We start from the raw sequence: 72,089 nt of genomic DNA on the forward strand, positions 1-72,089 counted from the left end.
ACTTGAATAATCTCACTTTATTCCCTAATTTAGTCAAAGTTACCATCATATCTCACGTGGGCAAATTTTCTATTCCAATTTCAAACAAAGCGTCCAAATTGCAAGAATGTAATTGAAAAGATGTTTGGCTATGAATTTGATTAAATTAGGAGGCAAATAAAAATTACAAATAAATAAAAATAAAAAAAAAATCATATTTTGAAATTTGGGGTAATAAATAATTTATTTGGGGGTAACATCGAATAGGGAACAAAGTAATGAGAATCAAAAGGGCCTCCATCTTTGTCAAGCAAATCTTTTGCCATCAATAATGCTTATTGGCCAACATAGCATGTGCATAGTTAGGGTGGCTAGTGACGCCTACCATCAAATATAACCAAATTAAAATTAATTAATGTACCTCTCTCCCCCACATTTTAAATGTTAATTCGCCTAGCAAAACTATAATACATATATTATACATTTATTTAATACATATTCAAATTAATAGTTGTGATTACAAAAATGCAAAACTTTAACTGAATGGATGCGATATGACAATTTGGTTATAACTTGAAAATTTATAATTTTGAAATAGATTTTTTTGAAAATAATTTATAAAAATCAAGTCATGAAATGCATTTTCTTAGGAAATGTATTTTCAAACTTTCAAAATGAAAATACACCAAAGCATGCATAATCAAACATCCATAATTTCTTTTATTTATTTATTTATTTTTTGTTCTCACTTCATTATTTGAGAGAGAAACCTGACTTTGTAGATGTTTAAATTATAATGGTAAAAATAACTCTTATAATCTCTGACCATATAATTAATCGCGAAGATTAACGAACATTATCTTTTAAAAATATATCTTCTTATCTTTCTCTCATTATTTATTTGAATACGACACAAAGTTCTTTTTCTACGCCAAAAGCTACTTTCTTTCCTTATTTTTTTTTTTTAGTTTCTCTTAACAAATTCCCATGTATTTGTTTTTTCTTTCTCACTTGATTGGGAGAAGGCCAGATGGGCTGGGGCTTGGGCTACACTTGTGGCCTTTGTATTGACATGATAAGCACATCTTCTCACCCCCCAGAATAGGAAGAGAAATACCATTTTGATTGGAAAGGGGAGGGACCATCCTTCATTTCTTCTTGACTTATGGCCACACCAATTCATAAAGCTTTTCAAAAAGTGCATCTCCTCTTCCTCCATGGTGTTGGTCATTATCAAAAAGGGAAGGGGGGGGGGGGGGGGGGTGTTTCTGAGCTGAGTGTAGTTGTCAATGGTGAATGGACCACTTCAATGGATGTTGTTGATTTTCATTCATTTCCCACATGCCTCTTGATCCTCGCTTACCATGCAATCCTAAGATAAGGCTTGTTTTCCATTCTCTAGGGTTTGCATGATTAGTTTATTATTGTTGTTTATGTACACAAATCCATACTAGTGGTGTGGTGGGTGTAATTTTCATTAATCTATTCACTTCCTACCTATAGGAAAGAATCTTTCTTCTTATTATTTTTTTAAAAATATGTATTTTATTTTCATATCGTGATAATTTTTAAAATTGTTAAGATAATTTTATCATATAAAAAGAAAACAATAACTAATTTACCAAAGAGAATGGATGGAGCAGACCATAATTAGTGAAGTAAAGAAAGGTTAAAAAAATAGTAAAATAAACCCTTATTTATGAATTAAAATAATAAATAATTAAATTAACGTACACGAGAATATCTTAATTAGTGGCTCACATTTTTATGATAATTATAAAATTTTAATGTAATTCTTTATATATTATTTACTACGAAGACTTTTAGTTGTCGTTTATATACCGAAATAAAATTATAAATTAGGTGGCAAGAGATAAAACTTGTGTGGAAATCATTAAATTAGGGTCATTGTTTATTGACATGCCCAAATAATACTGGATTTTGGGGAGGAGTGGTAAGTGCAAGTTTGAAATGCTCCAAATTGAATATTATAATTTAATGAGAAATAGAAAGTCTTGGAATCTACACTGATGTGCTGTGCTGACTGTTCTACTCCCGGCAACTAAACTCAATCACAATCACCGCTTGTAAGGAACGGTGCTTGCTTTCAATCACTTATCACACTCTCAATGCTTTGAGAAAAAGAAAAAGTTCCCCATTTTTCCTATTTTTATTTTGTCAAATTACTTACTGTACAGGATTATGCTCTTCGAGTCCACCCCTCGTCTCTCCCCTCTCCCTCTCTCTCTCCTCTTTCTCTCTCTCTCTCCTCTGCACTTCTGCAACTGACTATAATCAGATCGAGCATTCCGCTTCGATTATAGCTTGTCGGTTTTTGCTGATCTCAACTCCGACTCTCTATTCAGGGGGCCGTCAACTATCGGAATCAGTAAAGTTTCGTCTTGTCCTCGGGAGCATTTGGAACCTTTGAAGAGCTCGCCCTAGCTGCAATTCGGAGGGAAGATCGTGATGATTGCGCCGATCTCCGGCCACCAATTGGCGATTCAGCTTGCGAATTTGGGCTTGTTTGTCGCTTCGAGTCTGGGGTGAAGCTCGTGGGGGGAGGGGGCTTGATGAATGGGGGGGCTGGGTTTTGAGAATGTGGCTTGCCGTTTAGAACCTTTTCTGTTTCGTTTGGGGAAGTGAGGATTTTGTATGTTCCGGACGCAAAAAAGGATGACTTCTGAAGCTAACAGAACCGCTGGCTCCGTTGAAAGGGACATTGAGCAGGTAAAATCGTTCGCGGATTTTTGGGAATCTTATAGTCGAGTTGTTGAGTTGTTGGCTATATCTGTTTCCAACATGAAATAAACCTACTAAACTGTAGAGTTGTAGCAAATATGATTACTGGCAGATTGAAACCCTCCAATCTTTTTGTGGCGATTGAGGGGACTGTACTGTGACATGTTTTCTAAAAGAAATGGAATAAGCTCAAACTAGATTAGCTCGTCATCACTTGCAATAACAAGGCCCCAAACTGCCTTGCCCACAAGAGTTATTGCTATAAACCTGGTGATCTATTATTTCGAATTAAACAAATTCTGGTACTAGTTTAGTCATCTCCCCATAATTAGGCCACCTCTCAAAAACTGTGATGCTCTTGAACCGGGGATTGATAGATGCCGTTGAAAGATGATTCCATGTGAAGCCAGTGGCCATGACCACTGGACACTTTTTCTTGTGATTATTGGGCCAATTTCATTGCATTTTGGAGCCAAACCATCTGCTAGTTTTGTGGGCAAGCATTTGTCATTGCACCTTCCACTTTTATTCTTTTGGCAAACCACACCATTCTGTTACTTGTTGCTGTGCTCACTATTTTTTATTTCAGATGATTAAACCATGCTGTCTCTTTCTTCTTTTATCTTCTCCTCAAATGGTGCTGTCTGTAATTGTTAATCTTTGAATCAGAATGATTACCCTCTTCAAAGTTCTAATCTCGTTCTTGTTCACTCATCTGGATACATTCCAGGTGTTAATTTGTTAGCATCTCATTACCATTGGCAGATAATGGTTTGAGAAGCATGGCATGATAGATATTCAGTAACTCTAAAAGAAATTGGTACCTGTGATTCTTTTACTTTTCTCTCTTGTATGTTTATGTGAATGTAACTTACATCTATACAGTTGGAATTGTATGTGATTATAAAGTTTGATTATATATTAGAAAACTGCATTTATAAAGATCTAAAGGAAGGAGGACTTGTAAATGTAAAATTTTATTTTAGTATTTTATAATTGAATTTTAACTCCATCTTTAAGCTTGTAATATGGTTGTAATTTGTTTAAGTGATGACATACAAGATTTTGATGGACAATTGCACATAATCTCTAGTTTTAGAAAAAATACTAAATATTAGGACACTTGGGATGATTGTTCAATGCCCATTTAGAATTGTTTGATGGACATACAACCATGTTCTAAGTTGTGTAATGTCAAAACTCAGTTTGGTGCCAAGTTAACTGCTTCATTGTTACGCATTGTACTCCCAAGTATAGAACAGCTACTTGCATCACAGCAAGCCTTGAGTTTTGCATTTGGTGAACATTCTATTTTTTTGTGGACATGAGATAAAGGCGAGAGAAAAAAAGAAACGGAGTGATAGGAACATTGATAGCTTTCCTATTTTGATTATATTTAGATTAGGTTTTATCTTGTTATATTGTTTTATTTTTGGCAGGTTTATCTTTCTGTTTTTATTTTGATTAGATAATTATAATTATGATAAGATTTGGATAGGATTCATAATCATGTTATAGTTAGGATTAGATTTTGCCTATAAATAAGGCATATAATGTGTTTAGAAAATTCATGTTTTTATTTTTTATTATTGAATGCAATCAATATTAATTTCCTTAACCAATGTGTTCCACATCTTGTTGCCAACTCAAGGCAAAGGTCAAAAGGATGGAAGCATTGAAGCCTTGTTGCACTGATTCTTCTATTCCTGTTGCATGCCCTTGTTCCTTGGACATGATAGGGGCACTGATGGGTTATAATAGCATCATTACCAAAATAAACTCTTGAATTTTCTAAAATTTAGTAATTTTTAAAGAGAAGAAACTCATATTTGATAGTTTTAATTTTAACAGGACTAAGAGATATTAATCTCATTTTTTCTCTAAGTTCTATTTAATTTTGAATTTAATTCTAGATAATAAAGTCGTCTATTGTAGAATACTATACAATTCAAGTCATCTCAGGAAAATATCAGTTCAGATATTTTGGATCAATCATCTAAAATGATGGGAGATTATGAAGATGTTACCCATAGAATTAACTCAGATAGTTAAAATGGAAGAGTGTATTTGGCGGTACATGTGTGTTAGTAAGATTCCATTAAAGCTAAAATGAAAATTTTATAAGACAACTATAAGACTATTGTTGTATGCCATAGAATGTCGAGTAGTAACCATCATGTGCAAAATATGAGTAGCAGAATACAGATGATAATGTTATAATGGATGTGCATACAAGAAAATATAAAACTAGATGTGAGGTTATTTGTAATAAGGTTAGAGTGGCTTCTATTTGAAGATAAAATGTTTGAGACGCAATTAAGATGATTTGTTCATGTGAGAAGAAGACTAATAGAGGTGTTACTGTTAGTGGAGTGTATGTAACAAAACGAGTTTTCAGCAAAAGAGCTAGAGAAAGACCAAGACCAAAGAAAACTTGGTTGGAGACTCTTAGATGTGATATGAGTTATAAAGGCCTTATAGAAAATAAGGGTTTAGATAGAAATGATTGGTGAACAAGAATTTATGTAGCTAACCCCACGTAGTGGGATTAAGGCTTGATATACTATTGTTGTTTATACAATTCAGTAAGATATGATTTTGAATATGACTGCTCTAAAATACACATTGTGTGGTAGATAAGATGTGTGAGACACATTGAAGATGGTTTAAACATATGAGACAAAGACCAATTAACACGTCACACGTTCGATTGAGAGTGGGTGGAATGAAAGAAGTTTTCTAAAAGATAAAAAAAAAAAAAAAAAACTTTTACCCATCCTTTGAAACTTGTTGAAAAACTACTCTTCATATGAAATGAGATGTAATGGACTTATAAAAAAAAATGGTTATAGATAGAAATGATTGGCGAAGTGGAATTTATATAACTAATCTCACCTAGTGGTTCTAATATTTAGTTGTTGTCTTACTTGATAATTGTCATTATTCACGACATTTTCACATATTTTTACCCATCCTTTGAGTACATCTTTAAGTATCCCAAGATTATAGGTGTACGGGGATTTGATGTTTGGAAGCCCATTGACATCTAATACCATACTCATTGTTGAGTCCATGTAAAAGAGTTTAGAGCAACTTCTGTTCACATGAGAGTATATATTTGTGTGTCAAGAGATAGGCATTCATATCAAGTGAGTCAAGCTTTGCTGAGAAGGCACTTGAGTTCAAGGTTGCCAAGGGCACATTTCAATTGTGCTACTGGTATTAGGCATTTGCAGGAGGTACCATGTTTCAAACTAACAGAACTGATTGTTGACTACAAATGATGAATATAGTTGGTGCTAATATGGAAGTTGATACCATTCAATAAGTCTCTCAATTTGTTGGGGAGGCTCAGAGTTTTAAGTTGCATCGTTCACATTGTATTAGGGAGAAAGGTGTTGATGACAGGAATTTAATTGCTGTCATGTATGTGCGGTGAAGCCATTGGAGGATACTAGGCTTGGGAGCCACATTTTGCAAGATGTTCCCACTGGCAACTGAGTACGCTTGTGCCATTTGGGTGACTACTTGAGTAGTGGAGTAGAATATTTGGATCAAGTTGGAGTATTAATGATGGTATCATTATCATCACCTCAAATAAAGGGCATTCCAGTGTCTTTCACTTAGTGCATGGGTTGCATGTTAGCTTTCTATTATTTGATGGACTGAAGAACATTTTTTGACTTGATGTTTCATGTTGTCGATGGACCATATGGCAAGGAGAAGCTGAGTGGAGTTAGAGACTAGAGTTAGTGTTGGCAATTATCTCAACGTGTAGAATATAGTATTCGGTTGACATACTAGTGCAACATCTCCAGGTTTTCATGTGGAAGAAAACATCAAGATACATTTGTGTTTATTTGCTTATATAAGAATTGAGGAGTGTTGTTTTGGGTCTTCAAAAAGGAGTTTACTTGAGTTTGTCCGATAGAGCATGGAGTTGAGATAGCTTGGAGGAGATTTAGGGAATACATTTTGCACAAGGTGGTTGACAAACAAATAAAATGTCCTTACTTATCTTTTCGTTAAGTTTTTTGTTTGGTTAAGCAACTTAGCTGGCATGGAAATGTAGTGTTCCCATGGCTGAGTCCAAAGAATTCTATGTGGAGTAGATTTAGGTATGAAATTCATTTTTTTAAGTTTCAGTTAAAGGCTTAATTTCCGAATATGCGTGCAATCAAGATAAGCATGATGATTTGCTTATGACAATTGTCATCTTGCCATGTGTTGTTTTGTTGCATAATTCATCAAGTATCTGGATAGCTTCAATAGAGAGGAGAATGTCACATTTATTGTTAGCTGCAAGGGTTTCTATATGTTGAATTCTATTGTCAGTTGTGTACTTGTACAATGGAAGAAGTTAGTAGTTAAGTTGCTGCTCTTTTTAGATTGTGATTTTGAAAATGGATGATTTGGCAGATTCTTGTAAGCTGCATTTGGGAAAACTGAAGTCTAATTTAATGATGCCAGATTTATGCTGTAATTAAATAGCAAGAATTGAAGTATATAAGATTAGAAAGAAAAGAATTTTTTTTTTTTTTGCTAAATAAATGCAATATTTTTAGGATTCACCTCTAGAATCCTTTGGGATGGAAGGTCATGGGTTCGAGTTGTGGGAACAGATTCTTTGTAGAAAAAGCAAGGGAAAGTTGTGTACCAATACGGCCCTCCCCTAAGCCATTGCAAAGTGTTTTTTTTTTTTTTTTTTTGAAGTGGGGTGGGGGGGGGGGGGTGCCTTGTGCATTGCTGATGCACCTCTCTCTCTCTCTCTCGGATTCATGTACCTAACCTACCTAGTGAGATTATTAAGGCCTGTGATTGCTGTTGTACATAGCATGAATGGCATATGAGCATATATGTGTGTATTTATATAACAGGATGTATGCATATGGACATGGTATCCAGATACAACATAAGCGGGACACATATATATCAATTTTCAGAATTATTAGGGCATTTATCTATTTTATATGCACATATGAAGACAATATTGTATCTTTTTTTTAAAATACATTTACATTTATGCTTTACTATATCATGATAATAGCAAGAATTTACTTTATTACAACTTATAAAGAGAGAGAAATTACTTTGTTACCAAGAAAGAAGCAAAAGAGGGAGCCTTGATAGCAATATTAACGTTGTCTTTGAAAAAAAGCAAGGTAAGGCTGCACACAGAAGTGACCCTCCCCTGACTGCGAAGGCTCGTGCACTAGGTGCACCCTTTTTACCAAGAAAGAAGTGAGGAGAAAAGCTCTAGCAGTCTATTTTGGTACTCTATTCATAATTAAATCAAAAAATTCCTATATTTTTTTCCCTAACTAGTTTATGATCTGTTCTTAAGTAGCCCTACATTTCCTCACAACAACCCTCTTGCCTGAGAAGTATCCGCGGACTTCTGGGTAGAATACATTTTACTATTGTTTGATACGTATCTAAAAGTGTTTCATGAGTACAGCAACATCATGATACTGTACCTTCTTCAAAGTGTTCGTGCTTTGTAGCGTATGCAGGCCATTCTTCTAGTAAACATACATATAGCAGCACAGGTTGTTAGTTTCTTGTTTATCCTAACAAGATTAGGAAGCCCATAGCCATGGAACATTTTCTCAAGTATGAATACCAGCTGCCAGTGTGTCCAGATGCCAAACTTCTTTAAACTCTTAACATGACGACCTTACCCTTAGAAACCCCGGCCAAGGGAAAGCAAGGGTAAGTATCAACAAGAATGGCACCTGCTGAAGACTTAGGAGGGCGCATGACAACTCTTAACACTAAGCATAATCCACATCCCAAAGTGGTACAACACCTCCTAAAAGAATATAGACAACCGGGTCACAACTTTATATAAATACAAAAGACATGGTACAAAATGTCCACTATTACACATACAGCCTCACTCCCCAAAGATCTTCTAGCTGGAACCGCTCTATACACATCTAGCACCCAACTCAGACACTACTAGGCTTACCCTCTTCTTTAGCCTTCCCTTTGTCTGGAATGATGTAAACAAAAGTGAGCTACCCAGCCTAGCAAGTGCATAAGAAAGAATAGGCAACGGGAGTAATAAAGTCAAATCAATACAGAATAAAAGAAAGCAAGGAACATCCCATACCCATCTATAACAGGACAAGAATAATCGGGCAACCACATGCGTGCTCACCATGCCATGTCATGCAATCAAACATATACTTGTACCTATGGCGTGCTTTATAAGATATTCATGTATAAGAGAAAAATCCGGGTACACTTTCTCCCACTCCACCATCCCCACAACCATAAGCAAGAACCCTCGAGTTCGTCAACCCAAGTATGCCTCAAGGTAGACTCATCAGCCCACCCAAGTGTGCCAGCCGTAGTTGTATAGGATATATCTCAGTGGATCCCGTCTGCAGCAGGCTTTCCACCTCATACATCTTTTTCCCAAAATCATTTTCATGCATATGAAAATGATAACCATGATGCAAACCATGCTTCAACACTCTATTAATTATATGCATCAAGCCACTCACAACCCTTTTCAAAATATATTTTTCACGCACAAGTTTCATCCATGTATAGGGAATTCGAGTTCGGAAAAGGAAAAGAGGCATTTTTACACAAAAAGAACAAGGGGGCAGCAACTGTTGACAGCTTGCAAGATAGCTGTCGACTGGCAGCAGTCTTCCCTTCCCTGAAATCCTGTTTCTCTCACTCGAAACCTTGGTAAAGTGGCTCAAAACCCTGCCAAGTCCTCAACCCCAGCCAAAAACACGTCATTCCCAAGAAAGTTAAGGTGAATAAACCCTATTTGAAGCACTTGGAAGAGGATTAAAAGTTATTTTATCGAACAATTCCTCGCAGTTTTACTTCGAACCCTTTAGCAGGGTTTTTCTTTAAAATTTCAGTTATAAAATGAGGGAAATCAAAGCTTTTGAACTGCAACCAGGGATTAGAACTTGCCTCGAGCTCTTCTCCTTTCCCTTCTACTCTTCCTTAGCCTCCCGTTCCAATCCACAAGTTGTCATACATGAAGATTTATCAAGATTTTAGGTTCCAAAACAGGGGTAATAGGGTTTATAGGTGAAAATCAGCTATGTATTGGTTCCTATTGCTTGCACAACCCAAGAATTTGAAAAACATCAAGATGAGAAGCTGACCTAACTGCTGGGAGTTCCTCTTATTTGTCCATTGTCTCCGAATTTGCTGCTGCCTTCTTGCTTTGTTTTCTCCTATTTATATGGGTTATTTTCCCCCTTTTCTCTTTATTTTAATGTTCTACACCCTTTTCAGATTTCTAGCAAATGAAATTCACATTAAGGAGGCTTCTTTAGGGTTTATCTAGCTTACATTTCATTTACCACATCAAGCCCACAATTGATTTACCACATCACATATAAAAATGTCACATCAAGCACCCAAATAGATTACTTCCTCATGAGACAAGAGGACCGGGTATGTTGTAGGGATTGTAAGGTGATACCGGGAGAGTGTTTGACTACTAAACATAGACTTCTAGTACTTGACGTCCAAGTAAGAAATTGGAAGAGAAAAAATCATATAAAACAAAATCCAAGAATCAGATGGTGGGATTTAAAAGGGGAGAAACAACTAATCTTCAAAGAAAAATTAAGGGGTAGAAGAGAATGGAATGGAGAAGGACAGACAAACCAAATGTGGAGAGAAATGGCTAATGCCCTGAGAAACACAGCAAAGGTAGTGCTTGGAGAGACAAATGGTAGAGCCCCTAACCTTAAGGAGTCTTGGTGGTGGAATGAAGAAGTGCAATTGAAAATTAAAAATAAGAAAAATTGCTATAAGGTTGTATATCAGTGCAACAATGAAGAAAATCAAAAAAATTATAAAGAATAAAAAAAGGCAGCAAAAAAAACTGTTAGTGAAGCAAGGTCAAAAGCATACGAGAATTTATATAAACGACTTGATACAAAAGATGGAGAAAGGGATATATATAAATTAGCTAAAGCAAGAGAAAGAAAAACAAGGGATTTAAATCAAGTGAAGTGCATAAAAGATGAAAATCAAAATGTATTAGTGAATGAGGGAGTGATTAAGGAGAGATGGAAGGAGTATTTCACAAAATTATTCAATGATGATGGCGACACAAGAGTTAGATTGGGACATCTTAGTAACTCCGAAGGGAACGTGAGCTATACATTTTATCAACGCATAAATCCAAATGAAATAAGGCAAGTATTAAAAAAGATGAAAAATCATAAGGCGGTGGGACCGGATAATATACTAATAGAAGCATGGAAATGCATGGGAGAAGAGGGTATCTTCTAGCTAACGAAATTATTTAACGCGATTCTTAAATAAAAAAAGATGCCAGATGAGTGGAGGAAGAGTACTTTGGTCCCTATATATAAGAACAAATGAGATGTTCAAAACTGTGAAAATTACAGAGGAATTAAGTTAATGAGCCATACCATGAAACTCTAGGAGAGAGTAATAGAGCAGAGGCTCAGAAAATAAACAGAGGTCTCAAAAAATCAGTTTGGTTTCATGCCCGGTAGGTCAACAATGGAAGCTATATACCTACTGAGGTGCCTAATGGAAAGGTATCAGGATCATCAGAAGGACCTACATATGGTATTTATAGATCTAGAAAAGGCTTATGATAGGGTCCCTAGAGAAGTATTATGGAGGGTTTTAAAGAAGAAAGGAGTCTGAATAGCCTATATACAAGCCCTTAAGGACATGTATCATGGTGTAGAGACAAGGGTCAGAACATGCGGAGGGGATACTGAACCGTTTAAAATTACAATAGGATTGCATCAAGGTTTTGCACTAAGTCCATACTTATTTACTTTAGTAATGGATGAACTCACTAAAGATATTCAGACAGAGGTGTCATGGTGTATGCTATTTGCAGACGACATAGTATTGGTGGATGAAACAAAAGAAGGAGTGAACACTAAGCTTGAGTTATAGAGAAACAATTTAGAATCTAAGGGATTTAAATTAAGCAGAAAGAAAACAAAATATATGGAATGTAAATTTAATAAGAATGCAAGAGTGGATGATGTTATAATAAAATTGGAAGACCAAATCTTACAAGAAAATACCATTTTCAATATTTGGGATCAGTAATTCAAAAAGATGGAGAAATTCACGAGGATGTCACACATAGAATTAAGGCAGGTTGGCTAAAATGGAGAAATGCATCGGGGGTGTTATGTGATGATAAAATCCCATTAAAATTGAAAGGAAAATTCTATAGAACAGTTATAAGACCAGTTTTGTTGTACGACTCAGAATGTTGGGCAGTCAAATACCAACATGAGCAAAAGACGAGTGTAGCGGAGATGAGGATGTTAAGATGGATGTGCGGCCATACAAGAAAAGATAAAATTAGAAATGAAGTTATTCGTAATAAGATAGGAGTAGTGCCAATAGAGGAGAAGATGAGAGAGACTAGACTAAGATGGTTTGGTCATGTGAGAAGGGGACCAAGAGACGCTCCTGTGAGGAGAGTTGATGAAATGGAACAATTAATCAAAAAAAGAGGTAGAGGCAGACCTAAGAAGACTTTGAGGGAGACATTAAAGTTTGATATGAAGTGTATGGATCTCAATGAAGATATGACAAAAGATAGAAATACATGGAAGTCTAAAATTCATGTAGCCGACCCCACATAGTGGGATAAAGGTTGGATATGTTGTTGTTGTTGTTGGACTTGTTGACTTTTCAATCTTGCGATTCTTGCCATTTACCACATCAAGCCCACAATTGTTGACTTTAATTTTCGCCTTTGAATTTTCCTCCCGCCATGTCCCTTTATTCTTCTTGTTCTTTAATCCTCAACACCTGAGACAAGCCAACAATGATGCTTATTACACACATACACAATACTTGATTCACTAACAACTTAAACCATTTGCCGCTGTGTTACACTTAATTTGGATGAGGGTACAAGGACACCTTGTGAACAATTAAATGTATTGTGTGCATATATAAAATTGAAAAAGATAAGATTTCTAATAAATGGGAAGATGAGATTTCTATGTTTTATTCATGTGAGAGTTTTGAAAAATTTTCTTTAATGTCAAATTAAGCTTCATTTTTTCAAATTTTGTTAAAATTTAAAGGATAAGTGTCCAATTTGGGTACATGTGTTTGGAAACATATGCCGTAGGCTTGCCCTTGTCATATCTAGTAGACACGGGCCCTAAGAGAGAATAGAACAGTCCATTTAATGCAGGTCCTAAGTTCAGGAATGACTGGGTGCTGTCATAAGACTGTTTGGAAAAGAGGGGAAATTGACCACATTAAAATTACCACAAAATTACCTTCTGTGGAGGTTTGTTTTCCATCCAAAAACTGCTCGACGACGGTCGGAGAAATTCTATTTTTGGGAAAAAGAAATTCCATAGGCCAACTACTAATTTTAAGCCCATAAAATAACAAATTTTTTAAAGCCTATTGTTCTTTGCACATTTGAAAAGTAAACGTGAAAGATTACAGGGCCCAAAAAAAAAAGGAAAAAGCTAAAAACTTGGTGGTGTAAGGTGTTATCTGAATCTGGGAATTTGTCCATCCATGAGGTGCCTCCATATAATTTGACAAGTTGCTTTGATCCCATCATTGAAGATAAGATGTGTGAGATACGATTAAGATAGTTTGGTCATGTGATAAGAAAAATACTAGAGGCTCATGTAAGGAAAGTGGATGGAATGGGACGAGGAAAACTAAGAAAACTTGATGGGTAACTCTTAGGTATGATATGAGTTATGAGGGCCTCACTAAAGATAAAGCCATGGATAGAAATGATTGGCAAGTCAAAATTCATGTAGATAACCCTACATGGTTGGTTTAGGCTTGTTGATCCCATTAGATTGATTTAGAGTTACTTAAGTTATTCTGTTTTGTGTAAAATATTTCTATTGATAATTATCTGTGTATACCTTTGATTTTCCATGTCTAATGTGGTTAATTCCAAATGTAATCCAATAAGTACTCAACTTCTTATTTGTTACTAATTTGTTCTTTCAAAAGCAAAAATAAAAAATAAACATTTTTCTTACTATTATTTTTTAATTGGACACACTATCTTACCATTGGAATTTGGCTTTACTTTCTCTTCAGATATTCACTATTTTGTTAAAATGCATCAAATCTGTTGTTTGGTGCCATGATAGGAAACCTTTACATGCAGCAAATTTCCAGGCAAGAGTTACCGATGGTAGCAGGAAGATCCGTAGACCCAATTTGGAACAGAGTAGAGGTTAAAAATATTGGAAAAGACTAGTAGTTGGGGTCAAAGGTTTATGCTGTTCAATTGTCTGTGCAGTATGTGGTTATGGACCAAAAAAATGCAGTATTTCTATATTTATTTGTTTCTAGTTGTGTTCTTGAAGATTTTAGAATGTTGAGGAAGGGGTGCATTCTTAACCATGTAACTATTTTTGTACAAAGGGCATTGTCTTGTAGCTCTGTTCATATATTTGTGGGAACATGATAAATATGTGCTGGGGCAAATATTAGTTCAACAAAGTAATCATCCATAGTAGGACATGATACAATCTTTTGCTTACATTTGAAATATCTGTGTCCAGAACCAGGATGGAGATTTGTAATTGGGTATTACTACACCGTAACATAAATAAAAAATATTAGTTGTCACTTGGTGCCAAGTCCACTATATATGTATTCCGTCACCTGCATGACTATTTGGGAGGACATTAGAATTGTTACATTGAAAATCCTCCCGATTGATTCTTTGGTCCTTGTGACTTCCCCAATTGTTACAATCATCTAAGTAGGAATTTTACTAATTTTTGAAATTTTTATCCACATCTAGTTAGACTTCCACATTGTCACCATCATCTAAATAGATGTTTTACCACCTTTTGAACTTTTTACCAACTTCATTAACCTTCTACTGCAAGTCATCACTTAACCTAGAGTAGTAAAGCTAGATTTGTATTTAGCTTGCTTACTTAGTATATCTGATGGTCTTTGTGACAGGCCATTACAGCTCTTAAGAAAGGGGCTTGCTTGGTTAAGTATGGAAGAAGAGGGAAGCCTAAGCCTTGTCCCTTTCGGCTGGCAAATGTAAGGTTTTTTTTAAGTATGTGCTTTCTCTACGTCTGATCATTTGCTAACAACATATAGGTTGTTAATACTGTTGCTTCTGCACTGCTGGTGCATATTGTTGTTCGTTAGTTATATGAATATGGTATTCTAAAATATTCAGTTCCTTGAATTGTATGCTACTAAAAGTGGGATCTCACTACTAAAGGTTTTAAGAATCAGTGATGTTATTGGTTTCAGGATGAATCTGTATTAATATGGTTCTCGGGGAAAGAGGAGAAACACCTCAAACTAAGTCATGTATCCAGAATTATCTCTGGACAGCGCACTGTAAGTTTCTTGGTGTGAAGAAAGCATCCTCTTTTAAGTACTTTCTTAACACTTGTTAAACAAATGTAAGAGGCTTAGTAACTTTCCTAAGTTTGATTTTAATTTGTAATATTGTTTTTGTGAGTGTTACTATAGTTGATTCTCCTTACTGCTCAAAGCCTAAGAAAGGGATGGTGAATACTACCTTCCCCGCAAATTAGAAAGTAAAAAATCTTAGTGAATGCTCATTGATGCGCAGGTTTTCCAATGGTTCCTAGTAGTTTGAGATTGCAAGTGCAAATCATATTAGAATTATCCATTTCTCTTGAGTATCTTTTTTGTTTTAATGTATTTATTTGTCTTTTGGAATTGTAAGAGATAATTACTATAAAGTATACGGAGGGGTTGGCAACTTGGCATCATGTAGAAGAGGAGTAAAACAGAAACCTATTTTTGATCTTTCTTTACATAGCTGCACAATCTTAAGTTAATGTGCTGTGTATTTGTCACCAATAGGTGCTAACTTTTAACTTTCTTTGAATTCATTCATTCATTCCTAATCTTATATTGTTGTTTTATGATATCCATCTCAATATTGCATTTAAGCAAGAGTCCTTCTATAAATTGTTCCTTAGCCATATGGCATTCTATCACAGGTTTATCATTCCTTAGCAATGCAACATTCTATCGCTACCCCATCAATCAAGATTTTGTTGCTCTTTTCCTTGATATATACCTAGTATGAGTAATTTTACTTATCAAGTCTGATTGATTGTGGAAATCTTATAGAATAAGAACTTTCTTCTAATTTCTCAAGTATGGTTTGGCCAGTCCCAGGTAGATCATTTTGCTTCAATTATAAAAGACTTCATTGCTAATTTCTCATTTTATTATAACCAAGAGTAACATAATTGCGATATATTTGTGGCTAAATACACTAGCACATCTATAATTTACATATTGTCCCTCTAAGTAGCTAAACATTCAATTGTTATGATAGGCTCCAGATGAGAGTCTATCTTACTTCAATTAAACAAGAGAAATATAACATGAAAACAGCCTATGCTGAAAAGCAAAAATGGACTTTCGAGAGGTCCACACTCTCCCACTATTCCCACAAAGATCTTCTCCCCAATATTCTCCTAGCCTCTCTTATTTATAGTTTGTTATACAGCGACACTCCCCTCCAACGGCCTCAGCTATCAGCCATGCTCCCTTGGCTGCTCTTCCCTTTTTTGCCCTTCAACTGTTTTTGTCACTTTCCCCCTCTCCCAATATCCTATTCTGCCCCTGCTTCTTCCCTCCTATTTCTTTGCTGGTACATGTGACTAACAATATCATTACTTCCACCCATGAAACTCACCTTGTCCTCAAGGTGAGACTCCACCAAATTACCAGTTTTCCATATTTTTGTTGGCCCAGATTTTTAAGATCAGAAGCAAATGGCACATAGTGATAAGGATAAAACCATTGCCAAGAACAAACCCCTTCATAATAGTAGTTCATAACCCAACATAGGTCTTCTGTGTACCTCAAAACAACATCTTTCTATATCATCTCAAGCTCCTCGAGAGTTTTGACACAAAATTTTTCTTCATAATATCTCTCTTTCCATCCTAGCTCTCCTAATTTGCCCTTGTCTTCCTCGAAATTTTCAGAAACGCCAGACCTCTCTCGAAGCAACTCCTTCAGTTTTGTTTTCAAGTCTTCCTTATTTTTGTGTGCCTCACTTTCAAGATTATTCTCTGCTCCTACAATAGCAGCACCCAAAGTGGACCCAGAAGACATGTGTGCAACTTTCTGTGCTCTTAGACCATTATGTAGTCCAGTCTGCTAAAATGGTGAAGGTGAAGGACTTGACGCAAGACGAGAGCCATGATATCGGGCAACAGGGACGACAAAATCAGGTTTAACTTGAGGTTCTATATAGTCAAATATGCACTGGAACACCTCATCAAAAGTGTTAGGAGATGGCTGGACCCTTGATGGTGCCCCAATCATCGGTAAGATGCCCTCCTTGGACGTTACCAGATCCGTCGTCCTTGACATCAGATTCTCGATCTTCTTCCTCGGTTGCTTCAATGCCTTGGCCACTTCCCGTCTCGTCTTAAACTAGACGAAGCTGTAGCCCTTGGTCTTGCCCATGACCCGATCGAAGATGATGCTGCAGTCCTCAATCTCGCCGTATGACTCGAAGGCAAAGACTAAGGTTTCTCGTGTCGTGTCCCACGCGAGGCCATAGACGACGAGCTTGCAACAAGATATGTTGCGATCCGCGGCATCACGGAGGCGAGTGAAGAGGAAGGCGTCGGGCACGGCGGTGACGACAAGGAAGTTAATCCGCTGGTACTTGGTGTAGGGCTTGAGAAGTTTCTGGATCTTCTCGGGCTTGGTCTCACCGGAGGAGGAATCATTGTCGGCATCCGAATTGGATTGAATTGGCATCGCGGTGTCTTTGGTTGGGATTGGAGCTTGGTATTTCTGAAGCTTCTTCTTCTTCCTGCATTTCTTCTTGACGCTTTTGCCGTCACCTTATGGTTGTCTAGTCACCGGCTTTTTCTTCTTCGCCTTCCCCTTCTTCGCCATTGCTTGAGCAGAGACGTGATGGCAGCGCCTTATGGCTTCATCTTTCAAGTTTGCTTTCTTACCCACACGAATCTCTCTTCGTCTCCTTCACTCCCACTGGGACCACAAAATGGCCCCACCTTCAAAACCTAGAGTCGGGGACTCTCGTTTCTTTGCCTTTGTCAGCTGGGTTATAGGGAGGTATCGCTAAGCCTGAACAACCCAACTATCCAAGTCATCTCCTTCAAACACGAGCATCTCCAACCTCTTACCAGGGACCTCCTGTCGCCAGCTTCCACCCAATCATCCATCAACTCCAAGCGTCACCCCTTGGCCCATTCCAACTTCAAGCGTCACCTCGAAATCCTGGGTGAATTTCGATGGCCGATCTCCGTCCTTCCCCTTGCTCTTGCTCGCCCGCTCCTGTTCTTCCCATCTCGCTCACATCCTCGCGAACTACTCTAGCAAGTTCGCTAGGTGTCTCTCCATCATTTGAAACGCACTCCTCATGGCATCATCTCCCAGTTGAATGCCTTCCACCCTCATCTCCAAATCACCGACTGGATCAGTCAAGTTCACCATTAGGATCGAAATGCTCTGATACCAATTGATAGGCTCCAGATGAGAGTCTATCTTACTTCAATTAAACAAGAGAAATACAATATGAAAACAGCCTATGCTGAAAAGCAAAAATGGACTTTCGAGAGGTCCACACTCTGCCACTATTCCCACAAAGATCTTCTCCCCAATATTCTCCTAGCCTCTCGTATTTATAGTTTGTTATCCAACGACACTCCCCTCTAACAGCCTCAGCTATCAGCCATGCTCCCTTGGCTGCTTTTCTCCTTTTTGCCCTTCAACTGTTTTTGACACTTTCCCCTTCTCCCAATATCCTATTCTGCCCCTGCTTCTTCCCTCCTATTTCTTTGCTGGTACATGTGACTAACAAGGGTCCTATCATGTTACAAAGTACACTTTATGTTAAGCTCCACTTTGCCACTAGTCTTTCCTTGAAACAACAAAACAATGCACCAAGTCTTAATTCTACAAGGTGGGGCCAACTACATGGATTCTAGCTTGCCAATCAGCTCTATTAGTCATTCCCACTAATGACAAAAAATGTAATGTGGCATGCTTTTTCTAAATTAGTTTAATCTTTTTCCCTTAATACAAGCATCAGTTAAAATTTCTTTGAAATATAAATGTAATAAAGCTAACAACACAAGAATAAATAGAATAACACTAATGAAAAGAAGGATAATGCCTTTTTGCCCTATGATACAATCACCAAGTATCATAGGGCATTATCCGTAGACAATAATAATTAGTAATAGTTATTTACACAAACCACTAATCCTCATTATCATTATTAATGATATTATTAACTGTATTAATTTTTGACTGGTAACAATGATAAATTAATATTAAACTAATAATAAGTAATTACACTAATATTACAAAAAAATAGCAAAAAGAATTTGTTGTATAATAGAACTAATAAAATAATAAATAGAACTAATATCATAATAAAGTTAACAGAACTTTTACCCTTGGCTTAAATAATTAATAATATGTATAGTTAAAAAAAATAATAATCAACAAGTAATTACATTGAAATTCTTATTACTGAATTATAATTAATAATAACTGGCTTCAGATAGTTAATAAATTTGACTTTAAAGTATTAACAAAGATAATTATCAATAAGAATTGGTTTCTCCTTTCTCATTTCTCCTTCTTTCTGCGTTATCCAACATGGCTACGCAGGCCATCTACCACCCACAGAAGGACCATAAGCCAACATAATGCTGCCCCAATCCCTTGTAACATCAAATGTGTAATGGGGATTTTTTTTTTCCTTTTTTGAGAAAAGTAAGTAATAAGGAACTTTTTTCCTTGTGAACATCTAGAGGTTGCTTAGTTATGGAAAGCATTTTCCAATTTTCCATCTCCAGTTTCTTACTTCATCTCCAGTTTTCTTTTTCTACTGAAAATTTGAAAGTGAGTTCAATTGTTAAATGTGAAAAACTATGTTTCTTGAAAAATGAAAAAATGTTCTAATTGTATATACAAAACATGTTTTCAACTATTATATATTGCAATTTATTGTTATTTATAATTATATTATTTTTATAAATTTTACACCTCGGGTACAATATTTATGATATCAATAATTTTATACTTTTAATGATAAAAATATTATTAGTAATAATATTGCATCAAAATTATGAATAGATCAGATTGATAATATTATAAGATTAACATTACCAATATAGTATTCATGATAATACAATATTAATGATATTAATTATAATTTTTATTCTTTTTTAAAATTAAAATTTTATAATATCGATATTATTGTCATTAATATTTTGATGATTTATTATTAGTCATTTTTGAAATTATAATATTATAGTATTATAAATTATTTATCATTAATTAATTTTCCTATTTATTGATACTGCTTATATTTCTATATTACAATATTATTATTAGTAAATTTTATTATTCATATTTTCTACATATTGATGTTAATATAAATACAATTAACATTGATTTTGGTTGAGTTGGTGTATCATGTTTCTACTTGGAAAACAAGCAAAAAGCTCCCCTTACTTTTGGGAAGAAAACAATGGAAAACATTCTAAAGATGTTTCTAACAGTTAGCATAAATCTGGAAAATTGATTTTTCTGTTTTCTATTTGAATTTTTTTCTCATTTGAACATGCTTTCAAAATTTCCAGTTTTTTTGGAATATCTATTCAGGAAACAAACCTTGTTTTCCACAACTAAACAGAGCCACCCCCCCCCCCCCCCCCCCCCCCACCAAAGTAAGTATTCTCAACAACACACACACACACAGATGCCAAAAAACACAGAGACAGGGGGATTGAAAGATAAAGAAAAAACAAGGAAGATCCTATTTTTGTATGACCATGTAGGAATAAGAATATGCTAACAGACATGAACTATCAACGTAAAAATCTTGTAATCTTTCTCCATGCATAATGTAAGTATATGTATATATGCATGTACTCGATCGGTTGATAATCTTTGTTCCCTAGGCTCAATTTCTCCTTATATGTCTTTATTTTATGGTTGATGTGGAGGATGGTCTTTACTTTCATCATGGACATGATGCAGATGATAATATTATGGCTCTAGTGGGCACAACATGAAAAACATTTTTCTCTTTCTTGCCTTCTATCCATTCCTGAACATATCAAGGCAAGAATATGGAACTATGAAACAAACATTATAATTGATGTCAAACAGATATTTTTGTGATATTGGGGTGGGTATGTTTTCCAGATGTCATGGTAGAGATGGGTGGAGCTCAAAAATCCCAGAAAAACGCTACAACTAGAACTAGCCATTGGTTGATATTGTTCCAAGACATTTGTACCCATATGTTGATGGTGCAAATGTTCAGTATTTGAAATGAACTTGCTGTAATCATGATCTCATTTTTGCTTCCCGTGGATTTCCAGTTAGTCCTTAAGATGAAGTTGTACGTGCATTTACAAGGCCAATCTGGAAGCTGATTTAGAATCCAATTAATGCTAAGTTGAATAGAAGCCAAATAAAAATATACAGCTACTGTTTGTTACATTTGGACATAACAACAACAATTTATAGATTTATTATCTGCACTCCTAATAAACTGTTCCTGATATGAACTCATTTGTCGATGGTTCTGAATTTTATCACATTTTGTGATATTTTTTCAGCCAATCTTTCAAAGGCATCCACGGCCCGAGAAAGAGTACCAGTCCTTTTCACTTATATACAACGACAGGTCATTGGATCTGGTAAGAATCTTTTTAGCTAACCGTTTCCCTCAAATGTTAGGTGCATTGGTTACAGTAATGATCTCTTTGAATACCTCTCTTTTCTACTATTTTCAAGTGATTTCCAAATAGATATATTTTATTCTTTCTTTCTGATTTGGTAGATGAGATATGGTCATGGATAGAGATGGTTGGAGGTCTAGAATTCATGGATTAATGCTTGTGATTATCGTTGCTCTGATTTGGTAAATGCCTTTGATTCCAGATTTGCAAAGATAAAGATGAAGCTGAGGTATGGTTTAGCGGTCTAAAGGCACTAATTTCACGAGCTCATCAAAGGAAATGGAGAACGGAGTCAAGGAGCGATGGTATTTCATCTGAAGCTAATAGTCCCCGTACATACACACGAAGGAGTTCTCCTTTGAATTCTCCATTTGGTAGTGGAGATAGCTTGCAGAAGGTATAACAGTTTGTCTTGTGGAGATGTAGTAAGTTTTCATTCAGACATGCACACGAGCACATTTATATGAAACCAATGCACATTGAAGCATTTCTCTTAGGAATACAATGTAACAGGATCTTTGTTTCTGAATTCAGGATGCTGATCAGCTTCGCCTTCATAGTCCATATGAAAGTCCTCCCAAAAGTGGCCTGGATAAGCCATTTTCAGAAGTAATGCTATATTCAGTGCCTCCTAAGGGTTATTTCCCTGCAGATTCTGCTAGTGGTTCTGTCCATTCTTTATCCTCTGGAGGGTCAGATAGCATACATGGTCAAATGAGAGCTATGGGGATAGATGCTTTTAGGGTGAGCCTGTCAAGTGCTGTGAGCTCATCAAGCCAGGGTTCTGGTCATGATGATGGTGATGCCTTGGGGGATGTTTTCATTTGGGGGGAAGGTACTGGGGATGGTGTTCTTGGTGGTGGACCTTACAAAATTGGAAGTTGTTCTGGTGTTAAAATGGACTCTTCACTGCCAAAAGCATTAGAATCTGCACTTGTTCTTGATGTTCAGAATATTGCTTGTGGTGGTCGACATGCTGCTTTAGTAACCAAACAAGGAGAGATTTTTTCCTGGGGAGAGGAAACGCGTGGCAGACTGGGGCATGGTGTAGATTCTGATGTTTTGCATCCAAAGCTCATTGATGCTCTCAGCCATACAAACATTGAACTTGTAGCATGTGGTGAGTACCATACATGTGCCGTAACTCTTTCAGGTGATCTGTATACATGGGGTGATGGCCATTTTGGTCTTCTTGGGCATGGAAATGAAGTCAGCCACTGGGTCCCAAAAAGGGTGAATGGACCTTTGGAGGGTATACATGTTTCATCTATCTCATGTGGGCCCTGGCATACTGCTGTTGTGACTTCTGCTGGGCAGTTGTTTACTTTTGGTGATGGAACATTTGGTGTTTTGGGTCATGGAGATCGGAGAAGTGTTTCCATACCCAGGGAAGTGGAGTCACTTAAGGGGCTCCGGACTGTACGGGCAGCTTGTGGTGTTTGGCATACTGCTGCAGTTGTTGAAGTCATGGTTGGGAATTCAAGTTCCAGCAACTGCTCTTCTGGAAAGCTGTTTACATGGGGAGATGGGGATAAATATCGACTTGGACATGGTGACAGGGAAGCAAAACTTGTGCCCACTTGTGTTGCTGCCCTAGTTGAACCCACCTTTTGTCGAGTTGCTTGTGGGCATAGCCTGACTGTTGCACTTACAACTTCAGGCCATGTCTACACAATGGGTAGTCCTGTTTATGGTCAGTTAGGAATTCCTCATGCTGATGGAAAGCTGCCTACTCGTGTTGAGGGAAGGCTCAAGAGTTATGTGGAGGAGATAGCTTGTGGTGCCTACCATGTTGCTGTTTTAACTTCAAGAACTGAGGTCTACACATGGGGAAAGGGAGCAAATGGTCGACTGGGTCATGGTGATACAGATGACAAAAGTTCACCCACTTTAGTAGAGTCTCTGAAAGACAAACAAGTCAAAAGCATTGCTTGTGGTACAAATTTTACTGCAGCTATCTGCCTGCATAAGTGGGTCTCTGGGGTTGATCGGTCTATGTGTTCTGGTTGCCGCGTGCCATTTAATTTCAAAAGGAAACGGCATAACTGTTATAATTGTGGATTTGTTTTTTGTCATTCATGCAGCAGCAGGAAATCGCTGAAGGCCTCTATGGCACCAAACCCGAATAAACCTTACCGGGTTTGTGATAATTGTTTCAGCAAACTAAAGAAAGCCATTGAAAACGATGCTTTATCTCAGTCTTCTGTGAGTAGAAGAGGAAGCATTAATCAGGGGTTTAATGAACTAATTGAAAAAGATGAGAAGCCAGATTCTAGATCTCGTCCTCATCTTGCTAGATTTTCCTCAATGGAGTCCCTGAAGCAAGGAGAAAGTCGTTCTTCCAAGAGAAATAAGAAACTAGAATTCAATAGTAGTCGTGTGTCACCTATTCCTAATGGAAGTTCCCAGTGGGGGGCTCTTAACATCTCTAAATCATTTAATCCAGTATTTGGGTCATCCAAGAAATTCTTCTCTGCTTCTGTTCCTGGATCCAGAATTGTATCTCGGGCTACATCACCAATATCAAGACGCCCAAGTCCACCTCGTTCAACAACCCCAACGCCCACTCTAGGTGGACTTACCTCTCCGAAAATGGTTGTGGATGATGCTAAGAGAACAAATGAAAGCCTTAGTCAAGAAATTATTAAATTAAGATCACAGGTACTAGTATTTTCTTCTTGCCAGTCATCTACATGACAAATGTGTTACTTTTTTTCTTGTTTGATTAAGCATGGGCAATGGAGTACTAGAGATTAAAAGGTGAAGGAAAAGCCATGCCTAGGTTCCACACTAACAAAATTTTATCATAAATGCTTCTTTCTTTTTCTTGGAAAAACTGACAAGTTTGACATTATGTTGATAAATTTCAATATCATTGAAAATATTTTTTCATTTATTTGTGCGGAATTGTTAACCACTATAAGCTAGTAGATAGAGGATTAACTTATATTTTTTATTATTATTCTTACTCTCAACAATTTGCTATTATGCTCATGCATGCATGTCACGGTTGTATATGTATATTCTCGTGAATGTCTGCTGTGTTCCATGTGGTACATTAACTGTAAGGATATGCTAGTCAAGAGTAAATTCTAGGGCCAAGAAGAAAACATTTTGACCAGATGTTGGATCCTTTTTGTATGCATCCTTCTTTTGGGGGAGGATCCTTTTTGTATGCAACCTTGTTTTGCTTTTTTGCAAAGAGGCTAACCATCTAGTTATGAAAGAAACAACCCTGACATTGCTACTATGGCCCACCCACTTATTTGAATTGTCTTTTTTTTTTTAATTTTTTTAAATGTTTTGAGGGAGAGCCTTGGTAGCAATGGTAAAGTTGCTCCTTTATGACCAGAAGGTTATGAGTTTGGGTCCAGGTTATAAAAACAACCTATCTACAAAAATAGAAATAAAAATAAAAAGGGGGAAGAGCGCATACAAATATGACCCTCCTTTAACCTTCGCAAAGTGCCCTGAAGCACTGGAGATATTCTTTTTTAATTTTTGATGTGGCTTTCTTTGTAGCAGCAGTACAAAATAAAGGCTAGGATTGAAACAGTGGTTAATCACAATATAATAACATGAGTTGTGATCTGGATACAGAACTTACTGATAACATTCATGTGATGTATATAAGATGAGTTAGTTTATAAACAAAGCAAACTCTCCTTAAATGATTTTCATACTCCTGACTAACTATAGCTGTATGCCATACAAATCTTCAACTCAGGTGGAAAATCTGAGTCGCAAAGCACAACTTCAAGAAATCGAGTTGGAAAGGACTGCTAAGCAGCTAAAGGAAGCAATAGCACTTGCAGGGGAGGAAACTGCAAAATGTCAAGCAGCAAAGGAAGCAGCAAAGGAAGTGATCAAGTCACTCACTGCCCAAGTAAGATTATTGTTTATTGTGTGCATTTGTTGTGTATAAAAAGGATTGCTTGTATGTCTAACGAAAGCATATTTATTGTTTATTGTGTGCATTTTTTGTGTATAAAAAGGATTGTTTGTATGTCTAATGAAGGCATATTATCGTTTCCCCAAAAATATTGGAGAAAATCCTAATTTTTTCCTACTGTTTGAGATGAATATCTGTTTTATTTCCAATCATTCTAGAACTCAACCAAATGAAATGAGCTTCTTGCTGTATCAGAATGAAACATCTGTGACTTAAATGATACAAATCTCATGAGAAATCTGAATGAATACCTCATCCTAAAAATTTAGTTTTTCTAGATAATGCAAGAGATGTTCTGAGTTTGATATTTATTAGATTTATGAGCTTATTTTGTTGCATGTAGGGCTCGTTTGGCAAAGCAGACCGCTTATAAGCTGTTAAGAAAAGCTGATGAGGTGTTTAGCTACGCCTCACCAGCGTTTAAGCTAGACAGCTTAAACGCTGTTGCCACAACGTTTTGCAAAAGCTATTGGGAGATAGCTTTTGCAAAACGCTGCTTATTTAGAAGCTGGGTTGACCAAACATTTTACCTTTTTACCCTCATCTTTTTGCTAATTTTCAACCATGCCCTCTTCTTCAACCTCTACCTCCCGCCATCTTCTTCTTCAGCTCTTCCGGCCGCCACTGTCGTCGCCCCCACCAGCTACTTCCTGCTGGCAATTGCCCCCATCGGCCTCCGTCTCCCCCACCGCTGCTCTCATCATCTTCTCTGTCGCAGGCCGTTCGTCGCCCCGATCTACTTCAAGTTTATCGATGCTGGCCATTCGTCGCCCCATCAGCCGTTGCCCCTCGCCGTCCATGCTTCGCCTCCCCTCCTCCCCGCTACTGTCTGTGTGTATATGTATATATATATATATATAACAACAATAACACATAATAATATATATTGATAATAATATATATTGTTGTTATATAACATATATAATACATATAAAAATATTGTATTAATATATTTTTTATAATTATGTATAATTTATTAACATTTGATGATAAAATTTTACATCATTCAACATGTTTATTTTTGTTTTTTTATCAAGTTGTAATAGTTTATCAGCTCTTTCAAACCAAACACATAACTATTAATTGATAGCTTAAAAGCACATTTATCTAAACACATTATCAGCTTAAACGTTACATAACTTAAACGCTATAACCAACTTAAACACTACTTAGCTTAAAAGCTACAAAAATAAAAGCCTAGCAAAACTAAGCAATAATGGTGAAAGATGATATGGGGTCTCATTCTGAAATTGAAACTGCAAACAACAAACCATTACTTAATTGCATCATTAAAATGGTTGAGCCATAAAAAATATAGAGCAGCATTCATTCTAGGCTGAAAGATTTTGATAGGAGCAATTCATTATTAAAGGATGTCATTTATGGCTATAAAACCATTAGTCCAGAAGTTGTTTGAAGTCATTCATTTTGGGACAGAATTTGATATGAATTGGCAACAATTGCATTGCTATTCTGCAAGTTACTAAGAAGGGTAAGGCTCTGTCCTAAGCTTTGTCTCCAACTTTGTTCGTTTTGGAGGATCCTTTATTATTTCACCTCCTGAACTTTGTCCAAAACTTCATATGCCTAAGTTTTAGAACACATCGGAAATGGTCTTTTATAGGTGCGGCATTAAATTTACACTTTTTCTATAAATAGAAACTTGTCTTACCTGCAAACAGTGGTATAAGTTCCTGAATTTGCCATTTTTGGTTTAGCACATTTATCTACGGTGTTAATTTTGTGCCCCGTGCCTGTCTTTTCAAAATCTCCTCTGATGTGCGATGCCTCTAGCACTGCACTGCCATATATATGTCCCTTGAGCTTTTAACCAAGCAATAAGCATCCCTGTTAGGATTAATAATGCACATATGTAGATATTATAGTTTAGTAACATCATTGATATCAAGAAGTTTCCTTCCAGCATTAGTTTCCACCAATGGATGCCACTTCCATAAGCAAGCGAAGTGTCATAGGCTTTGGAAGCAGAAAACAAAGCCATGACTTGCACAACGCAAATAAGCCTCCTTGGTTCAAAGCATGAATGGATTGCGGATCTAACCTATGATTTTATTTCTTTTTTCTGAAACACCAGGGAACATCAAAACTGATTGAAATATATTGTCATATCCTGGATGTATTTAATGGTGGCGGTGGTGGGGGGTGTTGGGTTGAATGCCTAATATCAATGTCAGTCATGCTTAGTTGTCTTCCATTCTAATTTGCAGTAAACTTGTTTTATCATTCCTTGTGAATGACCTGAAAACCAATTGACCTTGTTTTATTGTTTCTATGGAAAATAGCTGAAGGATATGGCTGAAAGGCTGCCTGTGGGAGCAGCCCGAAACATCAAGTCACCTGGTTCCTTTCCTTCTAATCCTACTTCCAATGAAGTTTCAAGTGCTTCTATTGAACGATTGAATGGAGTTTCAAATGCTTCTATTGAACGGTTGAATGGAGTTTCAAATGCCTCTATTGAACAATTGAATGGAGTTTCAAACGTGTCTATTGAACGATTGCATGGGGTTTCAAATGCTTCCATTGACCAATTGAATGGAGTTTCAAATGCTTCTATTGACCGATTGAATGATCAAATAACATGTCGAGAACCAGATTCCAATGGATCGAACAGCCAGTTTTCAAATTGGTCGAGCACCACTAGTAACCACAGTTCAGGCCATAACAGGCAAGTCCAGTCAGAAACAACCATCAGAAGTGGGAGCAGAATGAAAGAAGGTGAATCTCGCAATGACAATGAATGGGTTGAGCAAGATGAGCCAGGTGTTTACATCACACTTACCTCTCTACCCGGAGGTGTTAAAGATCTCAAGCGAGTAAGATTCAGGTATGCTTCGTATCAACCTTTTCCCCAAAAATTTCATTTAGATTAAGTTTAACTTTCTGAAGTTAGTTTAAATTTCTTTGCCTGAAATACTGACTAAAAATTCTAGGCTAATCACCATAAGTGCTCAAGCCATGTGAGTGGCAGTCATCTCTATATATATGCATGTTGGGTTGGCCTCTAAACATAAATCTTATGCCTCTTCTCAGATGTCTTGTTGAATTATTTTAGGTGACTAGTGATGAGTGAATCAATAGGAGGCCTATTGGTGTGTCATTGAAATGGGTGTGGTGATTCATGTAGTTGAGTTTTCTTCTTCATTGTTTTTGTTCCCCTTTATGTGGGAAAGAGGAAATGGTGAATTCTGGAATTGCTAGGAAGCAGATTGCCTTGCTTTTCTTGACCACTTTGTTTCTGTTTTATAATTCGGTTCATGGGTAAAAAAGGCTGGAGGAACAGCATATAATTACTGTTGCATATATGCTTAACTCAATGGTTTTTATCATCATTCTACACCTGATGGTATGCAGCAGTACATCTCATCCTGGCAAAAAACAGTAGGAGAAATCCCAAGCTCTGTGCTAGTAGGTTTCTGAAACTGTATTGGGACTTTTGAGTCCTCCCTTGCTGCTTCAGTCATTTGGAGAAGCATTAGTCTAGGCAAGCACTACTAGCGATAGTGGTTTCTTTGTGAAAAACCCTATGGGTGAATGATTTTGTGTATTTCTTATTGATACTGCTGAGTTAATTATATACAGGAAAGTAACTATACAGTACAAGTGTAGAGTACGATATATATACACTATTCTAACACTCCCGCTTAAGCTAGGGCATATAGGTCATATGTACCAAGCTTGTTACAAATGAAACCAATGCGAGAACTTTTGAGAGACTTAGTAAAGATTTCGGCCAGTTGGTCAGCTGAGTTGACAAAACTAGTAACAATACATTCAAACAAAATCTTCTCTCTTATAAAGTGACAATCAATTTCATTGTGCTTGGTCCTCATGAAAAACTAGATTAGAGGTGATATGTAATGCTGCTTGATTATCACAAATCAATTTCATTTGTACCATCTCTCCAAATTGTAATTCTCGAAGTAATTACCTCAACCATACAAGTTTCACACGTTGCTAGAGCCATAATACGATATTCAGCTTTGCACTTGACTGGGCAACAACATCTTGCTTCTTACTCTTCCAGGATACCAAATTGCCACCAATGAGAATACAATATCCTGAAGTAGAGCGTCTATTTGAAGGAGACCCTGCTCAATCTGCATCAAAATAACCAATCACCTGAGTATGCCCATTATCTGCATACAATAATCCTTGGCCTGATGATCCTTTGATATATCTAAGGATGCAACTATCACATGGAGATTGTTGGAACTGGCTAACTACACTCATAGTGAAAGAAATGTTTGGCCAAGTGATAGGGAGATAGTTTAGCTTCCCAACAAGTCTTCAATATCTTCCAGGATCTACCAAAGGCTCCCCTATCCCGATAAGAGTTTAACATTCGGGTCCATGGGCGTATCAATAGGTTTGCAATCTAACGTGCCAGCTTCCTTAAGAATATTTAAAGCATATTTCCTCTGCAAGATGACAACACTATTATTAGATTGAGCTACCTCAATACCAAGAAAATACTTAAGCTTGCCCAAATTTTTAGTCTGGAAATGAGTAAAGAGATGTTACTTTAATTGCAAAATACCATCCTGATCACTCCCAATGATGATGGTATCGTCTACATACACAAGATAGATGCATTTTCCATGTGATGAATGATGAAAGAAAACAAAATGGTCTACCTCACTACGAATCATGCCAAACTCCCAAACAACGGTACTAAATTGCCCAAACCAAGCTCATAGAGATTGCTTCAGTCCATAAAAGGAGCTGCGAAGCCAACATACGGTTGCTCTATATAAACCTCCTCCTGAAGATCGCCATGAAGAAAAGCATTTTTGATATCCAACTAATAGAGAGGCCAATGACACATAGCAGCCATGGAAAGAATCAACTGAATGGAAGCAATCTTTGCCACTAGAGAGAAAGTGTCGCCATAATCCAATCCATAAATCTGAGTGTAGCCCTTTGCAACTAGACGAGCTTTAAGGCGATCAATTTATCCGTCAGGACCAACTTTCACAATATAAATCCAGTGACAACTAACAATAGACTTGCCAACAGGTAAGGGAACCAATTCCCAAGTGCCATTAGAATGTAAAGTAGTCATTTCATCAACCATTGCTTGGTGTCACCCGGGATCTGAAAGTGCCTCACGGGTCGTTTTAGGAATAGACACAGAAGATAAAAAATACGCAAATGCATAATAGGGTAAAGCCAAACAATGATAACTAAGAAAAGTGTAAATGGGAATCTTTAGTCCCCATGCTCATCGCACATGAATATACATAGGCAAACAAGGACCCTGACCTTTGCTATCACCTCTTCATGTCCTACCATCACCTTGTGTGAGGAGCAAAAGTCTTATATTTGGAGTTGGCTGGATAGGAACTGGCAGTTGCGTGCCTCTACTCCCTACTAGGGGAATGGAGGGCTTAACTTATTCTAATAAAACCCTCATCCAAAGCCTTTATGAAATAAATGAGAGCAGGAGGTGAGTTATCGAGAATGTCCACAATACCTACAAGAGGGTTAGGATGCAGATGACGATGATAAGACCTATAGGGGAGGACCAAGATAATGAATAGGGAGCACCTCAGAAATGGCAGTGCCCTCAGTAGTAGGAGAGGTGAAGAAGGGAGAAGACTCGAAGAATGTAACGCTAGGGGAGATGAAGTAATGCCGATTGTCGGGAGAATAACACTTATACCCTTTTTGAAGGGGAGAGTAACCTAAAAAGATGCACTTAATGGACTTGGCGGAAAGCTTGTCTCGTACAAGGATCAGATCATGAACAAAACATGTGCAACCAAAGGCACGAAAGGGAAGCAAATAGGTGTTCTAAGTAGGGAATAAAATGGAAATGTGGAGTTTTGTGCTCCAATATAGATGAAGGTATACAGTTAATCAAATAACTAGTAAGAATCGTATCAATCTAAAAATGAGAGAGAACATTATTATGGAGCAAAAGAGTGCATGCGGTTTCAATGAGATGGCAATTTTTACGCTCCGCAACTCCATTTTGTTAAAGTGTGTAAGTGCAAGAAGACTAATGAAGAATACACTTAGAAGTCATAAATGTAATGAAAGGAACAAAAAAATATTCACAGGCATTATCACTATGCAATACACGTATAGAAGCTTTAAATTGGGTCTGAATTTTAGCACAAAAAGCTTGAAAAATAGAGAATAACTCAGAATGATTTTTAAAGTGCATCGAGAATAGTTATCGATGAAGGTTACATAATATTGAAATTCGAAAATAGAAAGAACACGACTAGGACCCCAAACATCGGTATGAATCAATTCAAAGAGGGATGCAACCCGATTATTGACTCGTTTGGGAAACAAAGTACGACAATGTTTACCAAGTTGACACAACTCACAATCTAAAGAAGGAAAACTAGAAAGACTTGGAACCATCTTTTGGAGTTTGGAAAGGCTAGGATGCCCTTGGAAAAGGCTAGGATGCCCCAAGCGATTGTGGATAAGGGATGAAGATTCAGTAGAAGTGAAGGCAACTGGTGATGGAGGCATGGAAAGATGGTAAAGTCCCTGTGACTCACTCCCTATACCAATCATTCGTCCCCTACCCTGGTCCTGCACAAGAATAGAATTATCAACAAAGGTAATAGAACAATTAAGAGCACAAGTTAGTTTACTAACAGAGACAAGATTAAAAGCACATCCAAGAACATAAAGAACAGAATTCAGAGGTAGTGAAAGAAGGGGTTGAGCTTAACCAATGCCCTTGGCAACTACTTTAGAGCCACTGGCAAGAGTGACACAAGGAAAACATGTAGAATGATTGAGTAAGGTACCAGAATCGAGAACCCAAGGGCCAAGTGAGGAAGACTGAGTGAGGCAAGCAACATAATTACCAGTGTGAGCTACCGAAGCAACAAAGGATGTGGACTACTTAGTGGCTTGATACCAGAGGTATTCTTCATAATCAACTCCAGTTAAGAGAAGAGACGACGGTGATTGACCCTCTAATGTGTCAGATTGAGAGTTAGGATTAACAGCCTGAACCACATTAGGCGTACGAAGAGGTCGGCCATGTAATTTATGACAAGTCTCTCTAGTGTGACCCCACCAGTGACAATGATTGCATTTGAGGTGGTTTCCTCTGGTTGAATTACCACTTTGTCCTCCTCCTTACATTCCGTCGAAAAGTGACGGAAGAGGGGTGCCGACGTTGGATTTGGTGAAGGCTGCGATAGATCTGGGGCCAGTGGTGTGGTCGGTGTCATGAGACAACCACCAAAAAGCTAGATTGGAGGTCAGCGTTCCCAGATCTAGGGTTGGATGATGTGACGCCGACAACAGGAGCGATGGTGTGTGGCTGCACATGGCGACAATTTGGGCAACGAGCTTCTAGGGTCAGGCTGATCGAACCTTACTGAGCACGATGGTGTGGTTGGATTTCTCAAATGACACCGAGAAGTGGGTGAACAAGCCCGAACAAGTGCGGGAAGAGAGAGAAAATGGGTATGGACGTTGGAGAGAGAAACACAGTGGGACTCCAGGCTTTTGGCTCTAATACCATGAAAAACCTCTGTGGGTGAATAATTTTATGTATTTCTTATTAATACCACTGAGTTAATTAGATACAGGAAAGTAACTATACAGTGCAAGTGTAGAGTACAATATACATACACTATACAAACACTTTGTAATTATTTAAGTTAGTAGCCCTTAACATATGGATGGTATCAAGCACTAAATAACTGGCCAACAATAGCATTTTGATTGACTAACACTATATATGAGAAGTTTTTACTTTGACCAGGGTAACTCTCCTCTCAATATATATATGAGATGTAGTCGTTGACTAATGGGATATCCTATCTGTTCCCTCCCTCTTTCTAGCTCTCTACTTATAATCATTTTCTTAAAAAAATATTTTTTATACTTGATGGCCATTATGAGATTTATATAAACATTACGAAAAACTGTACAGGTAAACTTTTGCTTGCATGTTAGGTGGTTATTCCATATAGTTTTCAGAGTGAAATAGCCATAACTAGTACTACTTTTGGATAGAATTATATATTCTTCATGCAAGTTTAAATTTTTAAGTGAACATTTCGTTTTATAAAATTTGAAATGGTACTAGTAATACAGTACCAGAACGTACCAAAGATGAAAATAATACACTAGCCTGAGTGAGCTGCATGATCTTGGTTGTAAGAGAACATAATCTTAGTTTTTATGGTTTAAGGGTGATGGAAGTTTGAGATGATGTTTATTCTAACATGGCCTGTAAATATTTGGATGCAGTCGGAAGCGATTTAGCGAGAAACAAGCAGAACAGTGGTGGGCTGAGAACCGAGGAAGGGTGTATGAACAGTACAACGTGCGGATGGGTGATAAATCAAGCGTGGGTGTTGCTAGTGAGGACTTAGGACATTGACAAGTGAGGATGTTAACCATATGTTTCTCTTCTTTTTTTTTTTTTGTTCTTTCTTTTTTGGGGTTTTGTGTCTAAATTGCTGCCTCCCATTAGTAGGATCTGATGATGGCCTTGATGAGCAAGTAGGGTTGCCTTTCGTCTTGTCTTCAAAGGGGGTAAGGTTTGCTATGAAAATGAGTAGTAGTAGAGAGAAAGAGAGGGGCTGGGCCTGGGGCTGGGGCTTGGGTTGCTTTCATTTTGATTTTTGCAGATTTTTATAACTTGATTTTGCATTTTGATTTTTTCCCCAACTGTGCCTTCTGTGTGGGGGGATTGAGGGTGAGAAATGTAAATCTTTAGTAGGTTGCTGTCTCTTGTTTAAAGCAGCTGCCATGTAAATTTCATAAGCGAATGCATCTCCAATTCATTTTCTTTTTCTTTTTATTATTATTATTATTATTATTATTATTATTATTCACTTTTCAGTTCAGTTCAGTTGTTGGATCATTTCCAACCAAATCTCGTGCAGGGGGCTGGGCTGCTGGTAGCATGTATTTTTTTTCCTTTTTTTCTATTTTTATTTTTATTTTTATTTTTATAATAATCACTGCTGCCGTCTTGTTTGAATTGCATTTCCCGGTTCAATTATTTGGCGAAATGGTCCATCTCTTGAAAGGTCCTTGTTGCAAATGACGACTCTTCCCAGGTTGAATGCCACCATTTAATTGGGATTTCCTCCTCTGTGTGTCTCTGTGTGTGTGTTGAATAAACAAGAATAAAAAATCAAACATTAAGCACTTAGATTTTAAGAATTTAATTTCTTGAATTCTGATTAGATAAAACAAAATTTGACATTCCATAAATATAGAATGTGGAATTTTATATTTAGCATATCATCATATTGACACGACATCCTTCCTGGAGCATATCATAATAGATTTTTTTTTATTAATTTTGGTCTGAAAAGGGGGTTCATTCATGATCATGGTCCCTATAGGTCAAAGTAGGTGACATCTCATACCATTGGCCGGTCAGTCATCACACCTTCAAGCGGCTCTCCTCTTCCTCCTTTTTTTGTTTATATTTTTTTAATTTAAAAAGTAACTCTCTCTTTATACATGAAGCCTAAGCCCTGCTGGCTGCTGCCCCATTTTATTTCATTGTTATTTTCAACCTTTTGACTTTATTTTCATAAATGAACACATTTCTCAAATAAAACACCAAAATAGTAATATTTCATATTACGTTCGTTTTAATCTTCATCAACTTTTCAAAATTATATTTTTTTTATTTTTCAAAAATACTAACAATTATTAAACCCAAAAAAAAAAAAAAACCAAGTAGGTTTATAAATATGATTTGCGGATAGAATTGAGTTTTACCAAAGAATGGCTGGCAAATCAAGTAGGCGGTATCGTCATTACATAGTAAACTGGGTGTTCTAGTCCTTTTGGCATATATATGGAAGGAAGACGATAAAGAGAGAAATTTCAAAAAAAAAACACACACACACACATGGATGATCCATTGCTGTCCTCAAATCAATTCAGGGCAGGGCAAGGGATGAAAGAACACATGTTAAATCTAAATTTGTAATCTTGTTATTAAACGCTAATAATATGTAATCAACTCTCAATTCAAAAACTCAGCAACGACAGAAATGGTGGTGCAGTAGTTGCACACCAAAATATGATCAAAGTAGTTTGTTCTAGCTTTTTGGACCACTAGTAATGTTTTAGTTCTTTGCCTTACTCCGTTTTCTTGCTCAACTTGACATCATCCTCTTCTTGTGATGAACCACCACTAGTCCTGGATTCGTCAAACTCCAACAACTACCCCAAAAGAAATAAAAAGAAAGAAAGAATTTTAGCCCAACAGAAATGGAAAGACAACAGAACAAAAATTACAGTATCAGGTGTGGACAAACCTGTTTGACATCACCATTCCACATGCAATGAGCTGCCAAAAATCCACTAACAGCCGGTACTATATATAGTAATGCAGGCTGAACACGTAAATAAAATGTATATAAACCTCAGAACAGTTGGGGGGAAAAAAAGGAATAAAAATGATCCGACTACAGAGTAAAATAAAAAAATTAAACCTTAAATGGCAAAGGCAATGACCAGTTATATAGTTATATACTTCTTATTCGTATAATATGTAAATTGTGTGCGCGCTTGTTAGTATTTGTCATGACAACAAAGCAAAATAGAACCAGCTGTACACACCTGTGCAGCTTGGAACCAATTCATGACTATAATGGTAAGGACCAAACCAACTGTGTATCCGAGAAAAGCACTCGTGAAATACTGGCTTGCTTTTCCCCTGGAGACATCAAAACGCAATGCCAATGCTACAAAAATGCCTGAGAAGAAAGGGTGTGAGGAAACACTAAAAATAACCAAGATCAAACAAACAAGTGTAATTATTAAAAGCTAGGACCCCAAACATTTAAATAGAACCGCCAGCAGGTAATCTATTAACAGCAGATTCTGTTGTATATCTTTAATGCTGTTTGGTCAAGATAAAAAACCGCTTTTAGATGACAACAAAATATATTTTTCTACTGAAGAGAAGTAGAAAAGAAACTTCTAGTTGCACAAGCGTGATTTTCAAAGAAAGTAATTTCTCAAGACAACATAACTTTTCTAGCACAACTGCATAGTCACAAGAGAGAGTTTCTCCACGTTCACATATTAAAGTCAGAGCCTAAAGGCAAGACTCATAACCGGGAAACTAAATCCCATACTTCTCACTTAGACATTCACCAGCACAATAGCACTATATGTTTGAACCTGCATATTTAGATTACTAAAGAGACAAGCCGTGCACCAGTAGAGCATAAATCCTAACCAGAGTTGTCAAACTGACAGCCCACACTCTGTGGGCCAGACTCTGCCATGGTGATCCCAAAGGGGTGTCAGTCCAACACAGCATGTTGGCCTCGCCCAGTGGGTCTGATGGGCCAGACACACCGGGTTTTTTTTCTTTTTATTTTTCAACTGCTGCATAGTTGTGCAAAATCCAAATCATATATGTATATCATATGTTTCACATGTCTAAAAAAAGGCAAGGGTTAGACTCGGGGAATGTAATGATAAAGGTCAAACTCCAATTATATATTGCGCAGAATGCAAAACTTTGCCACTGTGTGAATGATAAATATATGCAAGCATATTAGGAGCAGATTGATAGGCAAGGGTAATCGAGTTTGTTGAGAAGAATCAAAGACTAATTAAAGGTGACTGCAAAATATGCAGCCTGATAACAGACTCCAATATCATGGCAGAAACAGATATATGCTACATGGCCAACCTTCAGAAAGATAGATTTTCAAGTTCAACATGAATATCACACCTGGGATAACTATGTCCCCAAGTCCAAGCATCGAATATGGGCGTGTAGCATCTGCTGTTGGGAATAAAAGCTTCAGAGAGTTTATGTTATTGCAATCAGAATAGTACAGCTACAAACCTAGTGATTTCAGAAATAATTTAAAATACAAATAATTTCAATTAGCCTGATGTACTGACCTTTATAGGAGCATCAAAAGACTTGGCAACGCTAACCATCACTGGGGTAAAGAAAACCCAGAAAATATCATATACAAAAAGTCCAGCCTGCAATTTATTTCACCAAAACAAGGAATCAGTTGAAAGGTGGAACCAGTGACTGCGTACAGTAATGAAGAAGAGAGGTGTGCCAAGGGTGAGCCAATTTAAAATCAAATCTAACCTACAAAATCTGTTTGTTGCAATCATCTGACGAGTTTCTGTGCTATTGGTTTTACTGAAGTATCCTATAAACCCTAAAACCTCAAACTAAGAAGGGGGAGGGAAGATACAATAAAAAAATAGGGGCAACAAAAAATGTAGAAATACTCAAATATGAGGACAATAACTGTGGTAACAGAAAAGCAACAGAGTTGTTGCAATGCCATCAGAAACAAACCCTTTTGCTTTAAAATTCATCTCAATATCATCAGAACAATTATTTATAGAAGATTATTTAATATTGAGGATAATGCTAGGTGCAATGGGGGTCCCAAAATTAAGTTGGGTTGAGATCATAGATAAAGAGATGAGATATTCTGTCAGTTAACAGAAAACATGGCCCTTGACAAAGCATAATAGGGAAAATGGATATGGGTAGCAATCCCTACAAGTTGGGGTAAAGCTTAATCAAGTTGAGTTGAATAGAGCTACTTAAATTACGTAAATTAACACTTTGCTCAATCAGCAATTACAACTCTATAATGCAATTGCATTCTCTTGACTTCTGCCTGTGGGAACACTCTTTAATGGAACTTTAGTTTTATCTGGTCATGAACTTCATATTCAGAGATACTGTGAAAAGTACCTCTCATTATGGGATAAAAGAGTCTTCAATTCCATAACCGTAGTTCTCAGCCAGTTCATAAAAAATGGAATTGATGTAAACCACAAAATCAAGGTAGTAACAGTTTGGATGGTTTTTTTAGTAAATCTGCCATAATACAACCACAAAATACATCAAGCAAAACAAGGATAAAACTTCCTTAATGTATTTGAATTTCATATTCTAAAACATGTTATTATACAAAAAGAAATTTTTCCATTCTCCCTGAAAAAACGCTAACCACACTGGTGACCCCTGAATAAGAAACCAATCTCCTGCAGAGAGGAAGCATCCTCAGCCGTGCTCAAGCCCATGAGGCCTAATAAGGTCGAGGCATAGAGTCCCAGCAGCCATTCAAAATGGCAACAACCAGTGAGTTCTAACATGGCATGGACTATGCGCCAACAATTACCCCATGGAGATCCCTTAGAAATGAACTGTTTGAATCTTAAGTAGGGTTGTTCATTTGCGTCATATTATTCCACTTTTAATGGTCAACATATAAGTTGAAAAGAATAGAGTAAGAAGGGTTGTTCAACAGTTTTGATGCTGTCAGATGACAAGTACAACAGGTATGCATGAAAATGCAGGTGTTGAATACGTAATGCATGAATCCATGGATTTATTTCTTACCAGAAGGATGCCACCAGTCTTGAAGGATCCAAGTGATAGCATTTCAATTCCCTTCAAATTCAGAACATTGAAAAGGCAAAGCAAACATTTCAGAGACCTCAACATATTGTTATCTCAGACAAACAGGTAAACATTAAGACAAAAGACACTTTCCACATGATAGAAGAAAATAGAACACCAATGAGATTTGCTTCTCTTCTTCTTTTCCTTTTTCTTGATAGATAAAGAGCATCAACTGAATTATTGTGTCTTCTTTTATGGTAAAAGACACCAATTAAATTTTCATGGCATCAGACACAAAGTTTGCACATAAATCTAAGTGAATAGATAACTCCTTAACCAAACAAAGAATTTTAAAAAAAAGAAAAAAAATGAGAAAAGAAACATAGCTACAGTTAGAAGTCACATGTTTGTTAAGGTATTATTCTAAGAAAATTTAAGAGCAACTACCTAGCATCAACAAGCTTTCAGAAAAGAAAGAATGTTGAGAGAGAGAGAGAGAGAGGAGGAGGAGGAGAAGTGCTTATCAATGTCTTTAATTTATTCCTCTTCTATACTTTCTACCATGTATATTTAACTTCTAATCAAGTTTTCTAATATGGTATATGATTCATACAACAGAAAGAATAAGAGCAAGTTATTGCGTATCACTTGAGGTTTTTTAATAACATACATATCCCCTAGCAGGTGATATGAGAAATTACAGACGCCTCTCTATTATTTCAAACATTCTGTACCAGATTACCCCTTGAGCAATCAACCATTTACTGTCTGCAATAAAAAAAAGGCTTAAAGTAAACTCTGCACAAACTAATCCTTTCTATATTTCCATGCTTAATCACACTTTATATGCATATATATATATATATATATACACACGCATACACACACTCAAACCGCTACCATACTCAGCCTGAACCACCTCCAACCACCATCCAGACTCCTTAACTTCAATTTCCAAATCAAATGGCTAACACTTTGTCACCATTTTATCATTCCTGTCATTATTTTTCCATCACTTGGTCTAAAAAATATATCACCATGTCTCAGACCCCCCACTTATTTTTAGCACCCATAATCACCTCCAATCACAAAACTAGCCTCTCTATCTCACTCTTTACCCAATGCAATAACCATATGACAAAATCTATACACCAAGTGACAATATAACATGGCCAGATAGAATGAAAATTAAACCCACCATCACAAACAAAACCCTGCCATGCCTCAATTGAACATCATTGTGGGTTCATCAAGTAATCATAAATGTGATGGCCAGTCAAAAATGGTGGTAGTGGGTGGTTGATGGAGCTCATTTATTGGGTGTGCATATGGAAAATTAGAGGTAAGTTTGAGATGGAGGGGTTGAATTTTTGGAGTGAGGGGGTTCTTGGATTATGGTGGTAAAGATTCATTAGAGGAGGGAGAGAGAAAAAAATAAAGCAGATGGGGATGGCATAGTATATTCGAGGGGGTGTGCTCTGTGGATGTATGCAGGAATTTTTTCACGGGGGGAGAGAGAGAGAGAGTTTAATTTGTCTCTCTAATGGGGAGTGAGAAGGCAAAAAATGGAGAAAACGGGATTGAGTGGTGAACGTGGGATTACATAGTGTTATACACGTCATAGAATATAAAAGTTTGACTAATGGCATTGAAAAGAAAATTTGATGGGCATATAATGGTAAAAATTGTCTTATTATTAATTATTTACTCTATTATCTTGACTAACACCAAGAAAATATATTTGTGATCTTTTAAACCACATGGAGGCAGATGTAACATTGACAAACCTTGGGGTGTTCGTAAGTAATTTACTTGATAGATAAATAAGAACGGACTCCCCCTTAGATATTCATTATATTGTCAAAACAAGTAATTTTTGGGAATAGGTGGCAGTATTTCAACAAGTTTTGGTGTATTTTAGCAAGTTTCAGTGGAAATATCATAATCTTGGTCGTCCATGTCATTTTCTTAAGAAATTGTAGTTTCGATTGTTTTGATGAAATGAAACAAAATTTGGCTCAGTACCCCCGAGTGTTTGTAAAGTGCTTGATGGTAAAACAACTAAGAAATAAAATAAATTGTTTGGACAAGTCACCAACAGGCATTTGAAAGTGTCTAGCAAGTGTCCATATCCAATGCGGGTGGTTGACACAATACAGCACCTTCTTAGGGGTCCACTTCAAATTTAAAGGGGGGGAGGTGGAATTTGTTTAATTAAAATGATAGAACTATTGAAACCAAATCTTCAGTCATTCAATGTTTTTTGAATATTAAAACCAAAATGACCAAAACCCAAGAGAGGAAAATGTCCCTATAGTGAAGAATAACAAGAAAATTCATGTTCTCCAGAACCATATATAAGAAGGGTCTCCTGAAGGATTAAAAGCACTATAGGGGCATGTTCAAGAAGAAAAGCTAGCATGATAATCAATAAGGCAGCCAGGTAAGGTAACACTACCCAACCTCCTCTACCCCTTCCTCAATACAGCAAGTTACATAGTACCACTTAATTATGTTGTTTCCTTAAGTACCTAGATATATAAAAGATATCAACAGCTTGCTTCAACCAAATTCAGAATTCTTTGCTCAAACAACATCCTTTGCCTCTGGAAGTTCAAATGATTAAACTTCCCTCTACAAATATATAGCAATCTTCTCGCTCCAAAGACAATCTCATTCACACACACACACACAGATACACATACACAGAAGACAAGTGATTGCCAGAACTGCCATCAGTAGCCTAGGTATTTACTGTAAAATTCAGTTCCAGCTATCACCAGGGAACACAGTGAAGAAAGGTGTAACATCCAATAAAAACAACATTAGAAACCCTGCACAGAAGGCTCAAAACATAGAAGACACTCAGGTCAAAAATATCAGACAAGGAATCAAACCACAGGATGGAGAAGATTGATAATGACATGCTTTTTTTTTTTTTTTTGGCTAGGTCAATGAAAATTGACATGCTATTTAGTAGTAAAAGCTTTTGATGATTACTCGTTTTCTTTTGATTTCATCACTTAACAAAAGAAACGGAAGAACAAGAAAACACAAGTCAGGAGAGAAAGGACAATACAGTTTTAGACACAATTACAGGTATGATCTATGCAGCTAATCCAAATAAGTTTGCTTTAGGCTTGTTAACTTGAGTTGAGTTGTTAGCAGTGAACATACTGTTTTCTTGCTTTGTAATGTTGGATATCAGACCTTGGTCGGCTTTCCTGTTGTCATCTTAGGCCACACCCAGTCCAATAGCAATGGAATGGAATGGAATGAATGGTGAAATTCACATTAAAGGACTTCAATCAGGACCAAGAAAAGATAATTCCATACAGGGACAGGCAGGCTGAGTGTTTTAGTGGGGTAGGGGGTTACACCTATCTGTTATGATACTATTCTATGAGTGGTTCAATAAGTTTTGTGTTTCTTATTCAAATCAAAGAAGAATAAATAAAACAAACTTCTACCATGTGCCCATTATTTAGAATTTGAGAAAACAAAACTCTTTCTAGAAACTTCACTAAACGTGTACAAATGTTGGAAAAACTCAAAAGAGAAGCCATATGAACTATTATTCGTAAACATAACTGTTTCCATAACTTCTTCAAACTCTTCACAACCAACTAGATGTGCACCCAATTTGGTGCAGGAGACCAAAAGTAAAAATTTATTGATTAATAGCAGGAATTGATTAAATAACCTTGCCTACTTTTCTGTTTCTTTATGAGTTCCAGTGGGTTTTAAAGATTGAGTGAAGTTCTAATAGGAAACCATGTTGGCTACATTTTACAAGGTTTTGTGGTTCTTTAATTGATAAATCTCAAAAGAGAATAAGAAATAATTGGCACACTATGAGTGATGAATTCTTAAAGAAATGATATTATCAGACCTGAACGCAGAATGAGAGACCCAGTATATTGTTAGCCAGCCAATGCTTCCGTGAAGCATACCAGGCACAGAAAAAAGTTCCAGGGATTGCTGCAACAATCTGAGACCTTGTGAACTCAACCTCCAAAGCTGTGGAAGAAATGTGTTAAAGAAAACAATATCATTCTGCATGTTACAAGCAAGATACTGTCAACTGCATCATACAAAAATACAGAAACAGAAAAGTAAAATATTACATTCAATCAAATAATGAAACACATATATTGACAAGATAAATCATACTCAGCTTAAACAAATCTTAGTCATCAAAAAATGCAATATAAATAGTACCAAAAGAATTGGAGTAGAGATCTACAGCAATTCATTTTAGAATGAAGCAAAATATTACCATGCTTTCCACATTCTTCAGGATTCTTGCAGCAGGGAATGTTGTTCATATTTTGGGAAACCTAGGGCCAGAGGAAATTGTGGGGGGAACCAGGGCCATCCCCAAACTTTCCATCCACCATAGGATGTATATAATAGACTACCAATATTATAAGTAATCTCTCACCATTCAGATTCACCAAAACAGGAAGAACCACTCTTTATTTTTTTATATTCTTAAACATTAGTCATTTTCTAAAAACTCTCTTTTGAGAGAACATGGAATTCCTGCATGCGCGCACAGGGGAGGAGGTGACAGCAGGAAGGAGGACCATAGTAAGTAATTGAGATTGGTAAAAAGTTCAAAAAGACCAATAACAGAGTAAGTGAACCTCCATACATGGTAAAACATTGTCAAAATGATGATCAGCACGTATCTGTGGTAAACCAAGGTCCCCCTAGCCAAAGCCAGCCATACAAGTTTCCCTGCATGTGGTTTGTCCATGCTTGCATTAGAGCAAATCTTGCAGGGACAATAGGTTTGTTTGGCACCATCTTTTTTAGCAGCTTCATTACTTTTTTGCTTATAAAAAGCGAAAGGCATTTGGTTGCACTTTTTCTTTTCTTTTTTTCTTCTTTTTGTTGCTTAAAAGGCAAAAAATCCACAAAAAAGCATAATATGATGTTTTTTCCACTTCAAACAAGATAAATTATAATTCATATGTTTATGTAACCCTTTTCATAAGACAATACAATCCTCTTATACAAGGAATGTTTAGATTATATTCTTACCCCCAAAAAAATAACAAAAACAACAATATGAAATTTGGGATTTAGGGGAACATCAAACCTTGAGCTAGAATAAAAATGACAGCTTACAAGGTGTTTTAAAAGACTATTTATACCAGATTTATAGGAGCAATAAATCATAGTCGTTCATCACAAAAGGAATCCTCCTAACCTTAGCCATCCATCCATATTGAAAAGTCACATGCTAGTCAAATGACTACTTATTTAAGTTAATAGTACAAATACTAACCATAAACTAGACAAACAAGAAAATAAAAAAACTCAAGAGATTAACATGGTGTCACATTCCTAAGGGTAGAATAGTCCATATAATTTTTGTAAGCTGTTAGGGGGTGTACCAAGGCGATTATCAGCTAGGCATCTCCTGGAGTACATTCTAGAAGATACAGCTGACAATCATATATATGTATTGAGGCATTATCCCCAAATCATGAAATGAAAGAATCTGATTCTCTCTCTCTCTCTTCTTCCCTGAATTCTCTCAGAATTCTCCTATCAGAATCCTAAACCACCCTGTCAACTCTAAGGTGCTAACAATTGGTATCAGACCAAGCGGTCATCGACCTGAGGAGGCCCTTCTGGTGAACCACACAGTCTAAGTGATTGAAGCCGGGCGCCACCTTGATTGAAACTATTGGCCGATCGAATCGAGCACAATTAAACAAGTGAAAGAGGGTAGAGTTGGAGAGACAGTGATCGGACACCTTGGTAGAGTGATTCCGACAAACAAGGTAGGAAACAACTGTGGGTGATGCAAGGAGGATGGTGGAAGGCACCCGAATGAAACAACTGGAGTCGAAGCTGGATGCTCTAGAGCTGGGCCTTCGGCAAAACCACGAGCAAGTAGACAAGAGGCTAGAGACAGTAGAAGTGGGAATCCTTCACTCACGAGGAAGTTAGTCACATCTAAGCAGACATATCGATGATTGAGAGAAACCCGCAAGGAGACTTCTCATACCTTACAGAAGAATTCTCAGGTTTGAGCCAACACCCGAGTGCTACACTCACTATGTTTTCCCAGAAGCCTAATGTGAGTCTGTCGATGGACTTCCCTCCACATTCCATGGTAACACCCATCATCATAGAATCAAGAGGTAGACCAGAGGCAAAAGAACGAATGGAGTATGTGGCAGAAAACTCCCTCTGGGGATCATTGGTGAACCCGACTAATCCTCCAATGTCAAGGCTAGAAATCCCAATGTTTGAAGGGGATAAACCCCGGTGGTGGATCCAACATTGTGGGCGTTTCTTTTACCACTACAAAATAGAAGACGGGGGCAGTCAACATGGCAACCGCCTATCTGAATGATGTGGTTGATTCATGGTTTCAAGGGTGGAGCGGGTAGAGAATGGAATGGAGGTGGCCTGAATTCATAGAGCAATTTTGTGCTCGTTTCGGGGAGCAAAATCTAACCGATGTTGTGGAAGAATTTAACAAGTTAAAGCAAGAAAGAACAATGGAAGAGTATCAAGTAAGATTTGAGGAGCTTAAGTCTATATTAAGTCATGCTCACCCGACCTTAGACAAGCATTATTTCATGTCTAGTTTCATTAGCGGTTTGAGTGATGAACTAAGACTGATGGTCAAAATGCTACAACCAACCTCTGTGAGACAAGCAGTCGAGAAGGCCCGTTTGCATGAATTGTCCCTTGAAGTGTTTGTTAAGAAACACACGATATCTCCAAAGGGATATGTGGGAAGTAATTGGCAAAGCAGTACAAGGGGAAATCTCAAAAGCAACAGCCCACAAGTAACAAAGGGATGCTATGTACCTTGAGCACCACCCAACCATGCTCCATTGAAATCTCTCACAATGGAGCAAAAAGACAAATTGGGCAATGCTTTAGATGAGGAGAGAAGTATACACCCAGGCATTAATGCAGAAAATAGTTGATGCAGATGGAGGGGCAAGAGGAAGAAGAAGAAGCCAAGGAGTTAGAGGGGATTGGAAATGGAGTTGACAGAGAGGAAGGAGGGCAAATATCCTTACATGCTTTTGAGGGTTATCCTTCAGAGAAGATAATCAAGATAAGGGAGGCAAAGAAGAGGGTGATAGTCCTCATTGACAACAAGAGCACACATAGCTTCTTGGATAAAGACACAACTAAGGAATTGCAATGCACCTTACAAGCCACCCTTCCCATTCAATTATTGTTGCAAATGGCAGCAAAATGATCAGTAGGAACAGGTAAAGAAACTTCACATGGAGGATGCAAGGGCATGAGTTCACCACTGATCTAAGGATTCTGAACTTAGGGGGCCGCCACATTGTATTGGGTGTCAACTAGATGAGAACAGTGAATCCATTGATATTTGATTTTAATACATTGGAAGTGACCTTTGAAAGGGAAAGTAAGAGACTGATGTTAAACGGGTGCTTGGAGGAGGGTGAATGTAAAATGGTATCGGGCAGAAACTTAAAAAAATTGTTTAAGCATGGGGAGGTTGCCATCGCTTAATTACACTCCTTCTATGCAATCGAGTTGGAGGAGGAAAAAGGGAATGCCAAGGAAGATGCAACAGCTAATCATTCTTGGTTCAGGCTTGATGCTATAATACCCCCCTCAAGCGAGGTACTATCTTATAACTCTTTACAATCATTATTGGCTGAATTTGAGGATTTATTTGTTAAGCCATCTACCTTACCCCCAACCTGATTCCTAGAACACACCATCCATTTAAAACCCAATACTGAACCCATCAATGTCAGGTCATACCTGTATTCCCCCTTCCAAAAGGTAGAGATTGAAAGGTTGGTGAAAGACTTGTTGTCGAAATCCATAATCCAACCGAGCCAGAGCCCATTTGCCTCCCTTGTCCTTCTCGTAGAAAAGAAGGATGGATCGTGGAGATTCTGTGCTGAGTATCACCAACTAAACTCCCACACGATCAAAAACAAATTTCCAATCCCTATCATAAAGGACCTCCTAGATGAATTATCTGGGGCCACCATATTTTCGAAGCTTGACTTAAGATCTGGATATCACCAGATTAGGATGAGCCCCCATAGACATTTTTAAAATCGCTTTTAGAACCCACCAAGGCCTATATGAATTCTTGGTTATGCCTTTTGGCCTAACCAATGCCCCTACCACTTCCCAAGCCCTGATGAATCACATCTTTGGCCCTCACCTGAGAAAGTTCATCCTTGTCTTTTTTTATGACACACTTATATATAGCCCAAATTTTGATCAACATTTGAGCCACCTACGAACTAATTTCCAAATCCTCAGATCTAATCAATTGTTTGTGAAGAGATCTAAGTATACCTTCGTGGAGAGAAAAGTGGAATACTTAGGTCACATCATCACAAGGAAAGGAGTTAACACCGATCCAAAGAAAATTGCTGCCATGGTGGAATGGCCAACACAATAGACAGTTAAGGAGTTGAGGGAATTCCTTGGACTAATGGGGTACTACAGAAAATTCATCAAGAATTACGGAATTATTAGCAAGCCCTTTATGTTGGAGACCAATGCTTGTGAGTCAGGAGTAGGTGCAGTGTTAGTGCAAGAGGGCAAACCAATAGCCTTTCTTAGCCAAGCCTTGGCCCCAAAACACTTGGGGCTAAGCATCCATAACAAGGAATTAATTGCGGTACTCATGGCAGTGGAGAAGTGGAGGAATTATCTAGGGGAATCCATTCACGATAAAAACGGACCATGAAAGCCTCAAGTTTTTGATGTAACAGAGGTCACACACTCAATTACACAAAAAATGGGTAACCAAGTTGTTGGGACTAGATTATATGATATAATACAGAAGAGGAAAGGAGAATATAGTGGCAAATGCACTGTCAAGAAGGGAAGAAGAAGGGGAATGTCGAGTTGTTTCAACTTTGGTATCTAACTGGGTGAAAGAAGTGTCAGCCAACTATGAACAAACCCCATGGGCAAAGGACCTTATGACTGAATTAGCTGCTAGGCCAGCTGATCATAAGGGGTACAGCTTAAAAGCTGGACTGCTAGGGTACAAGGGAAGGTTGGTAATAAGGGATGGTGCTCAACTCAAACGGAGGATTTTACAATCTCTACATGACACTCCCATTAGAGGACATTTCGGCATGAATGTCACCGACAACAAGGTAAGGCAGCTTTTTCATTGACAGGGGTTGAATAAAGATGTAACCAAGTTTGTGCTGGAGTGCTCCATTTGCTAGCATTGTAAACATGAGTAGATTCCTTACCTAGGCTTACTTCAACCTCTAGACAAACCAGAGCAGGCATGGTAGCAAATTTCCATAGATTTTGTGGAAGGTTTGCCTAGATCAGAAGGGAAGAATACCATATTGGTGGTGGTGGACAAGTTGACAAAGTTCGGCTTTTTAATTCTGGCTCACCCTTTCACAGCCACAGAAGTAGTTGGATTACTATTGGACTCGGTGGTGAAGATACACAGATAACCCCTATCAATTATATCGGATAGAGATAAGGTGTTCGCTAGCAACTTTTGGAAGGAATTGTTCAAATAGTTAGGAGTGGGGTTGCATATGTCAATAGCCTACCATCCTGAAACCGACGAACAAACCGAGAGGGTGAACCAATAATTGGAATCTTACCTTAGGTGCGTATGCTTCTCTAAACTTAAGAATTGGAACAGGTGGCTACCACTTGCTCAGTGGTGGTATAACTCTAATTACCACCATTCCTTAAAAATGTCCCATTCGAGGCCCTCTTCAGTTACAAACCCCCTCTAATACCTGCAGTCATGCAATACTCTAGTGTGGAATTGATTGTAGACCAATACTTACAATAGAGACAAGAAGCATTATAGGTGATAAAGAGGGAATTGGTTATGGCACAGAACAAGATGAAGCAACTTGCAGACAATAAGAGGTGTGAGAGAAGCTTTAAAGTGGGAGACATGGTCTACTTTAAGGTCAAGAGGTTCCAGCAACAGCTATTTGCTGCAAACCCTCCCACCAAGTTGAGCCCAAAGTACTACGAGCCTTTCCAGGTGTTAGCCAAAGTGGGGAAGGTAGCCTATAAATTGCAACTACCAAAAGGAGTAAGTATTCATCCAGTCTTCCATGTCTCTTCGCTAAAACAGTCAGTGGGGCCTTCTAACCTCACAAGTTCAGACTTCCCTCCAGTGGAAGCAGACTTAGCATAAGTGGTGGAACCCCTCGCAGTGTTGGATAAGAGGGTGATCTATCAAAATTCTCTTTCCGTTACCCAAGTGTTAGTACAATGGACCCACTATCACCCTGATCACACAACTTGGAAGTACCTACTAGATCTCCTCAAACAATTTCCCCGAGTTGCCCAGCTTTTGCAATTTCTTGAGAACAAGAAATGTCTTAAAGGGCAAGGGTATTGTCACATTCCTAAGGGTAGAATAGTCCATATAATTTTGTAAGTTGTTAGGGGGTGTACCAAGGCAGTTATCAACTAGGCATCTCCTGGAGTACATTCCAAAAGATACAACTGACGGTTATATATATGTATTGAGGCATTAGCCCCAAATCATGGAATGAAAGAATCTCTCTCTCTCTCTCTCTCTCTCTCTCTCTCTCTCTCTCCTTTTCCCCGAATTCTCTTAAAATTCTCCTATCAGAATCCTAAACCACCCTGGTCAACTCTAAGGTTCTGACACATGGTCTTTGTATGTAACAAGGTCCTAAACATACATAGCTAAAACCAAAGTTAAATGGTCCATCAATAACATATGCATTTGGTCCAACTTGCTTTAAAATTTTTAAGAACATATTCCAACTAGAAATTAAAAATAAAGCATATAACAAACCTAATCTTACTCTTTTTCAGATATAACATAAAACTATTCCTATTCTTTTTCAGATTCTTGCTATTCTTCCTTTTCTCTCAAAATATATCTTCATTCCTCGATCCCTATCACATACACTCTTCCTCCAACCTTAATCACAACTGATCACAACTGAGACGTCAAATATTTTCATATCAAGAAATTGAAAATGGTTTTTACAATTGCAACCATTAAAACCCTTTTAAAATGATTGCTTCCTCAATCCCATTACTGTGTCATAGATGGCCACATAACTTTTTAAGTGAATTTTTCATGGGTGTAATTTTTCTTATTTGGGTAAGAACTATTAGGAATAGGATGTTATTATCAAAATTCTAGAAAATAGTACGCAAAAAAGTATTGATACTAACACAAATATAATGGCACTTCTAGAAATAAATGGCAAGATGCTTAAAATGAGATAGAAGGTGCATGAGCTTCATCTGACAGCCATGAGAGACAACACAAGGAAACATACATACTTATTAGGAAAAAAAACATGAACAAAAAAAGTAACACTTATTGTCACTTTAAAAAGCTCCATCCATAAAGGGCTATGGTAGTTTTGAGTTTCAGAATTAATAGTTATTGCTCTATAATTTATTTTTCAATATGCATGCAGAGCATGCTTCCCCCAATTGTGTGTGTGTGTGTGTGTTTGGGGGGGGGGGTTTGTCCTACCAGAATCCAAATGGGTGCTTAGTTCAGGAAAATAAAAAAGTAATAAAACATGCTTGGACAAGCATCATCATGTGCTTGGGAGTAAGTCCCCGCTGATGTGCAACATTGTGTGTGTCTGACAATCTTTGATAACCAGCATAGCATCCAACAAAGACATAACACATTGAAATTTAGACAATGCTCCATTCATGAAAAGGATTCATGACTCCAAGGTCAAATAGCAATAAATTTCTGCACGCACAATTTATTTTTTTATTTTTTGATGTGTAATCTACACATTGATTAACAAATAAACCTCAAAGTGACACTACAATGAGAAAATATCCATATGATTGAAAGGATTAACATGGACTGTTGTGCAAAATGCAAGATCACTATTGCAAATGACCATAATAAAACATCAAATAAAAGCATTTAAAATAACCGTGCAAAACAAGAGTTGAGGTTGACACATACAACGGAGATAGGGGAAACGCCAGACAATTGAGTCTTCATTCCAATGCTTTGGCAAGAAACGTCTGATTGCAGGTAACAGTGTTGCCCTGTGGAAAGTGGATTTTTTTTAATTTTTTTTTTGGTGGGTGTGGGGGGATTCAGTTAATGATGAGGGCAAATCACACCAAATGAGCAGCTTGCAAAATATGTCAAGTGTAGAAGAATGGCAAGAACATACGAGAGAGCAACAATGCCGAGTACAAAGAAGTAGCACGTCAAAACAGCATTAACCAAATCCTTGGACAGAAACTTAAACAGCAAGAATAGCGACAGAAGCATCGCACTCCCAACTAAAGGGAAACGCATAGCATGTTCATTAGACATTGTTTCCTGCAGATTACAGAAGTCAATTTTAAGTGAGTTTCATTTAGATTGAAAGAAAGATAATTGTACAGATGAAGATAGGTCACAACATGGATAGCCAGTTCTACTTACTGAAGGAGGAGTTGACTTTACTGAGCGGTAGCAACCCACGTAAACCGTTAAGCATGCAGTCAAAATTACATTTAAGTTTGGATCTACCTTTATAACCAGCGGTGCCAAAGTCAAACCTGCAATGGTTTACAATGTACAGTAAATCACAGAGCCCATTGCCCCAGAAAAAGTGTGGTCCCATAACAAAATGAGAACCATAGAATTTCAGTTACACCTACTAATTGTACTTGACTTGCATAGACTCCTAAGTGTATTTAACTATAAGGTGGCATATCTCCTACAATAGCACAAGAGTGACAATGATTCCAGGCATTCAGGGATTAAAAACTATTTAGGATTATTCATGACTGGCTATACCTCTCAAACTCTTTGTACTTCTCCCGTGTCAAGGAGTTCCGCGGGGGGGGGGGGGCGCTAGGCTACTGACACACTAACAAAAGAAAAATAGGAACTAAAGGTACAGTACAACACAATAGTTGGTAAACGCAAAAGTTCTAAATGAATAAATACCTAGTGAAAGGGGTTGCTAATGCAGTCAGAGAGATCAAAGTCAAGGAACACCTTTCTTTCTACATTCTCGAAATTTCTACGTGACCCAATGACCAATCATCACTCAAACATATCTGATATTTTCAGACCTAGACAAATTATAATCTTCAATGAAGACAGTAATAGAGAACCAAAATAAAAGATCCAAATAATCCAGTATAAGATATGTCAATTTATTGGAATTCCAAAGTACTATCACAAACAAGATCCATTTTCCTCCAATGAAAAATAAATATCTTCTAAGGGGGAATCTTAGAAACGATATCCATAAAACAGAAAATGCTTTTAACGATTTAACAACAAAGTTCAAATTGACAACCAGACCTTGCCCCTTCATCAGAATCCCAACAGAGCCACGCGATTCTAACATGATTTTCTTCAATAACATGAAAAGAAAACAAAAAGACAGCACAATTTGGAATGGACCACCTTTACAGCACATCATATTTTTTAGTCCAGAATTTATGCCTCCTTTCCTCTCCAGAACAAAAGAAAAAAGCTAAAAACATATAATTACCAAAATTAGAAACTATGAAACAAGACCACATAGAACTACATGAAGACAGGCTCCGTAAGAAAAGCATAATATGGCTGAGGGATCAGTCAAATGACAGTAAATATGTATTTGTACACATTATTTAAAGGGAACGAATCTCTTGAACTCCCAGTTCATGCAGTCATGCAAATGCCTGTCACAGCATTTTTTTCAGCTAGAGACCTTTAAACAAAGTGCAGTTATCAAAGAAAACCAAGCATCTGCCTCCAAATTTCTCACAATTATCATCGAAATGCAAAGAAGTAGCATACCTGCTAGGGCAATATTAGCAAAACGCTCGGTATTCCTCATTGCAACAATCCAAGAAACGTTGCTTCTGCTACAGAATCTCAACAAGAACTAAAGTCTGCCAGGCATAAAGAGTCAAAGATCAAAATGGGTTCACTGCGAAGATCCAATCTTTACAAGAATTAGATTATCCAACAATAGCAGTAAATATATAAGAACGTCATTTCCAGCAAGGAAACTGCAATCTTGACACGATTCCGACAATTTGATTAAAGTAAAGATGTAAATGACATATACATACACGCTCCAAGAAATATGTTCCAAATCAGAATCAACATCGAATAAACCCTAACTTCCATCGAATTAAGATTTTCCAAGAATTAAAGCCATATAATACGGAGATTCAAGACAACATTGTTCATCTTGAATATATACGGTGAGCAAATATACAGAAAAAGAGAGAAGTATAGAAATGCATGCCTAAGGAGGAGAAGGGAGCAAAAAGATTAAATCTTTTTATCTCTCCACTGCGCTGGACATATGGATCGGCGATCGAAGAGAGAAAGATATTGACGGGAAGAGAGAGAGAGAGAGAGAGAGATAGGGCTTTACAGAAGTGAGAGAGGAGATATATAACGCGCCTTAAAGTAGTACGTGAATTGGGTCGAGTGGAGCCACGTCTTGGGCGACTTGATGACCAATCAGGAATCGCCACGTCATCTTGCAAAAATTTCTTTCGGACAGTTCATCCGCAATCAATCAATCAAACCCGCCGGTAAAAATATAAATCAAAATATTCTCATGAAAGAAAAACAAAAACAAGTCAAAATATTGGAAAAATTGGTTTCCCTAACTAATAGGTTTATTGGCCTATAATCTTATTTTCATCTTTTTATTTTTGTTTTTGACATTTTGTTAGGGATCTTCTACTTGTTTTCTTATTTACTATTTTTAGCAAGATACTAAATAAAAAATTATTTACAACAAAAAATATACTAAATAAAATTTTAATAAACCATATGTTGTCATATAAATAAGATTAATTTGGCTCCTAATTGTAGCGAGGGTCGCACTTAGCATGGCACATTAATATGGTTGTTCGTGTGGCATGTGAAGAGGTAAAAATGTTTTGCTAAACTTTTGACTTAAAAACATTTTAAGTAATAGTGTTTTTAAATTAACCCCCTTTTATCTATGCTTATAAAAATGTATAAGTCTATTTTACCTTATAAATTCTCTTGTACGGGGCTTTATAGGCTTTACATTTGCCACATCTATCCCTTGATCTACAGCTACCTACAACATGAGGAGAAAATAACAATTCATGAGAGATCAAATAGAAACTAGAACAATAAGTGTATGTCTTGAATATCTTTCCAATAGTTCCCAAATGACTTTGAGGCAGTCGATGCGGTTTCCAAAATTGCTATAGGGTTAAGATTGAATCATCATCTCCAAGCGTCAAGTTTTGCTACAAAGGCGTAAAATAATTTTCTCATATAGTATTTATTAATCAAAATATAGATCAAAAAAGATAAAACATAAAAAGTATTTTAAATTTTTATTCTTTCCAATATATTTATTAAATTTATTTAACGACCATTTAAAAAAAAGTTACATGACTTCTTATTTGAAATTTTACAGATATGCTTATCTCCTCCCCATCAAGATAAGTATATTTTGTACCTTACAAATAAAAAAAAAAATTACGCATATGTCTTCTAGTGCATTTCAAAAAATTTAACAAATAATTTGATAAAAATTTTGAAATATTTTTCAATCTTATATTTGATCATTTCATATTTTAATCTGAAGAGCATTCTAACCTTATATTGATACAATTTTACTTTATTTATTTTAACAAACATTACCCAGTGGTAATATACATATTAAAGCATAATAAATCTCTCGTTTTTTTAGGTGACATTTGTTTTCATTAATTTTTCATAGGAAAGTAACATGAAAGAGATAAAGAGTTGTAGGCTTTACCTTGTAAGAGCATTTATATATATATATATATATATAAGCTCCCATTGGGAGCGTTTATGGGCTTACACTTCAAATTTAAAAAATGCATATAGTATAGAGAAATTTTATTTCCAATCACCCATTTTGCTATTCACAGTCACTTTTTAATATACTTGAAATATCCTCATTTGAAAATTCATTTTTACCCTTCCTATTACAGTCACTTTCTCCTTTAAGAAACTATCTGCCAATCGCCATACATGGCCGCCCATTCACGCCGGAAACGATGCATTCGAATGTATACACAAACACACATATATAGATACATAGTCACATAAACACACATCCGAACACACACACACACACACATATATATATATACACACAACAAGTATGGTCATTGTCGTGTGTGTGTGTTTCACACACACATATATACACACGGTAGGTATCTGTGTGTGACACACGACAGGTGTGTGTGTGTGTGTGTGTGTGCGCGTGCGCACGTGCGTGTGTGTTTCATTGACTTATGTATGTATAATATCCCCAGCTATTTTCTTGTATAGAGCTTATGTAGTAAGGAACTGACGGCCATTTCTGGCATTTAAGACCTACATTTAAACAGCCAACCAATCTTCATTGATTTTTCACTCTGATATTGGTCTAGTTAGAATCAAAATTATGGAGCTTCGAGTCATTGACTTCTAATCTCGAGCATTAGGGTCTACATTTAGCACCTAAAGTGTTAGAGCCTGCTCCCAGATTTTTCCACTAGTATAGGAAGTCCGAGAGAATGTCCATTTAAGATGAATACATATACAAAATCACTCAAGATTTACAAAAAAATTATTTTCGAATTTTCTCACCAATAATAAGAGCCAAAATAAATTATATGACATTCATTACATTATCATCTAGGGCTTACCACCCATACATTTTCAAAATGAAAAGGCATAAAGACTTTAAATACGAAATGAAACCCTCTAGCCATGCCCTCAAACTACACCCATGGATCTTTGAGGTCGGGACATCTTTGAACACATCTAACTAGAACTCGCCTCAAATATCTATCTTCCATTTCTTGAAATGACAAAATAAAAAAAGTGAGCCACAAGGCTCGGCAAGTATATAGCAAATGGAGGTATCTATAAAATGATATATGAAAGCATGAATAACTCAGAGGCAAAAGAAAATCGTTACCCGACATCTAGACACCCATTAGGTTCATGCCTTCTAGATTGGACAACAACATCCTCAAAGAAATACACTTTTTGATGGTTCATCAAAACCCATATTTCAAAGTGAACCATAAGGCTCGGGAAGTATACACATATAATAACGGAAACAAGAATAAAATGATGGATAACAAAAATAAAGTACACCCGACTTTCCGATACAATTTAAGCCCATCATTCAATTCCCATTATTAATACCATTCTATACCATCATCATTATGAATTTATGCAACATTTCATTTCCCAAAATCACATAGACCTCCATACATCGCATTGGCTCACACGGCCTTCCATATACATGGATCACCTCGACTCTCAAAGCCATTTATTCACATGCATGCATGCATGTATATATATATATATATATAAATCAATTTGCCACTCATTGGCATGAGCATCGCCTACCGAGCTATATAGCCACCTCATTCGCATCAGGTGCTCCATAAGATATCATTTTCTCACCCGTGGAACATACTCACCACGCCAAAATAATAGTAATAGGGGTGCAAATAATAATGCCATGCAATGCCCATGAGATCTCACACAAGTATAGCAAACATACTCCATTATAGAAATGTACACATCATGGACATCAAGCACATTTAAACATTTCAATAACATATTCATTCATGAGCCCATGTATGTACATATGTATATGTCTCAAATCACATCCTAGCATTTTGGAGGATTGAGTGATGCTAAAGGAAGCAATTTAGATCAATAATCATGCTTAATTTGGATTTAGGAAAGCCTTAACCAACTCAAATAATAACCAAAGTATATGATATTATATATCAAATCAAATCCCTTAAAGTCTAGTTTATGACGCTTCAAATGGATCTTAATTTTGACTTTTACATCAAAAGTTATGGGCAAAATAGCGCACACATACGCAGTGCTGACAGAACTCACTAAGTCGACTTAAGGAGAAAATAAGTCGACTGAGGCTAAGTCAACTTAAGGGAAAAATAAGTCGACTTATCTAAGAACATGGAGAAAAATGACTGCAACGACAAGTCTCGACCGAGTCGACTTAACCCATAGAAAAGTCGACTCGACGCAACCAAAAACATACAAAATGAGCACCAAACACACCAAAACCCCCTCATCTAGCTTCCTAACCCACCAAAGTCATTCCTTGAGTGAAAAATGGGGTGAACAAGCCCCAACAAGACTAACACCAAGACTCAACAAAAGTTTTGACATAACATACAGTTGGAAGAAAATATATAACCAATACCAAAAATACTTTTAACCATGAGAAGATAAAGAACCATGAAGCATTTCGACATCACAATGAACAAGAAGGAAAACTTGCACATGAGAAAACAAAAGTGCAAGGAGAACTTGCCTTTGATGAAGAAAATCCAAGAAGAAGAATACACCCAACTGCAACCTTCACTTCAAGCTTCAATGAACATCAATAATGAAGAAGAAGGAGAAGGAGAAAGAACATTCGGGAGAGAGAAAGAAAAGAAGCAAGAAGAAGGATTGAGGAATGGAGGAGGAATGGGAAAAGAATGGCTTCACGCCACCTCCAACTACTCCCCAACTTCTCTCTTCCCATTTTGCCCCTTATGGTCATTTCTCATCCCTTTTTTATTTCTTTTCCCATTTATTCAATTTAACTCACTTAAATACATGGGCTCAAGCCCACTCACTAGCCCAATTCATAATGGCCCAATGGGCAACCCAATCCATTTCATTTACTTAAATAGAATACCACACAACTTGTACTTGGGCTTAACCCAAATTTAGTAGCCCAATCCACTTTAGCCCAGTAAGTTCGACGTTTCAATCATTTTCATTTTCTTTCTTCATTTTCTTTATTTCTCCTATTTTCATCAAATATGATAATAACATTTATAATTTATTCACATAAGAAAACTATTTCCCCAACATTTAATTTAATAAGGCCAAAATCTCCCATGCCCAAAAATAAAATATTAATAAACTTCTAGACCCACTAACGGGTCGTTACACAAAGGATTTTGTATTTCTTTTTAAAATTTTATGTTTCAGAGATGATTGCGTGAAGATGGATGTATGCGATAGTAATAGAAGAGGGTATTTTTGGAAAATATTGACTGCATAGAGTTATTAACATGGATGCAAAGAGTAAAAAAGATAAAGTGAGTTTCTACTGGCTGCAAAGAGAAAAAAAACTAGTTGCAAATAGAATTTCCCTATAGTATATCTATTTTTAAGCCAAACCTAAAATGCCCTTACCAAGGGTGCTTTTGCATCGTCTTATTTCCTAACTATCTAAAGTAGTAGATACCAAACCCTAATGGACAGCCCATCATCAATGAGCCAATCCTCTTTATCTGAACCAAGCCTCTCGTTCATTGGCATTCAATTGGGATTTCTGTATTGTCTAGTTTAATTTTCATATGATTTTTTGGTTTTCTTCTTTTGTTCAACTTGCCCACGTCATAGGATCCCTAACCATTTTGGCTATTTATTCATGACTAGTGTGTAAGAGATAATTCAATGTAAGAGATAATTCAAAAAATTCTATTAGATTATTCAAAATTAGATGAGTTAGATTTGATTTAGATTTATCTCTTAAGTTTGATTATCTTTTGATAAAGTTTATCTTTATATATGTATTACATTTTTTCTTTATCTTATGTAGTCAATAAATAGGTTTGTATATCAATCCAATTAGTCACTCAATTTAATAAAAGCTTTTTATTGGTTTGCATGTTTCTTCTAGTATGGTATTAAAGCTTTATTGATCCGGTGAATCTCATGTTCTCTTAAATACGAGACTGATTATATACTAAACTTCAATCATGTTCTTTGATCACAACTTTGTTCATCTTCTTCGTCCTTCTTTACTTAAATCGTAGCCATTGTGCAATCTCCACCATTCATCTTTGTTTAACTTTCGTCTCTACTTTGCTCCTATCGCCATTGTAGATCCAATGTTTGAGTTGCCTTTCACCATTGAGTTTGTTGCATCACATTTGGAAATACTTATACAAGGCACAATCATATAGCATCATTAAGTTTTTACTTTAATGATATTGGACGTAATCAATGGTTGGCTAACGTAATCCTATTTATGAAAATTTAGAGACTTATTTGATCTATTTAAAGTTTAGTGGCCAATTTGACACTTCACCCATTTTTTTGAAAATTAAAATAATTTTTGAAATCTTAAATAGTAGTGATTGATTTATGAAAATGCACATGAACATTTATGATTCATTTGTTTCCACTACTTTTCATACAAGGACATTGACGATTAAAATTGTCAATTCGTGCCAACAAAAAATTGAAAAGAAGATTCTTTCGAAGTATAGATAGCTTTACCTCTATCCACTGAGTGCTTGAATAAATTATTGTGTAAACTTATGCATCTCTCTAATCAAATATCAAAGAAATTTCTTGGATGACTTAACAGTAATATGATAAAACTTTATGGATATTTACATGCAATTATCGATTGGATCGCGTGGATCATTACCCAATCGTAACCACATGCATGTGAACCCTTAATTGGTTATTTGTTTATTTTTTTGCTAGGTAAACGTAACTCCTAACTAGTTTCCATAAAAAGTCGAACATTTTACTCTAAACCTCAAATCCTAAAAAAGAAAGTAAGAAATAACTCCATTTACAAAAATTAAGTGGCCAAATTGGCCATTAAACTTTAACGTGGGTTAAAAAAGCTATTAAACTTTCATTAATAATGCCACATGCATTAACTAACCATAAAACATTTGAGCTTATAGACTTTAATTATCATATAATGACACTAAAATGAAATTTTTTACGATTGGCTAATGTGGCTTTATTTAATAAAAGTTTAGGGGTTTATTTGAGCCATTTTAAATTTTAATAACAAATTTAGCCCCAAGACCAAAAGCATAGTGGTCAATTTGATATTTTGTTCGATTATGGAAAAATTGTAATAACTATTCTTGAGGTTTGATTTAACTGGAAAAACCACACCTATGCTTCCAAAATAATACTAATATCTGACATTGTTAGATAAAGAGTTAAAATGACTACTTTATCCTTAATTTTATCTCTTATTACCTTTTTTTTCCCCTCATCTCTCATATAACTTAAAAAAAAAACAACAACAACAAGATGTCGTTGATGATTACTATGTTGTTGTTGATTGAATACAATAATTAAAATTTGTATGTGGGGAAGAGCTCCAGAAGTCGACAGAACTTTGTAGGGGGACAGGGTTGCCTGAGAGAGTGTTAGGAATAGTTGTGAAGTAGCTTGATCCGTTGTCCAAATGAGTTAAGGTTTGTTATGGGTATTTTTCAGACCACCTTCCTTATGGGCTGGACTCAACCCAACAGGGGGCCTGATCTCTCGAAACCCAATAGGCCCAAGGCTGAGGTCATTAGAGTAAGGTCGCACCTCGCCGAAACTCGAGCTCAGGCCGCGGAAGTAAGCGAGCTCCTAGCGATGCTTTCAACTCGCTGGCCAAACCGTTTAGCTCGCATAACACAAAGACTGCGGAACAACCAGAGGCAGGGACCCATATACTTTATATGAGACAAACCACATCTCTGGTAATGTGGAATCCACTCCCAGTTTTATGGAGATGATAAGGACACATTGTCCCCCATGATATCATCTTTCAACTTTTGGATTTTATGTAAATTGTAAACACCTTATACTATAAATAAGGGTCAAAAATCATTGTAGAAAGAAGAATGAATAATAATGATATACTGTTACTCTGTCAAAATAACTAGAGAACAATCGTAGTGTAACACCCTACTTTCTCGGGCATGTTATAACTTAGGACAATTCTAGGATAATAATTTTTTTTTCTATTTAAAGCTACGACTAAACCATATAATTGTTCATAACCATCCCAAAATATCCATCTACCTCGAAAGAGAATCATCATAAACATCAAATGCGGAAGCTAGAATTGAACCTTAACTTTAACATTAATCATAAATTAGTTCTTACATCATCATTTCTTAAAACGTTCAGAATTCAAAGTAGCAAAACTTAAATACATGGGCTACATAATATACATTCAATTCATCATACACTTTGTTAAGTGTCATTTCATGCCTCATTCATCATCGTTTCTACTACAATCTCCATCTAGAATGTTTGAATATTCTAGAGATAAAGCCCAAGTTAGATGATGAATCATCCGAGTAAGGGAACAATAAACATATTTAATGTATGGATGCAAAATGTCTTTTTTCATTTCATTTCGATTTGAGCCGATCGTACCCTAATACTACTCCTTATTTTTACAGCCTCCTTTACAGGGCGAGGTGTATGGGTACACTCTTGGAAGAGCAGCAGTCCAGCCATGTACTTTCAAACCTTTATGCGAATGCATGATCAATAATATCATCGTGTACATATGCATATTTCATCATAGCATGTAAATGCAATCTACATGACATATTCACATCAATGCATGACAATATGATAAAATCATTTACTTAAAATTGGGTTGGGTAGAACCACTTACCTCAACGCATATTAAAATATCTTGATTCTTGTGCCAGGCTTCTAGTGGATTCAATTCGAAACCTCAACATTACTTGACCATCATATTTATTCAAAAATATCAATATTCTATTTATTTCCTAATTTCCCTCAATTTCTTTCTATTTTTCCTAAATAAATCCAAACTAAACATTTCTCAAGTATTTTCTCCAATATTTCTCTATAATAATTCATAAAATAACTTTCTTGATTTTTTAGAATTTTCTAAGGAATTTTACTTACCTTAACTTAGCCTCTCAGGCTTTCTTAATATGCGTACACAGCCTCGATTTTCGTGCCAACCTCAAAATTTGGACAAGTCGCTTTACCTCAAGCCTCAAATCACCATAATTATCATATTATCCAATTAAACATCAAAACCTATTTTTTCATAATTTCTTTGCATTTTTCTCTATTTTCTCACTAATATTCTAACATAAATATCTACGTAAATATTTTACCAAATATTTTTCTATAAGAATTCCAAAATAATTCTCTAAGAATATTAAAAATTCCAAAACTCACATAGGCTTAGCTTTTAAAGCCTCCTTGATGTGTGTGCCTTGATCTCGAAACGCATGCTCGATTAATTTCTTGGCTCCGGACATACTCCTCAAGCCCCAATTTAATTTCGAGAATTATTTTGGCATTATTTTGGATTTTTCTCTATTTTTCCTTTTATTTTTCTTTTCTCTCTTTTTTTATTTTTTTATTTTTCTTCTTCTTTTTTTCTCATTCTTCTCCCATGCTTATTTTTCCTTCCTGCTCGCGCACCAGCACCTGTGCACATGGCCGCCCCTGCACACCAGCGCGCCGACCGCCGTTTGCAGCTCCGCCACCACTAGCCACACCGCGTTGTTGCTCCTACCGCTGGCCGTCACTGCGACCCCTTCCTGTTGGAACGGGTAGGAGCTATGGCACACACCAAGAGGGGGATGAATTGGTTATTTTAAAAACTTGATTTGAAACTTTGAAATCCTTTTGATTAAAAAAAAATTTAATGCAAGTGAGGATAATGAAATGCTAGCAATGATAAACAAATCAAAAAACATAAGCAAGAGAGAACACAAAGATTTATAGTGGTTCGGCTTAACCCAAGCCTAATCCACTACCTTAGCTCCTCACTAAATATTTTTCAAACCATTCACTATCAACCCCCCACTCAACCCGAGTAGGTCCTCTAGTCCGAGACTAGGAATTACAACCTCCCACTCAAATGGGCCCTCTAGCTACACAAGCTAAGAAAATAACAACGATACAAATGAAAGAGATAAGCTAAGAGTTAACACTCTTAGTTACAAGTTCTCTCACAATGAAAACAAGGCTTAATAATAAATTTACAATGATAGAACAACAAAGCCTTGGAGAGAAAATACAACAGTGAAGGCGCAAATATTATAAGCTCGAGTAAAAATGATTTGAACTCTTTAGATCAACTCGTTCCCATCCATTAGCCTTCTCTTAATCATCCATGACTTGTATTTATAAGCTTCCCAAGAGATTGAAGAGAAATGTAGCTGTTTGTGACCGTTGGGATTGAAAAACTAGCCATTGAAAGCTTTCTGCAAAACACATAGTCGACAGAAGAAAATGCATAGTTGACTATGTTTACAAATAAAACAAAACATAGTCTACAGACAAAAACACATAGTCGACTATCTTATAACAAAAAAATCCCATAGTCGACAGATACATATGCACAGTCGACTATTGCAAAAATGTGAAAAAAAAATTGAATTTTATGAACAAAAATAGTCGACAGATGAAAAGCCATAGTCGACTATCCTTACTTGATAGTCGACAGATGCAAAAATAGTCGACAGAAGTCTTAAGTAGTCAACATATCAAATCAGCATAGTCGACTATCCTTATGCATAGTCGACTATCCTTATAACATAGTCGACTATTTTCAGGCATAGTCAATAGCATTAAACCACATAGTCGACTATCCACAAACATAGTCAACAGAACATAAACACATAGTCGACTATTCTTTTTATAAAAACTGAAACGATAAATGATAACATGAAAAAGAATATTTTGAAAGAAAGAGCTCTCAGTTAAAAACCCAAGCTAGAAAGAGAAGCTCTCGCTTCCGTGCGTTGGTCTTTCTTTGCTGGAGGTGCTTGGGTATGGACTGCGTTTGTGGAGTTCATTCTTTTGGCCGATTACCTTCTGGTAATATCGTGTGGCGTGATTATTGATTATTAAAGGTGTTGGGTCAGTGCGCTGACCAATTGCGTTGGTTGTATTGAGGGATTGTGTTTGTTCGCTATTTTGTGGCGCTACTCGATTGAGTGGGTTTACGATTGGTGGATCGTGAGCCAGGTGTTCTATCTTATTGTTTACACGGATCTTCAGGCTACTTTATTGAATATTCAACCCTGCATCGGGGCATTTTCTACAAAGTTAGGAGATTAAAGGCTGGTTTTTTGAATTTTGGGTTTCCCGCCCAGACTATTTTTTTGAATCTACGGTGCTTCTGGGGCCTTTGGTCGTCCATGGTGGGTCCCCGACAGTGCTGATCGTACGCCTTGTCGACTTGTGGGTGTTTATTGCTCATTATGGCGAAAAAGAAAGGGATTACGACAAGAACAAAGGACTCTCCATCTGTACAGGAGATTTCCAAGAGGTTTGGAGTCAAACCTTCAGACTTCATTCCCCTTGGCACTCTGTCGAAGAAGGATGTGGGGGATCTTCCAGGAGTCGATTCAAAGCAAGGGATTTCCCCTTCGCGAAGTGAACCTCAAGGATCGGTCCAGGAGGTCTCAGCTCGGGGCTCTGCTGTAAATACTCAGGAGGATCCGTTTATCCTGGAACCATACTCCCCGAGTGTTTCTCAAACGCTTGGTGAGGATGACTCCAGTTCGGACATGAAGGAGGTTACGCAACCTGATGGGTCAGGCCATTTGCTGACATCAGAAGCTTTCTCGGATAGTCAGGAGTGCGAGGGTGGGACGAATATGAAGGAAGCGGGCCAAAAGCCAGCGAGCCCGACTGTGGAGCAGGTGGGTCGGCAGTCCGCCATGAACATCGTTAAAAATCAGGGAATTGGTACGAAGGCTATGACGGAGGGAAAAGTGGAGTTTAAGGCTCCAAATAAGCCCAAGGCCCCATGGGCTGCGCTCTTCAAGGAGAACAGGCATCAGGTCAGAGGCTTGGCGCTACCGACCTTTGAGGTTAAAGATAACCATGCTGTCATTCAAGCGCAAGATGTGGATGAGTTTGAAGAAGCTTGGGGCCTCTGTTTGGTGGGTTCCTTTACTGGGAAATTCCCAGGTAAGGATGCTTTGGTTAAATTATGTGACTCATGGGAAGTTGAATATCAGTATTTGGCCCACTCCAGCGGTTGGCTTGTCTTCAAATTCCCTGATTGTGAGTCAAGGGAAGAAGTTCTGCAGCAGGGGCCATATTCTGTGTATGGGAGATCGCTGATGCTCAAGGTCATGCCACTAGATTTTGATTTCAATGAGAAGCCGCCTCTCTTGGTTCCAGTGTGGGTTTCTTTGCCTAACCTGCCTCTCAACTGTTGGAATGCTAGGGCCCTTGGTAAGATTGTTTCTGTCATTGGTAGACCCATCACCACGGATCGATTAACTGCTACTAAGGAGAGGATTTCTTATGCGCGTGTGCTGGTGGAGGTTGACCCATCTAAGGAGCTAAGAAGATCCGTTGAAATTCATCTAACTTCGGGTAAGATAAGGCAACAAAAAATTATATATGAAAATGAACCAAAATTCTGCTCCTTATGCAAAGGGTTGGGGCACTCGGTTGAGGCTTGCAAGAGGTATGGTCCTAATGCGCAGGGTCCTGTGCGGGCTGTGGCAAGTTCAATTGGTACTGTGGCTAAAGGTAAGGAGGATGACCTAAGACACCCACCTGGTTCTTCTAACGCTAGTGAGAAGGAGCCTCCCCCCCGGATGACGGAGATCGCTTCCCTCGGCTCAAAAGGAGAGCTGGTCCTGGAGGGATCCTCTAAAGCTGGCTGCTTGGATTCTCACCTTGAGGAGCATGTGGAAGTGATTACTGAGACTGATGTGGTGGGTTGTCAAGTGGATAGTCTGCTTCCGGATGAGGCTGACCCGGAAGGGCCGTTCCAGCCTGCTAAAATTAAGAAGCAAAGGAAGGGAAAGGCTATTGCGGATTCGGATGGCCCCCAAATTGTTGACCAGATAGTCCTTCAGAAGCTTCCTGACAGTAAGGTAGCGGATGCTATTCCAGTTAGAACTAAGGCTAAAGGCCTGAAGGGTTCCAAGGAGCAGAAAGGTTCAGGTATCCTGAACAAGGAGAGGTTGAAGAGGCCAACCCTTCCTGCCTTGAAATGAAGATCGGATGTTGGAATGTCAGGGGTTTAAATCGTCCCCTGAAGCAAAGTGGGGTTTCCAACCTCATGTTCTTCCATAACATTGATGTTATGGGTATTTTAGAGTCGAAGTTAACTCAAGCTAAATTATCCTCGGTGATGATGAATAAATTCCAAGGAAGATTGGAGATGAATAATTATCTGTTGCATGATGCGGGTCGTATTCTAATTATCTGGAATCCGAGTAAAGTGCATTTGGAGCTTGTGGATATGTCCCCTCAAGTAATCCATTGCAAGGCCAGGTGTAAGGTAACTCTCATTACTTTCCACATTAGCTTTATTTACGCATATCACTCTATGGTGGGCAGGAGACCCCTTTGGCTGAATCTTAGGGAGTTCGGCGATCCACTCTAGCCCATGGCTGTTGTTGGGAGACTTTAATTGTGTTCAGAAAGCTGAGGAGAAATGTAATGGGCAGCCTGTCAAGGAGTATGAGACCAAAAACCTTAATGACTGTTGCGTCGATTTGGGCTTTTCAGACCTTCCATCCACGGGATGCTTTTACACTTGGTCAAACAACTTGGTTATGTCTAAGCTGGACAGGGTCATGTCCAACAGCAGATGGGCCTTAGATGGTTTGTTTGGGCATGTGCAGTTTCTTCCATCTGGCAGCCTTTCAGATCACTCCCCTAGTATTATTAATATCTTGAAGCCTCCTAGGCCTAAAGCTAGGTCTTTCAAATTTTTTAATATGTGGGCTTCTCATGTGGGCTTCATGGGCCTGGTGGAGGCTAAGTGGCTTACGAAAATTGAGGGGACTGAAGGCTCCTCTACATGCTTTCAATAAGGAGCATTTCAGTCACATCTCTAGCAGAGTGGTGAGAGTGGAGGAGGAGCTTGGAGAGGTTCAAGAGGCTGTTCAGTCCCATCCTCACAGTTCAGACCTTCATAGGAAGGTTGCTGTTTTAAGAAGCCAGGCTCTATTCCTCAAGGAAGCTGAGAGATTATTTTTCCTCCAGAAAGCTAAAGAGGACCATCTCTTGAACAGTGACAAGGGCACTAAATTTTTTTATTCGATGGCCAAGAGGAACGCCAAGAGAAATTATATTGTTGCGATTTTAAGGGAGGATGGCTCGTCTATTTCTTCCCATGAGCAAGTTGTGATGGAGTTTATTGATTTTTATCATGGCCTTCTAGGCACTTGCGGTGGATCCGATCCTATTGACCCTTCTATTCTCAGCTCGGGCCCGTTAGTTTCTCGTGAGCAAGCTGATGGGTTGGTCCGTGAGGTTAGTGTCCAGGAGATCAAGGATGCCTTATGGGGCATAGGGGATGAGAAGGCCCCTGGCCCGGATGGGTTTTCAGCGTGTTTTTTTAAGAAGGCCTGGAACACTATGGGGTCTCAGGTTTGCCTCGTTGTCTCAAAATTTTTCTCTTCTGGTAGGCTGCTCAACCAAATCAATCACTCTGCTCTAGTGTTGGTGCCCAAATCTGCTCATGCTATGTCAGTTGGTGACTTCCGTCCAATTGCTTGCTGTAATGTTATCTACAAGGTGATCACTAAAATTTTGTCTTCTCGGTTGGCGCCCCTACTGGGGTCTATTATTGATGGCGCTCAGTCAGCCTTCATTCAGGGGAGGAATTTGGGTGAGAATGTGCAGCTTGCTCAGGAGTTGCTGCGTAAGTATGCTAGAAAAAGGATCTCCCCGAGGTGTCTCATTAAGGTTGACTTGCGCAAGGCCTACGACATTGTTAGCTGGTCTTTCCTTCAGCAGGTCCTTGATGGGTTGGGCTTCCCTTCCTTATTTGTGCGCTGGGTTCTGGAATGTGTTTCCACAGCATCCTACTCCCTTATTATTAATGGCAGTTTGTCGGGCTTCTTTAAAGGCAAGAGGGGCCTGCTGCAAGGGGATCCTTTGTCCCCTTTTCTATTTGTAATTTGTTTGGAGTACCTATCTCGTAAGCTAAACTTGGCAACGTCAGAATCAGATTTTAATTTCCATCCCAAATGCAATAAGCTCAAGATCTCGCACTTGGATTTTGCTGATGATCTTATGCTCCTTGCTAGAGGGGATGTTCCTTCCATTCGCATTCTCATGGATTGCCTGATGGATTTTGAGGGTAAATCCGGTCTGCAAGCTAATGGCCTCAAGTCGAGTTTATATACTGCGGGTATTGAGGGGACAAATTTGCTAAGCATTAAGGAGCTCACTTGTTTTCCCATGGGTTCTATGCCTTTTCGGTATTTAGACATTCCCTTGGCTGCTATTAAACTTAGAATTAGCCATTATGAGCAGCTCATATCCAAGATCACAGATTGTATTAAAGCCTGGAAGGCTGTGTCTCTTTCTTACGCTGGTAGGCTGCAACTTATTCAAGGGGTGTTGCAAGGTGTGACTTGTTTTTGGCTGAGTATCCTTCTTGTGCCCGTGGCTATTATTGAGCAAATTTACAGCATTTGTAGAAGGTTTCTTTGGGGTTCTAAAGCTTCCTTAGTGGCCTGGAAAGACATTTGCCTTCCGAAGAGTGGGGGTGGGTTGGGGCTTAAAGATTTGAAGTGCTGGAACTCATGCCTCTTGGCTAAAACTTTATGGGACATTCATAGGAAAAAAGATTCTCTTTGGGTTCAATGGATCCATCAAGAGTTTATTCCCTCAGTGTCTATTTGGCAGAGGCAGGTGAGACATGATGACTCCCCTTTGATGAAAAGGCTTCTGCTCATCCGAGACAGTTTATATGCCTCTTGTGGCTCCATGGAGGCTGCTGTGTGCCAGATTGCTAGCTGGTGGATGGATCAAGCATGAAGGAAGGAGGAAGTGGACAAGAAGATCACTCCTCATTTTGCCAACCAAGTGTAAGAAATATTTTATTAATCAAAATCTTGGTGGTATGCTTCTATCCCTTAACTCCCTATGCTTATTAGTTTTTGATAAAAATGAATGATATGCTTGCACTCTATTATGTTTTGATATGTGCATTGAGTGAGGGAAGAACGAAGTTTGTTGATATATGCTAGAAATACCTTCTTGATAAATGCTCCTATGCATAACCTAGCTAGCATAAGTCAATTATGTGATAAAGATATAAAGTATGCTTTAATGATAATTCATGTGAAAATATCTCGTCACAAATAAAATGAAGATCATAGAAAATAGGATAGAATTTGTGCATAGACTTATTCTTGTCTAGTATAAGAGAAATGTCTAGTATCATTCATCTCTCATCTATTTATCTATGGCATAATGAATTAAGTCATGCGAATATGAATATGCTTCTATAATCTATCCAAACATGATCTTGTTGAGAAACTGCCTAAAGTTAAATATGAAAAATATTTGAGGCATCCATGAAAGGCTAACAAATAAGTATATCATTTAAGCCTTCAAAACTTGGCTATGTCATAAAAGACTAGGTCATGTGAGCATGAATGTTGTTGACTATCTATCCAACGTGATTTTGTTGAGAGATTGCCTAAGAACAAATATGAAAGAAATCACATTTGTGGTGCATGAATGAAAGGCAAATAAATAAGTTTATGCTTAAAAATGAGGGTTCAACCCTTAGGCCTCTAAGTTTACTTCATTTAGATATTTGTGGTCCTATGAGAACTCTAAACTTAGGTGAAAAATAATATGTGCTAGTTATTATGAATGATTACTCTAGGTTCACTTAATAATATTTCTTATATCTAAGAGTGAAACATTTAGCCCATTTGAAATATTTTCAAAAGATAAAAGTATGTGTATTTCAAAAATTAGAAAGTGAACATGGGGATATTTTGAAATGAATAATTCAAGCACTATTGTGAAGAAAAATAATATTTGTCATAATTTTTTTTTAGTGCTAGAACAAAATGAGGCAGTTGAAAAGAAAGATAGATCTTTACAATAAATGGCTAGAATTGTGCTATGTGATAAAATTCCTTTTTAGTCTAAGCCATTAACACCTCATGCTATATGTTGAATATGATTTCTATAAAGCCTATCTTAAAGAAAACCCCTATGAGTTATAAACCAAATATTTCATATTTTCATATTTTTGGTAGTACATGTTTTATCTTTAACACAGTTCGTTGGACCTTAAAGCAGCCTATGATTTCCTCCGTCCGAAAAGCCCACGGAAGGAATGGGCGAAGTTTGTTTGGAACCCATGCCTAGTTCCTAAACATGGGTTTTTACTTTGGCTGTGCATCAGATCTCGGTTGCTTACTCGGGACAGATTGCTTTTCTTGGATATTGATAGAGTTTGCCCCTTATGTAATGGGGCAGACGAATCTGCAGCCCATTTATTCTTTCAATGTCCTTTTAGTGCGGCTGTATGGATGCATATTAAATTGTGGCTTGGCATAACTAAAGCCATGTCTTTTGTTCCTAGCGCCATCAGGTGGTTAAGTAAGATTGCCAGGGGATCTTCATGGATTTGCAAAGTGAAGAGGATTGCGTTCGCTTGCACGGTCTACCAAATTTGGGCTTCTAGAAATCGGCTTGTTTTTGAGAATGTTATTCCTAATGTTGAGAGTCTTGTTTGTATAATTAAAACCTTTGTTTACAAAGTAATGTTCACTATGTATCCCCAGGTTTTAATTCAGTTTGAGGCTCTTGCCATGGATCGTTAATTGTTTGGCTTCGGCCTTGTTCCCAGGAATGACGGCGTATACTGTACATTTTTGATCATTTATATATTTACCTTTTGATAAAAAAATATATATATATATTTTGAATCATAAAATTCTTTAACATTGAAATCTTATAACTTTATTTCATCATCAAAAAACAATTGTTTTTCATCATCAAAATTATATCAAATGTAAAACATCAATCTCCCCCTTTTTGATGATGACAAAACATTTTATGAAATACCCAAAAGTCTCCCCCCTTTTTGTCATAAATCAAAAAGGATATATTTGAAAGAATTTTAACACAAGATTAAGAAGGGATTGGGCAAAACATCAATGGGGTAAGAGTACATGTGAGAAAAGATAAATTTTTACAAACTCCCCCTTAATAACACATATCAAAAAGATTTATTCTCCCCCTTAATTTTAGAAACCAATATAAGTTTTCAACAAAATCATAAAGCCACACTTATAACTCAAGATCATCAAAACTTATAAACACAGAAAGTTTAGGGATAAAAAATATACCACTAAGATTAAATTTAGCAAACTCTCTTACTCTTGGTTGGTAGAATGAGGAATGATCTTCTTGTTCACTTCTTCTTTTCTTCATGCTTGATTCATTCATAAATATTTTTCCTTGAATTTCATTTGAATGACAAGCAACCTGCAAAGATAAATCATCCATAAGCTTTTGGTGCCCAAACCACTTTGGAGTCACCATAGTTAGCATTGAAAATTCCTTTTGGAACCCATATTTGTTTATATCTTATAGGATGGTTTCTTATAAAGCATTTGTTTACATAATGCCCACATTGACCACAATAATGACAAGTGATTTTAGAATGTGAGGCAAAATTTTGTTTTCTTTTCACAAAGCCACTTTGCCATTTTCTACTTTTATGAAAATCTTTTCTTTGAATCTCAAGAGCATTTTTCAATTCCTTTTTCTCTTTGTCAGCTTTTTCAAGAGATAATTTTAAATGTTTATGTTTCTCTTGAAGTTCATCATTTTGAGCTTTCAACATTTTCTTCTCATTATTCCAAGAATCTTTTTCTTCTTTCAATAAGCTTAATTCTTTATCTAAAGTTTTTAATTTCTTCTTTAAGACATTGTTTTTCATACTGATATTTTCAAATTCATTCATCAAGAGTAAAACTTAAAATTAAATCACTAGAATGGAAAGGATTATCTTCTATATTGGTCATAAGACATAGGTTGACCACTTCCTCCACTTGAGATTTGCCACTAGAGGATGAATCATATGTTTTCTTCTTGAACTTCTTTCCATACCTCTTAAATGATGGACACTCGAATATGATATGCCTATACTTTTGACATCCATAACATTTAACTGCATTTCTATATTTCTCCCCCTCAAGCTTATCTTTCTTCTTCCTTAGGTTTCTTCTTTCCAATTCTTTCAACATTTTTCTACTAAGAAACTTTTTGAATTTCCTAGTAATTATCATCAAATCATCATCATCATCACTAGATGAGTGTGAAACTTTGAACAAAAGATTCTTATCTCTATTTATCTCATCATTATCTCTCTTCAACATGATCTCGTGAGTCATGAGAGATCCAACCAAATCATCAAAAGATAAGTTATCTAAGTCTTTAGCTTATGTTATGGCAGTGACTTTGGATTCCCACGATCTAGGTAAACTTCTTAGAATTTTTCTAACTCTTTCTCCATTTGTAAATGTTTTACCTAAGGCCTCTAAATTTGTGACAATATTATTAAACCTAGTAAACATCTCATTAATAGGTTCTCAAGATTTCATAGAAAAAAGTTCATACTCATGAATTAGTAGATTTACCTTTGATTCCTTGACTTGACTGGTGCCTTCATGAGTGACCTCTAATTTGTCCCAAATCTCC

General features: G+C 37.1%; 3 protein-coding genes across 4 annotated transcripts; 1 reads left to right on the forward strand and 2 right to left on the reverse strand.

Annotated features, from left to right (window-relative positions):
* The first annotated feature begins 2,181 nt into the window (after positions 1 to 2,181).
* Positions 2,182 to 34,269, forward strand: LOC127788584 (PH, RCC1 and FYVE domains-containing protein 1-like). Of its 2 annotated transcripts, XM_052317047.1 has the most exons (9): positions 2,183 to 2,709; positions 14,689 to 14,775; positions 14,995 to 15,084; positions 21,360 to 21,440; positions 21,685 to 21,879; positions 22,017 to 24,143; positions 25,210 to 25,368; positions 27,738 to 28,279; positions 33,691 to 34,269. In XM_052317047.1, the coding sequence occupies exons 1-9, from the start codon at positions 2,635 to 2,637 to the stop codon at positions 33,821 to 33,823; spliced, it is 3,489 nt and encodes a 1,162-aa protein (XP_052173007.1). In that variant the 5' UTR covers positions 2,183 to 2,634; the 3' UTR covers positions 33,824 to 34,269. The 2 variants fall into 2 exon arrangements, with proteins under 2 accessions (XP_052173016.1, XP_052173007.1); XM_052317056.1 differs by lacking the exon at positions 14,689 to 14,775 and having other exon boundaries at positions 2,182 to 2,709.
* On the reverse strand, positions 17,155 to 17,737 carry LOC127788603 (UBP1-associated proteins 1A-like). Its single transcript, XM_052317082.1, has one exon. It carries the CDS (start codon positions 17,506 to 17,508, stop codon positions 17,176 to 17,178), a length of 333 nt encoding a protein of 110 aa, XP_052173042.1. The 5' UTR covers positions 17,509 to 17,737; the 3' UTR covers positions 17,155 to 17,175.
* A 1,111-nt stretch (positions 34,270 to 35,380) lies between the features above and the next one.
* On the reverse strand, positions 35,381 to 53,205 carry LOC127788597 (signal peptide peptidase-like). Its single transcript, XM_052317068.1, has 12 exons — positions 53,074 to 53,205; positions 52,617 to 52,711; positions 51,261 to 51,376; positions 51,004 to 51,155; positions 50,787 to 50,872; positions 42,711 to 42,838; positions 38,816 to 38,866; positions 37,339 to 37,425; positions 37,163 to 37,232; positions 36,034 to 36,170; positions 35,730 to 35,807; positions 35,381 to 35,634 (listed from the first exon to the last, which is right to left on the reverse strand). The coding sequence occupies exons 2-12, from the start codon at positions 52,654 to 52,656 to the stop codon at positions 35,551 to 35,553; spliced, it is 1,029 nt and encodes a 342-aa protein (XP_052173028.1). The 5' UTR covers positions 52,657 to 52,711; positions 53,074 to 53,205; the 3' UTR covers positions 35,381 to 35,550.
* Positions 53,206 to 72,089: the final 18,884 nt, after the last annotated feature.

The sequence above is a fragment of the Diospyros lotus genome, chromosome 1 (assembly GCF_014633365.1).
Source record: "Diospyros lotus cultivar Yz01 chromosome 1, ASM1463336v1, whole genome shotgun sequence".
Lineage (NCBI taxonomy): Eukaryota > Viridiplantae > Streptophyta > Magnoliopsida > Ericales > Ebenaceae > Diospyros > Diospyros lotus.

Coding starts and splice junctions, on each gene's coding strand:
- LOC127788584 (XM_052317047.1), top strand. CDS start 2,635: ATGTTCCGGACGCAAAAAAGGATGACTTCTGAAGCTAACAGAACCGCT. Junction 24,144..25,209: donor TTATTAAATTAAGATCACAG/GTACTAGTATTT, acceptor TCTTCAACTCAG/GTGGAAAATCTGAGTCGCAA. Junction 28,280..33,690: donor CTCAAGCGAGTAAGATTCAG/GTATGCTTCGTA, acceptor ATTTGGATGCAG/TCGGAAGCGATTTAGCGAGA.
- LOC127788603 (XM_052317082.1), bottom strand. CDS start 17,508: ATGCCAATTCAATCCAATTCGGATGCCGACAATGATTCCTCCTCCGGT.
- LOC127788597 (XM_052317068.1), bottom strand. CDS start 52,656: ATGAGGAATACCGAGCGTTTTGCTAATATTGCCCTAGCAG. Junction 38,867..42,710: donor GTCTCTCATTCTGCGTTCAG/GTCTGATAATAT, acceptor CTGAATTTGAAG/GGAATTGAAATGCTATCACT. Junction 35,635..35,729: donor GGAATGGTGATGTCAAACAG/GTTTGTCCACAC, acceptor CTTTTGGGGTAG/TTGTTGGAGTTTGACGAATC.